Raw genomic sequence first — 65,000 nt, forward strand, 5'->3', positions numbered from 1 at the left:
TTTTGGGGGGTTGTATTTACGATTTTAAACATTCATGTAGCAATCTGACAATATATTTTATTTGTCAGTAACTGCTATTTGTCAGTTTTCTAGAGTTCTAGAGGTATCTAGTTACATTAGCGCAGTTAACGTTTTTAGAAGTTTTCAGGTTTGTGTTGGCTGACAGGAAAATACAAAAGGCACTAAATAACAAAAATAACAGCATAAAACTGTTATTACATTTTAACTTAAAGGAATCCTTAATGGATGATTAGGAATCGATCCACAATCTGCTGTATTCTAAATGTCAAATAGAGCCTTGTAAAGTAAATAGGAATGTTGTTGAGGCTAATTTCCAGAGACATTATTGAAGGAGACAGTGATGAATGACTTATCTAGGGCTAGCATAAGCAATAAGGGGCTTAGAGGTCAATCTCATTACATTCCCCTTTCCATAAGGAAATGTGCAGACCTGTGAGAACCTGTTACCTCAGCACACTGTGAGAGCCACATGGTACAAAGACAGGTCTAAAGAAAGATCAGTCACGTGGGTCAGACAAAGTCCAGTACAAGAGTGCTGCCTGGTTTGTCTGGCCCTGGCAAACAGAGTGAGGGACGAAGTTGTACATCTCCTGAGGCTGAGGCTTACCTACGATCCATGTTGGCTGTTATCACTTCAGGCTGCAGCACTCCCCATCTCCCTAACAGTGTTCCCAACACCTTCCGCTTCAACATGCCAAGAGATGCCTCTAAGTATCCTCTGAGAGAGACAGAAGTGTGTGTGCGTGCGATTATTGAATGTGTGCTTGGGTGTGAGTGTTTTTGAGGTAAGGGACTGAGCTTGCCATTGTCTCTAGAGGTCTTTGGTTTGACGTGTGCAAACATCCCCAGACACACACACACACACACACACAGACACACTCACACACACTCACACACACACACAGACTCACTCACACACTCAAACACTCACACACCCATGCTGCCTCCAGGCTATGCTATCTCAGGTTTGGCTTGTTCGATGCGTATGTCCAGTATTACACTTCATTTCCTGTTTCGATTCTGTGCCATTTCATTTGTAGCAGAAGATGTGTGTGCTCTGAGCAGAGCCACCCAACACCGGTGCGACACATCCATCCGCTTCGCACTCAGACTAGTTGCACGTGTGCCAAGCGGCTGCTTGGATCCTTGTAATTCAGGGGCTAATGAATGAGCCAGTGCACAAACAAGTTCATTAGAGCAGAGAGACCCATGTCCAAGTCCACTCAAAATGGCCTCCCCGCCTCTCCACGCTGCCATGTGGCCATCCTGGACATTCGTCCCAGCGCCAGCCTAGATGCCAAGGGAGCGGTGAGGGGTCTGCAAATCACACATGTCCAAATGCACTTGCATACACACACACACACACACACACACACACACACACACACACACACACACCCTTGTGGTTATACTGGAGTATCGTGGAGTCCTGGCATGGCTGTCTGTCTAATGAACCCATCAGCCAGCTGGAGGAGCAAAAGAGGAACGATTTAAAGAGTAGGAGCAGAGGAGGCCGTGCTGCCATACAAACACAGGCCAAGCGGTGGGAGAGGGGAGAAGGGTAGAGGGGAGAGGTTAGATGTGAGGAGTTAAATGAGGAGAGGCACCGTTCACGGTGACCCTGGGTGGAAAGAAAGAACGAGAAGAGGAAAAGCTTGAATGCGAGAAGACACAGGCCTACTTAGCGCTGACTGAGAGAATATAGGAACAGGCAAAAAGGTTGAGTGAGGTTTATTGGTGTCAGGCCCATGATGTGGAGTGAAATAATGATAGACAGAAGCACTGGACAGACAGACAGAGAAAAAGAGAGACATAGACAGTAAGATATAAAGACAGAGAGGGGGGAGAAAGACAGAGAGGGAGAGGAAGCTATTAGCAGAAGCATTAGCAAGTGGAGAGGAAGGGAGATCATGCATTCTTGCAACCAGATGCTCGAGACATCTGTACCCACCTGATTCACTAGCTAACTAATGGGGCCTCTTCTCACCTGACTATGGTAACCCCCCACCAACTGATGCTTTACATCTTTGTCTGTCTGTTTGTCTCACCCTACGTTATTTTGGCTTCAGGCCCTCTGAGCCTCCGTTCAAGCCAAGAATTCTGCAGTAGCATCTGGATCCAATGCAATTTCACAGTGGAAATGAGCAGTGTCCGTTCTGGGCCCCGCACAAGACTGGCAAACCTTGGATGGAGAGACCACATCCCTTTTGTCTGTCTATCATAATTTGTTGTTCAATTGATGACAGAGACAGAAACTTTTCTAGGTAATAATCATGGCTAAATGACACTGTATGTTTAATACAGTACCGTATATATAGTAATCGCCACTGCTCTGTATGACAAGTCTACTGGAGGGTCACAGACCTGTGATGTTCCACTCTTCAGCCCATGTGACTCATGAAGTAAACGCTAATCTTTGCAGTTCTGAGGTCCTCTACAACCAAAGAACACTGTTACATAGATGACACCTCTTATACAGCTACTGGGACAGCTACATCAATAATTCTGCCAAAACTCTACTAAACCAAATAATGGAATAGGCAGATTTGTTTTCTGTAGTGGGGAAATCACTGACATTCGCAATATGCCACTTCATATTTCCATGTGTGAGTGTGCATGTGACTGAGTACATTAATGTACGTGTGTGTGTGTGTGTGTGTGTGTTGGGGTGGGGTGGGGGGGGAATCATCCCTGCTGGGACTACAGATGGTACAGAAGGCTGGTGGGGGCCTCGGTGATGGCCACATTCTCACATGGGACCACAGGCTCCTGCTCTTTCTCCCACACCTCCTGTTCATTACTGGCCAGCTTCAGTGTTATTGTCGAGGCCCTCTGCTACACACACACACACACACACACACACACACACACATGGTCAGCCAGGAGCAATGAGTAGAGACTGCAGAGGTGCCAGGCTGTAACGCAAAACGTGCTGTGCTGTTTGGTCAGAAACTGTTGTTGCGTTTCTTGCTCAGGACATGATTTTATCCATGATGCATGCCAGACAACTGGATGCCCCTGGCAGTATAGACAGCGAAGGCTGATACCTGACAGGCTGCACACTCATTGACAATCCTTGAATCCAAACTACTGACTGAAATGATCTGAACATCTTCAGCTAAACTGATCCCCAATGGCTGACACAACATTATCACTCATTTTTCAATTATTCACTCCCAAGTACATACAAGCCTATAATCAGTTGTTCCCTTAAAACTGCTGCCTCCTTCACTGACGCGGCACCGTGACTGAGTTTAAAGGGCAGATCAGGGAAGTACCGCTCTCTCTTTCCTTCTCCCACTTTCTCTCGCTTTTACTCTCTCTCTCAGTTGGGAAGGTCCAGACAGCACCCATGGACAACTAATCTTCTTCCTGACAGTGTTTAATCCCTCCAATACATTCTTCCAGCTTGGTGCTGCTGTGAGCCAATGGCTCGAATGGCTTCAGATGAGCGGTTCTTTCCCCCGCCCAGGAAGCGCATTGAGTTTTTTGCTTGTTTCGTGGACATCGGATAGTGTTGAGGTAGCCACTTATAGGTAGGAATCGCCAAGTGTGTCTAATTGAAAGCGCAGGTCAGCGCTCCATCAGTGACCTTTGTGCAGAGTGTGAGTGACATGCTTGTTTGTCGTGGGGCAACTTGTGAACTGTAATTGCTCCACTCAGACACATGTCACCTGCAGTTGGAATCTTAACATAGAGGGCTCCTGTTTGCCCCTACTGACACGACACAATTAGGATGACCCCAAATGTGCTCCCCGTCAGAGCAGGGTTGTTCCTCTTCCCTGACATGTTTCAGATACAGCACACACACAAATACCCCCCCCCCCACACACACACACACGCACACACACTCACACATACACACACACACTCTCTCCTTGTGTCTCTCTCCCTGGTCACGAGGCTTGAGGGTGTCTTGTCGATCGATTGCTCCTTCCCTCCTTCGTTTGAACCCTCTCTGCACTTCTTCTTCACCCCCAGCCCTGGGGCCTACACCCCTCCACCCTCCACAGTTGCAGCCAGCAGCCAGTCCCCTTCTGTCTTCACCCCAACTTACCACCACCCCGCTTGCCACGCTGTGGCTCTGGGCCATGGCGACTCAGTGGAACCTCCCTCATCATTTTAATCAGCTCGTTAGGCACGGTCGGCCGCCGTGACACCCTCCCCGTTGCCCACCGCAGACAGACGAACCCACGCATGCAGCCTTGACCTGGCCCTACTGCTCTCCTCAGGCGGGGCGTGGAGCAGGATGATGCTGGGGTCACGTTACTGATCCAACGGCTGCCAGGGAGCGGGGCATGTGCCAGGAGCGCCCTATGCAGGGACTGCCACACTGACTCGCTAATGCAGAATGCTTTGAGAGTGGAGAGCTCTAGAAGAGCAGCTGAACACTTTCAGGAAAAAAAATGATTAAAAAGTCTGTTTGGACCCTCAGGATATTCAAGACCATTTAGAGACTGTTTGGAGACCTTTTAGAGACTGTTTGCTTTTGTTATGTTGTTTACAAAAGCCACTAAAATGGTGTTTCAAAGCAGTAACCGTTATAAAAATAAAGTTGGCTTTGTTATAGGCGAAATATTATTAAAAATAAAATATGTCTAAAAACTGGGAACTTTTGAATGCTTTATTTGTCTGTTTCCATGGTGTAAGGAGCAGTACTGAGCCTAGACCTCACCGATGAATTTCCCTTGCTCAGTAGATTCAGAAGGAACATTCTAACATCAACTGGACTATAAGGTAACAGCCCTGCCGCTATTCTTGTCTGTCACCGGTTCCCCTTGACTGACGTTTCGCTTTAATTCCTACAGTTTGACGGTCTGCTCCATGATCTGATGGGGAGGGTACCCACACCGCACAACAGTATGCTTGGGATGCTCTTTTTGGCGAATAGGCTGCTCTGATGTCTAAATAACGTTGTGTGAAAGATTAACTTACATTTTTGCCAGACTTTTAGCTAATGTTTTTGCAATGTCTGTGAAGAGTAATTCAGTTAAAACAATCAATAAATACAAACGAAGAAAATAATAATGAGGGCCGTGAACTTATTTTAGCTAAGTTTATATGTATATTGAGATGTGATGTAAATATTCATAATTAAACTTTTTGAAAAAGAACGGAGCAAGAGACAGACATATTCAATGTGCTCTGTGCTAAAAAAAAAAACAAACAAACAACGATCTACATTTAAACTAAACGAGAGAAACCGACAGACCTAAATAGCCTATATTACAAATATCTTCGCAAAGTTATCTTTAATACTGTTACTGATATCAAATTGCGACCTAAGTTTCAATTATGTTTCCGGATTTGACTTTTTCTCAGTAGTCTATAAATTCATCTATAGAAACATAAAGCTTAGTTGAAGTAGCATCTTCTGGGGTTTTTTTGTTTTGTTTTGTTTTGTTTTGCTTTTTTTTTATCGGTCTATCCTGCTCCATGGTCCTTCGAGGGGTGGGGGGGATATGGGTGGGCGAAAGAGGGAGGTGTGATGTTGGAAGGGGCGGTGTTAGACAATACCACCCCACAAATATATTCCATCTCCCCGTCATTCCAGAGAGCGTTCACTAGGAAGTATTATTTTGTCTGATCTCAGCGTTTCCAAAACCGGACACGACAGTGATTGTTAAACAGAAAGGACGTGAAAATTAATCAGAAATGCTTTTCGATTTAAGGACTGTATACCTTATCGGCACGTTGTTCTTGTAATTGCCGTCTCATTCAGGAGGACTGGCAACATTTTTGCACTTTCTTTATAATCTTATCTGCACTGCCATCTCTATTGTCTGAAGCCAGGGGTCAAGAGACATCACCTCTTCAAGATTTTTATCTCCAAGAGGCAACTCATGTATTATTCTTCAGAAAAAATATACACTGCATTGTCTAAAATTGCTTGCTGCTGCAATTCGAAATACAATACAGTTCGAGAAAAACCACAAGAAACATTTCGATCGTTTTGTCTGGTTTGATACGTTTATTCGTAAGTAGGGTGAATGAAGTAATCTCTAATGTGCAAGAAGGATGATTCGTGAAAGAACCCACGGAAACGCACACGATTAGTGGAAAGAGTTGGAGTGAACAGTTCAAGGACATTAGGGTTCTACTTTTTTTGGACCTGACAGCATATTACGGTTTGTTAGATGTTTCTAAATATATAATGCATATACGGTTTAGAATTTAATCAACTTTGCTGAATAACTCAATGGAAATAAACTTTCCTGACATATAATAGACTAGGCTATTGTAAGAAAATTAATTTAAAATTCAATTGGCTAGTTCATGCATTCTTTTATACCTAGAGGTGTTTGCTAGTTATTCCAAAAATCTCTTTGTGTAACTGTTGCTTTAAGCACTGCACTTTAATTAGAGCTTATTTATGGTTTGTGAATCGTGCAGCCTCAACGTGGCTTTATTAAATGCAATTTAATTTTGAAGGGGTTTTGCATTTTAAACCGTATGCACACTAACGAGGAAAATTTATGTTGATCCAATGTTGATCCAAACCCGAAGTTCCAACAGCAGATGTTAACCTTTTGCACCTCTTTTTATTCTTGTTCCGTTTTGTCCTGTCAGGCAGCACGCGCCAAACGTTATAGCGTGACAGATGGATGATTTTAATTACGAAACATGACTCGAAAATTATCATATTTGCACTAATTTTGTGCAGACTTGAACGCTATAGCATATATGGGGAAATGGGTTGAGGGGTCTAAAACATATTATAATCTCGGCTAGTTTATTACAAAACCTCTTAAAGCAACAACTCTGTATGTTTTTTATTTACTCACATTAAATGAATTGGCAAATAGGGAGATACAGATATAAACCAAACAGGCGATTTGTTTTCTAGTTTTTAGCTGCATAAAATACCGGGAAATTTTAAGTTCCGCTTATTTTGCTTTTTGATAAACTTCAAAGACAGAACCCTAAAAAAAATCTATTTTAGACATGAACCCGTGTGTATGTAGCCTCATTTTATCTCACTTAATCAGTAACTTTCCTTAGTGTTGCCTGTGGGGATAATAAGAAAACAACAAAAACGAACCTTTTCCGAGCATTTGTTCTGACAGCCGAAAACAAAGAAACCAAACAGAACTCGCTTTATGTCTTCCTAATGTATAGATTACGTGGAGTGACATTGGTGGTGGTGTTATTTCAGGTCCTGTGGAACTAATTTCCGGGAAAGCTGCCGACTGAAAATGATGCTGAGCCCAGACCAAACTGATCCTGATCTCCCATGGAGCCAGTCCGACGCCGAGACTATGCTCAACGATATCAAGGTTAGCTGCATTTCGGACGAACCGACGGAGGGAGAGGGGAAGACGAAGTCGCTGGCTCCGCAGGCCCTTACCAGAGAGGAAAAGAGAAGACGCCGGCGCGCAACGGCCAAGTACCGGTCGGCGCATGCCACGCGAGAGAGGATTCGAGTCGAAGCCTTCAACGTTGCCTTCGGCGAACTGAGGAAACTTCTGCCTACCTTACCCCCTGACAAGAAGCTTTCCAAGATCGAAATTCTAAGACTAGCGATTTGTTACATCTCATATCTAAACCATGTTCTGGACGTTTAGCAAACGACCCCAAGGACAAATGAGGGTCAGTTTTTAAACCACCTACATGGCATCATTATTTTGCAGTCTGTGGTATAAAGTCATAACTCCGCATTATTTAATGCAGAGTTGTTAGGGGAGAGGGGGATTTATACCACCTCATAGCTATCACCCAAGTGTTCGTCAGACTTTAGGTATTAGTCTAATAACTTTAATGACTTCGTTTTCAACTTAGAGCGTCTATATTATCCCCTTTATCCATGGTGAGTACTCCAAGAGTTGTAAACCATTTAAAAGACTGTGGTCCCTTCTGTAGGCTATATGTTGAATAAGAGATGCAATAAAGTCAGAAGGGACTTTAAAATAATTCGAATAGCCTCCATTGTGGCAGTTCTATACGACCACAGTGGTACAAACACCACATTTTGTAACTGGAGAGTGCGAGCTAAAGATCACCAGTTGCACTGAAACATAAAGAAACCAGATAAGCGCTCCCCCATCCGATTAGCTGCTCTGTAGATCTAGCAAGTAGTTTTCCAATCAGGAGAAAAAAAATAAATACGTATACGTAAGTGCCGCTTAAAATATAACATTGTGACCTTAACTATCATTTTATTTATTTATCTAACTATTTATTTATTTATTTATTTATTTATTTGTTTGTTTGTTTGTTTGTTTGTTTGTTTGTTATGAAGTTTTTTCGTCAGTCTTTTATTATTTGTTTTTTAAAAAAAGATGTTTTAGATAAGTGTACAGTATGTTGGGTGTTTGTATGTAGGCTACTGCATAAACAGCGTTACTATGTGTTAGACTGTGGCATTTAACCTTCATGAAGAAGAAATGAACTGCACTTTTCGGTGTTTATTTATATATTATATTTATTTTTTGTGATTAAATTAGAGCTAGGCTATTCTGAAAACTGATTTCTTCATAAGTCTATTCTTCATTAGATATGAAAGCCTGCTGAAGAAGCTAAGACTGGTGTTAAACCCTTGAGGCTGCTATCTAATCGTGGCCATTTGAAGAGAATGTCTTGTTAACGAGAAGAAAAATTTACAGGTGGTCCTGAAATACATTAATGAGTAACATAAAATCAAATTTGCCAACAGTAATCCCCTTTATGGTCGGGCCTACGAAATGATATATGACTTATGAAACGGTAGAGGAAGTTAAGAACACACTTTCTGATATGACCAAATATGACATAAGACGTGATCCGTTTTGTTTTTGGTGTTTACGTGTCGCCGTTCGAAACGTTTTATTTGTGCATTCATAAACGCACTGATACGGATAATACAATAAGTTATTTTATAGTCGGGGAAAACATATCTGCTATCCAAAGAATTCTTGTCTTTTCAGGGTCGTGCCCTTGTTGCGTTATGCACATATTTTGTAGTAGAGTTGCCGTGACTGCTGGTTTTTAACAAAGGCATTTTTCATATTTTACTGGTGAGTTGTTTTTTGAAATAAAACAAAAATAACAGAAACTGCGAAACGTCTTATGTCTTTTCGTGTTTACAAACGAGAAATTATGGCGCCCGTGCTGTGTTCTGACGTTTGAACAGCTTGTTGACCAAACTAAGGGGCTGGAGATCGTTGCTCATTTCACTTGATCTTGCATTATGAATACAGGGCCCATATGTATTTACGATTTCTGGGGAATATAACGTATGTATTCACGTTGTTTCATGTTGTCAGTTATCACCGATCATTCCAAATAACAAAACGTAAGCTATTTGTACTAGCAGTCGTAGTCGTGTTTTGGGGAGATAGTGGTTTATTGCATAACTGAAAACGCAGAATGATAATACGGACGCGGAGTGGTCAGTCAGCGTGGTTAGCTTTAGGAGTGAGATTTTTGCCCGGCAAGTGTTTGCTACTCGTCCTCCCTCTTGGCTGAAAGGCCATTTCCCCAGAGAGGGGGCAGGTGTTACTCCAGACGAGCCAAGACAACCAAATTACTGGCCGTCTGGCACCTCCCGTGGGAAACAGACTGAGAGGGAGAAAGCAAGATGGAAATTTATGTGTAGGAAAGAGCCTTGTTTCATCTATCCTAATATAATATTTAAAAATAAGAATTACATGAACGTATTATATAGTAAAAATACGGCCATTATGTAAGTATTACATCTATATAAAACGTAGACGGGCAAATTCTGAGCTTCGCTTTTCAAATATAAAGGTCCACAAGTATTTTTGATGTATTGAGCAACGAGAATGTCATCGAGAAGGAAGAAAGTATCACACTCTGTAGCCCTGTTTTGGCCAGACCTAAGAGTTGAACCACATTTACGAATGACAAAGCAAGTTCATGACCTAGAACAAATAATGATGTGCGCATAGCTGTTAGTAGTAGGCCTTTACACGTGACCATATTAAGTTCACAGCTGCCATTGCTGTAATGATGCGTGTTTAAATAGCTATATTCCATTGGATTCATGTTTTCACTTGCAAAAGCTTGTGTAAGCTCAATTTCAAATGCTTGCGTGTGCATTATTTGCAGAGTGCCGATACTGAAGTTCAAACTATCACGCCTGATTCAGTAGTCAAATTCTTTTGCAGTTCTTTGTTTTGTAACAATGCGCTTATTTACTTGTGCGAGCGAGTACGCACACACGCTAGAGGATTTGAAAGCGCTTCTCTTGTAATTAAAGGCATTATACGCTTTTAGCAGCATAGATTTAAATATAGACGCAATGTTTTCCCGAGGGCTGAATTAGCCACGTTTCACTGCATTGCAATGTCAGGGGCAGCAGCTCGATTTCCACCTCAAGAACATTCTAAAGCAATGCTTTTATTGACTCATCATATATTAAGATATGTTGTTTTTGCTTAATAGGGTAATAGATCAAATTTTGACCTATCCAACATGTCCACATTTTTCATAAAAGAAAGTAGCAAAGTTCTGGGAAAGAACATTTCAGTAAGTAGACACATAGCCCATTGAAATGCTTAGGTTTTAACAATGTTTCTAACCTGAGAATCTTACATTTCTCTTAATTTATATGGCCCAAATTATGCCAACTACTAGACACGGTCTTTTCAAGAAAGAACATGAAAGACTTGATCTTTCTAGCAATGTTATGAAATAAAGAAGAATAAACTTTTTTTTTTCTAGATTACCATAGAATGGATGAATCCTCAAAAAACAAATGCTAGGTCTAGCCTGAACAAACAAATGTATTCATTTTGGTGTTTATGACATAACCCTATGTGTTCTGCGTTCCTTGTCATGATACACTCTAAATGGATGCCATTACAATTAATTGTGTTCATTATCATGTTGTCTGACAGATGTCTAACAATCTGTAAAAGACGGAATGTGAACAGTAATCACAAAAACTCAGGTGTTTTAATTTTTGCTTCATAAACTCCAGGCTCTCAGCTTGGGCTGTAACTCGATCACCACTCAAGAGCTTTCCTTTTTAAATGTTAATACTCCTGTGCAGGGCTTTATTTGGTCATGTGACCAGTCCCTACATCTGCTATTTCTGCTGCATCACAACTCCTCTGTGTTTTCCAGCCCAAAGCCCCTACCAGTTGTAGGACTGCTGTGGGTAGACACAGGCTGCCAGTGTAGCCAGCATGAGTGTGTGTGTGTTTGTGTGTGTTTGTGTGTGTGTGTGTGTGTGTGTGTGTGTGCGCGTGTGTGTGTGTGAAAGAGCCATATTGCTCCTCTTTTCACCATGGATTATGTAATGGCAAAGGCCTACAAGTGACCATATGTCAGAAAGTGTACAGACGGGCCCAGAATCATAATCACCATTGTCCCCTTTTTGGGAGCGTGCTTTCTCATCATTCAGGTGGACTTTTGCAAAAACCTGAAATGGGACACACACGTGCACACACACACACACACACACACACACACACGCACACACACGGACACACACATCCTCCTTTGTTCCAAGGAGAAGCGTCTTGTCTTCTGGCTAGAGGAGAAAACATGACAACAAGAAGCCATATGTCCACAGGCCTGGGAAAAGCATCTCAGGGTGAGAGGGGGCTAGTTAGTGTTCTCCCTTGCACTCCCCCTTCTCCTCACTCTGCACCTTCATTATAAGTGTGTATGGTCTTCAATGCCTTCAACCCCCCCCCTCCAACACCCACCACCTCCACCCTCTCAGAGTACTCTCCACCCTCCCCTTTTTCTCATCCTCTTCATAGCCATCAGAGGTGTGTGTGTGTGTGTGTGTGTGTGTGTGTGTTACACTAGCAGTAAGACACAAAGGCAGATCCATGTGTTGAAATGTGGCCCCCGGGATGGACCACATTATGCCTGCCTACTTCACCAGCAGGGTCCCAGGCTGAAGCTGGCTCATGGCCCTTTGTCTCCAAACAGATGGAAATAGACAGAGAGGGGTGAGAGGGAGAGGGAGAGAGAGGGAGAGAGAGAGAGAGAGAGAGAGAGAGAAGAAGAAGAAGAAGAAGAAGAAGAAGAAGAAGAAGAAGAAGAAAGGGAATGTGAAAAAATAAGTCAGTTTGTTCTCATTAACTAGCATACTGAGAAAGTCACGTCCACAAATAGATAGCTTCAGTCTTATTCAAGCTCACGTTCGGACCATCTGTACACACAGGACCTGTCACACGGTGCTTGCATGTATTAACGCTCATACACCAATAAGCCAGGTTAACAATCCGGTCTTAAGTTCTAATTTACTCTCGGTCAACGAAACAGTTTTTACATCAGATGTTGAGTCTATGTTGATCTATTATACATATTGCATGGACGTATTTCTACGCCTATGAACACTGTAGAAGTACATTCACTGGCATTTTTGCTGAGTAAGCAAGTGGCGATATATATAGGCTATTCCAAGTTAGGAAAAGTGTCCATATAGTTAATCAATCAGTAGGATTCTTTACAAAAGCGTACAAGCGGAGTATTAAGGTTGATATTAAGAAAGATAAAAACGGATGTGAATTTTCGACAGCTCAGACATTATAATGGCGCAATAACATATTCCCGTTATGTCAGCTGGCTCAACTCATGAAACATGAAACAAATTAATGTAGTTTGCCAAAACAGATTTATAGTAATTCCATACGGAATCTCTGAAGGTTAATGCAAAGCACTCACCTAGTGGCACTACTATTGCCAATGTCTTTATTAACGTGACAATAATAATAATAATAATAATAATAATAATAATAATAATAATAATAATAATACAAACAAGAAATAACTTAGGCCTATAAAATAATTTAGTAAAAAAGGAAATAATTTAGCAAAAAAGTATAAACTGTGATCTAACAGGCAATGCAGATGTGAACTATAATTTTTTTCAGCTGCCTCTTAATTTTACATGTCCTTTGTGTAAACCTCCGATCCTTAAACTTATAAAACTTATATCTTCAGGGAGAGAGCCATCCGTCTAAAAGACACTGAATTTAATGATTTCGGTGCCAGGCGTGAGCACTGAATAGCGACCATCTGCATGCTGACTTAAATAATCCTGAAAGACGCGTCTGATTCGACCCTCCGCCCCCTCTGCGCGTGCCCTTTCAAACGTCAGAATATGAAGTGTCGTTCACAGTCCTACACTAATCGATCAATTTGTCCAAAACTCACTACACTCCATGCCTCTTCCAGACAGGTGCAACGACTTTTGTCCCTAGTAAATAATCGCGGAACATTCTTAACACCACGGGAAAGCTTTCGAAAATGAGAAGTAATGGACTATGAAAAAAGTAAATGTCTTAGAACAGGTCGTCTCTGGCTCGTGGAACCTACGATTGCGACGATTTATGTAATAAGCCTGGAGTCTGGAGACTCGTGTCTGAGATGGCATCGCCCCTTATCGGTCAAAAGTGGTGATAGAGCATTTATGTGCGCTGTATTTTAAAATTTGTCTTCTTATATTTTTAGGAATATTTGTTATGAACATTACATTTTAGAATATTATGACAATAAGCGATTCAGAGTTTCTATTAGCGTAAAAGAAAATCATGATGGGATGATGTGTATTATGTCCCAAAATGACCATCTGTCACTGTATACATTTGTCCACAAGGGGGCGGTCTTTCCTTTTATTAAAAAAAATGTCAGGTGGAAAAAAAGTCAGGTTTGCGCTTATTCATACTGTCTATCCTGGACAACAAAATATATTTTGTTGAAGACACATGACACCCCACGATTACGAGTAATGCAGTTTATGTGTCAGAGTTCCAGACGTCCCCAAATGGGCTAGGTTGCCTAATTCCCTCTAACAACTTCACCCCAATTATCATCTGAGGTCTCCATTACTCCCTCTTCAGTGAGGAGCCCATACTGATTAACTCAGTGGTAGTAATTCACATGATCCGTCATGTTTGTCTGTCCCTTGGGGATGGAAGAAAGGAAATGTCAGAGGTCATGAACTCTGTATGATCCCGACCCCCTTTAAGATGCAGTCGTAAATAACATGGTAGTGAGCACTGCTCCACAGCAAACAGCACTGGCAGATTAAACACAGCACTGGCAGATTAAACACTTATTAATGTGACTGTGACTGAAAATGTGGGTATTGATGACAAATAAATAATTAGCACATAAACCCTTTCTTTTCTGATTCACTGACTCTGAGATAGCTGAAAAATACTTGTTTGGAACCATTCCTGAATGCTTATTGAATTAAAATGAATTTTGACAAGAATACAATCTGAGATTTAGATCATTGTTATTCTGCCTGTGTTCTTATTACCCCACAAGAGAAAATAGGAGAAAGTGCATTGTTAGGCTGGCACTGAGACCCATCAATCAATATGGCGATAACACCCGCGGCCTGCTCGAAGCACTGAAGACATTAAGGTCCTTTTTTCACTGATCAGTGACCAGTTTCCTTTAAAAAAATTCTCTCATTAAAAAGGAAAACACATACACTGCAGATCAAAATTAGAGAACAACACACAATTTCCTAAATGTCAAGGTCACTGTGTAGTCGTATGTGAATTTATCCTAACAGGAGTAAAAGAGCAGTATTTTAAGCTTATTTCATGAGTTGTATATATTCTAAAGCACAGCATAAAAATTTAAATGAGATAATTAAAAAAGAACAGTGATCAAATTTACAGAACACTTTCAGATACCTGCAGGTTATTGGTGTTAATCTGGCACCTGGTGCTAATTTCCTGAATTATCTGACAAACCCTATTTAACTGGCAGCCTAACATTCCAGTATTCACTGACTTTGCAAGATGGTGAGCCGTTCCAAAGTGACTGAAACCCTCCGGCAGCAGGTTGTCCAGATGAAGGCCAAAGGGGTGACCCTATCAGCCATAGCAAGAGAAGTTGATCGTTCCATATCTGTGATTTCTAGAATATTGCATCTTTAAAACATCATAAACTCATTCAAGTCCCCCAAGAAGGCTGGTCGCCCACGAAAGACAAATGCAAGACAGGACACGATAATCTCCATGGATAATTGATTCAACACTGCAGCTGGAATTGCTCGCCGGTTCAGCTCTGAACATTGTAAAGCTCTGTCTCGCCATACAGTGTCTCGATGTTTAATAGCATTTGAACTGAAAGCCCACTCTGCAGACCAAACCTCTAATTAACAGAAAGAATCAAAAGGCTAGACTAACCTTTGCTGAAGAGCATGTTGTGTGGACAGAGGAGAAGTGGTCCCGATTTCACTTTAGTGATGAAAGCAAGTTTAATTTATTTGGGTCTGATGGGAAACATTATGTTTGTCGACAAACTGGGAAAAGCCTGAACCCAAAGTGTGCAAAGAAGTCACTGAGAGGTGGAGGAGGAAGTGTCATGGTTTGGGGAATGTTTTCGGCAGCAGGAGTTGGACCTCTCATACAGCTACATGGCAGAGTGAATGCAAGTGTGTATCAGAAACTTCAACATGTGGTTCCTTCCTTGCATTCATCACTCAATCAGCCAGCAATTTTCATGCAGGATAATGCCCCGTCACACAACAAAACGTGTAAAGCAGTTCCTTGAAACTGAAAACATTGAAACAATGAAATAGCCAGCCCAGAGTCCCGATCTAAACCCAATAGAAAACCTCTGGAAAATCCTTGGTGACAAAGTTATGGCCAATAAACAGTCACTGTGGAAGAGACTGCAGGAAGAGTGGACCAAAATCGCACTAGAGCAGTGTGAGAGACTAGTGATGTCCTGTGGCCGCAGATGTGCTGAAGTCATTCAAAGCAACTGCCTGTACATTTCCTACTGATTGGTGACTGTTGTAACCTTCATAAATTTTGTTGTAATCTTTCTGTGCTACAGCCATTGCTGTTCTCTAATTTTGATCATTGTGTTTTCCGCAAAATATGTTGAAATACATTGGTTATTTTGTAAAACAGTGTTCTAGTGGCATGGTATACCCCTAACAAAAAATCCTTCAAATGTTGATCAATGAAGATTACATTATTTCTGAAAAAATCAAGTGTTCATAAATTGTTCTCTAATTTTGATCTCCAGTGTATGTCTCAAGTCTGCAAAAGACACATAATGGGAGTATTCATGAAGTCAGAGAAGGTGGATTAGTAGCTCAGAAGGCTCCTAAACCTCAGAACTATCAAGAGACAGTGAGATAAAATAATGCTTACATTCCATGTTCAGAGCATTCTAGGATTTGCATTGCCTGGGTTTGCCTGTGTTGTCTCAATAATGAAGGAGCAAGATGACAGAGCTAAATGGAAGGTGTTGATTAGCATGATCTTAATAGATATTCTACACACACACACACACACACACACACACACACACACACACACACACACACACACACATATATATATATATATATATATATATATATATAAAATTATTGTTTCTTATATAAAATTATTGTTTCTTATTATTATGTGTGTATTGTGTGTGTGTGTGTGTGTGTGTGTGTGTGTGTGTGTGTGTGTGTGTGTGTGTGTGTGTGTGTGTTAATAATAATAATAAGAAGAAGCGGTCTTTTGTCTATTGCAAGCATTTTCGAAGGTTAACTCAGATACAGTCTGAAAAATAGCAGGATAAGGGAACCTCTTAACTGGGCATGTTGTAATGTCACTATCTCCTGTAAAGGCTATAAGGGCATGTGGGCTTGAAGTCCTGCCTCGTGCACTCGGATTACCCCATTAATATAATGCCTACATTTGCTGAACGTGTGTGTGTGTGTGTGTGTGTGTGTGTGAGAGAGAGAGAGAGAGAGAGAGAGAGAGAGAGAGAGAGAGAGAGAGAGAGAGAGCGAGAGAGAGAGAGAGAGAGAGAAGGGGAGAGAGAGAGAGAGAGAGAGAGAGAGAGAGCGAGAGAGAGAGAGCGAGAGAGACAGACATACTTCACTAAGTCTATAACGTTGACTGATATCCCATTCCTGTGATAAACACCACTCCATTCCTTTGATAAACTCCAAACCCATGGATTCACTGACTGCGTTATGTGTCTCACGTTCAGAGAATGTATTATTAATCCTGTTTGTTTCTATGGCACATAGCTACACTTGCTAATAGCCTGTCACTCACATTACTGACAAATAATAGACAAATGCATTTAAGGATATGCAACACGTGAGTCAGTTGTGCAGTTCAACAATGTAGATCCAACTATGTTACGAAACATTACATCGTAGTGAATTGTCTGCCGTTCCCCTAGCGCGTCGCAGTCGTTATTACACCTTCCTTTCACTTCCAAAGGAAACACTGCCCCCCTGTTATTCCAAATATTTCGAGGCTATTTCCATTACTGGGGCTTCGAAACCGGCTGAGTTTAAAGTGTGATCTGAACCGCAGGATTACGTGTATATGATTTTCCCGTCCTCGTGTCTGTCGGACTGCCACGCGTCGGTAAAGGTAGGCTGCCGTATTATTCGCGACGTCCGTCGGGTGTATTCCGCGTGCCCACCCGGTAACCGAGCGTTAAGGTTTAGTTGGCTAGCGAGCTACGTGAGGGCAGTGGGCTAGGGTTGAAATATGTCTACAATTTTGCATCAGGATTCATTTCTTTTGCTTCATTGACTGCTTCACTAATGACTTTCTTATTCTGATTTCTGTGGGTTGTCTGTGTCTGCCTAGTCACAAATTGATAACGTGCAAAATTCCGCCAGATAGTCTTCTTTACCCCCCCCAAATTGGACACCAGCTAGCAACGTATCCTATCTTCCGAAATGTTTTAAAGAAGCCACGGTGAGCTATTCAATTTCTTTTTTCATTATATCACTTCAGTCGGCGGTTTTGTTAATGTGAACAACTTGATACGGTTGGCTAACAAATGCTTGCTTTCTTTTAAAAAGTACTTAAGTCTAGCACACACAGTGTCAGTTCCGTACTTTGGTCGCCTTGCAGTTTTACACTGTATCCTGGTGCGCTTGAGAATTCCCCGTGGGTGCTCCACGGAATTCCAAATCGCTCCTGAGTGGGAAGCCGCGGGCGTTCACACGCTGCTTTAAAGGTTAATGCCGCCAACTTGTTCTCTACCACTTCTGATACTCTGTGTCTTTGGGCAGCGTTTTATTGTTCCGTACAGGTCCCTTCCTCTCTGCTTGAACCGGTGAGTCGAGAGGCGTTTGTATTCTCTTGCTTGGGTTATGGAGCAGGGCTGGGCTCTCAAGGCCTTGGAGAGGACCGGGGAGTTTCCTGCTGCGTCCGCCATTTGTTTGGACTGCGGGAGGCTACAGGTAGAATTGGGAGTTGGCAAACACTCGTTCGTTACCACTGTGGTACGGATAATACATAACCGGAATACCAAAACCACTGGTGCACACATAATCTCTGGTGATTTTGTGTTAGTTTGACTGAGGTGAAGTGTCTTGACAACAACGTCAATTACACGTCAGTCTTACACGTTTCACTACATTGTTATTATTCAGCGTTGACTAAGGCACGTTGCACACCTGGGACCGAACCTGAACCCCAGTAGCAGGGTCTATGTGCATGGCTAAGCAACGTTAACAGTGTGAGCCTTTTGGGGAGTTTAGTCTATGTCTCCAGTCCACATTGAACGTATGAATCTTTAGCACCGTGATATTTTTCCTTCAGTTAGCCTAATACTTATGTTATGTTTCAGTAGATTGACAAGTCCTGACTAATTTGTGGCTCAAAATAATAATAATAAATAACATTCAGTTTTATTTATACAGTGCCTTTCACAAACTCAAGGTCAATTTACAATGTAACAAAGACAAAAACATTGTTGAAAAAAAGACTTCAGAAGAGACTTACAAGATGAAAGACCAGTGCAGTTTCATAAAGAGTTTTGAAATGTTTTAATGCTTTATTAAAATGATGTTTTTAACTGCTTGATGCATTTTAACTGTGAGTGTCTGTTATGTCAAGAAAACGCCACACATTGATTTTCACTTTAAGCACACCTTGGCACCAAAGAGGGAAACCAGTCGTCTCTTCAGGAGAATAAGGTTTTCTTCCCCGCTGTTCAATGAATAATTCAACATCGACAATTATATAGTTTTGTCTGTGCCAGGAATCTGACAGCAGTGAAAAAGTGTGATTATTGTACCTGGTGTTCACGTGGGATTTGAAGAGCCCACTCCCACCTCCCGTTTAGAGATGCTTCTCACCTGTTTTACAGGACTGAACGGGACATTTTCTAATCCACATCCTTTTGAAAAATTAATTAATCTTGCAGTGGTAATCGGTTCTCAGGGGCACATGATGTATGAAGCCTGTCATATTTAGAGACAGCACGAGGTTATGTCTGTCAGCATTATGGTTTAGTTATGATGAAATGCAAAAAGAAATAAGTCTTCTCTTTATCTCTGTATGGTGGGAGGAGCTGACAAATTTATCAAAGAGGCTTGAGTATGACCATACAAATGTATATCAGTGTCTGTGTGTGTGTCCTTATGTGTGAATTCTTCATCGCTGATTTTTCTTGCTCCTTCACCTATTACTAACATCCTGGTGGAGAAGGTGGCATTCCAAAATGTTGAGGAAGTTCTGTGGCATGAATTCGGTTCACTTTAAGTGACCATGGGCTTCACAAGACTGCAGCAATGTACAGAATGCACTTTCCCACTCAAGGGGTGTACTAATCCAACCCCATTTAGGCTACTTTTTCTATATGGTCCTATTCCTTTATAGCTGTTTTAACACGCTTAACTGGAATGCAGAGGCATTGTCGGGCTTGTTTTCAGACTAAAAGAGCAGTATGATGGTATTTCACTTGAGGATTTCTTCTCTATTTCACTCATTGTCTTTGTCTCTTTTCCTTTTTCTTTGTTTGCAAGTTTGGTCTTATGGACACTGAAGTTGGGTGTGTTGTCATTTCTGGTTTGGATGAGAGCCAATGCCTTTTCTTTTGTGTGCCAGGATTTGTCTCTCTTCATTCTGCCTTCTCTCTCTCGCTCTCTCTCCTTCCCGTCTTTTCTGTTGAGATCTTGATTCCAAATACATAGTTCAGGAGTGCTCACAGTGCAGTCTCCAAGTCAAAAAGTTACACCGCCATCCATCAGAGTCATCCACGTCACAAAACACACTGAATCCAGCAAAGTTTGTAAACATGTATTGATGCGCTTCTGTCAGGGCCATTGCCTCACAGTCCACTGCACAGAGCGCCACGCCAGCTGAGCTGTCAACAGTTTGCCACGCAACAAGGGCAGAAAGATTCAAATCCAAGATTAGCCGTGGTAATGCAGCCCAACTTTGACCGTCGATGAGCAGTCTCCTTCCTCACACAGCACACTCCTCTTGTGCTAGTCTGCAGAGCGGAGATGCACGGTGAATCGATTGCGTCCTCTGCCTTTGCACGTTTCAGCTTCTCCATTATTCTATTCTTATGTCTTTTGTTTCTTTTCTTGTCATCCTGTTACTGGCGTTCCGCTTTGGGCGGGGTGGGGATTGGGTGCAGTGCCTGTTTCGTCTGCTTGTTTACGGAACGGTTTTGCACACTTGATGTGGTGTCACTAATGACTGTGAGATATGGATGATTTTCAGAGCTTCTGCAACTCTGAGAAGGTTTGTTTGTTTTTGTTTTCTCCTCCTCCTGCCCTCTCCTGTTACGCGTGCCTCGTTCCTAAATTCCAAGAGCTCAGCAGCTCAGTGACCGGGGGCATATTCTAAAATAACGTTTGGGAAACATACCGAATCTAATAATATCCCACAGGTCAGGGGTTAGGTTGAGAGATGGCTCAGGTTTGGCGTTGGGTTTTTAGGCTAGGGTTAGAAGTTGCAGGTAAGTGTTTGGAAAAATGTTCTGCAGTACTTTCTGTGTGCCTACTCCTTTATGGGTCTCCTTCGGAGTTCTGTAATGTTCTGGAATGAAGGGGTGTGGCTGGTCATTATGGGAGGATGTTTATGCAGGAACAAATGAACCAACAGAACAGCTGTAAGAAAATAAACATGGTCCAGTCTGGAGAAGTCTGCCTTATCTCCAGTTTGTGCCACTGTTCATCTTGATGTACGCCCTTTGACAAAACAGTTCAGCAGATTCCTTGTTGATTAAAAAGGAGAGTTTGTTGGGTTTGAAGTTGCAGTCCATCTTCTAGTATTCTATTTCGGTTCAGGTAAATTGTGTTACTAGTTTAAAATCAGTTTTTTTCATTATAATGTTTATTAAATAGCTTTTAAGAAAATGCCCTGTGTCATTCTTCACTCAGTGTTGGTTTTAAGGATGATGTAATAAGTGCCCATGGAGGGGCAGTGCCTGATGTGGCTTAAAGGAACACTCATTAGCTTTTTAGCCCATTAGCTCATTTCCATCTCCAAATCTCATATGTCATCGTTGGATGGCATCTGAGCTCTCTCCCTTGTAAATGTCCAGTTAAGACCATTAATCCCATCAGCCTCTGTCTTCGCTAAGAGCATTATTTTTGAATGATGGCAATATGGCCACCTAACAGACATCTCCATATTGTTTCCCACCAGAAATGTTGAGTACTACTCACTCACATGCCCTTGTGAATGCGTCTTTCGGTACTGTGATTGAGCGCCTTAAGGGCAATATAGGACAGGTGAGAAATTCCTGCAATTTGGCATGTCGTGTAAACGGAATGCTTCTCATGTCAAACCTTTTCAGGATTTTGAGAGTTGTGAGTCACACGCCCAGCTGAGGACTGCTGAATGAGTAGAGTATGTCATGCAGTAGGGACTCCAGCAGTGATGTACTGAAAGACCCGACCTCACGTAGGACAGCACTCTCCTCAAGGCCACGGCCAAGCATCCAGCGCTTCCTAAATCATGGGCGAGGTTTTATAACGCTGCAAGTGTGTTAGGCATGAAGAACACACTCACTGGCTCACAGCACCCTTATCCAGGAGAACACAGGACAGAAACATGTTTATGTCACTAAAGTTATGTGGTGCATAAGATGTGGCAGAATTTGTTACATTAGCATTTTAAGAGAATTACTGAGAACTATTGTGTGTTTTATCTCTGTTAGAGATTGGTCAAAACCACGGGAATTGCAGCTCTTATCTGTTAATGCTTTAGTCTCTGATGCTGTATACAAATCCCAATTAACTATCATGTCTGTGGGATCTCGTAGGAAACATTCTGTTTACACCTTGCCACTACACTGAGTATTTTGTTTGGTTTAGTGAAATTGTGAAACTCTAAAGATGTGCAAGAGACAGGAGAAAATCCAATGTGCAAGAGAGAGAACTACATTTTTTGGACACTTTGAGGCTTGTAATTTTGTATTTTGTGTCACGTGACTAAAAGCTTGGCATATGCAAGGCAAAATATCCACAACTGATGACACATACCATGCTTTCTCAACTAATGACCATCAAATGACCTAAGTACTTTAGAATTACTTTGTGATTATCCATCTCACATCACTTATAAACATTCATTCCTCTCTCATCACTCAAACGCTCAGTTATAAACTTGTGTGACTATCCATCTTGCATCACTTATAAACACTCATTCATAGGCACCCATTCACAAACACTCATGTGACTGGCTATCTCGAATGACTCATAAACACTCAGTCTCATACAATCATGTAATTAGGCATCTGCCATCACTCAAACACCCATTCTCTCCATCCTGTATTCCACCACACAACGTGGATTCAAAGCAAATGCATTATGTTCTAACAAGAATGCCTTTCTTTCAGGTCCATTGCACGACATAGTGACAAAATCTTTCCTGAAATGTAGCTGTATTCTTGCTGTGCTCAGTGAAAGAACTTTTGTTGGTGATGTACCTTCTCTTACCCTCCCCATTTATTTCTTTGAATGCTCTTTCTGGGATGAAACAAGGAGGAAGGATGAAAAAGTGTGCGTCTGTTTTTCATTTTGACACACGTGTCACTGTGCCGTTATTCATCGAGTGCGCATAGGTTTGTGGGGGGTTGGCTGGTAGGAGAGGCACTCGCCTCTTTTGTGGGATATTTGATGCTGGCACACTCTCTCTCTCTCTCTCACACACACACACACACACACACACACACACACACACCCTCACAGATCACATCAGAAGAAAACCTCGGCTGTTTGTGAAGGCAGTTGTATAGGAGTAAGGTAGACAGGAGCACCGTGTAACAGCAGTATGGGGTAAGTGGTGTGCTCCAGAAGGCAGCCGCAGTACTGAATGGGCAGGGGCAGGGAGGAGAACCTGCACTCCTGTGGTTGGGGGCCAGGTTACCACTCAGGCTGCTGTGCCCAGAGCTGTGACAGCTGCTTAATATGCAGGGCAACCGAAGGTTCCCCAAATGACCTTGGTCCTGTTTTTGCATTGTTTTTATATGTCGAGAGGCAAAATATCAATTCGATAAGCTCCCGAGTTTCAGGATTCCAGCATTTGACGAGGATATGTTTACATAAATGTTTATAAAATCCTCATGAACATTTAATCTGTACAAGGCATAACCAAGGAAAATTGACTTTGCCAGACTTGCTTTGATTAATTGGTCTTAAATTAGAATAAATAGTATCTCTAGTACTGTGAAGTAAAAAAGAACTCCAGATTGGTTGTGCATTTGTGTATTTAATTTTCAGATCTGTAATGAAGTCAAAGTACATAAACTAGGCAGATCTTGCGTTTACATTTTAAGCATTTAGCAGACACTCATATTGACAATTTCAGTCACGTTACGGAAGAAGGCGAATGTGTTAGGATTCCTGCATGAGGCCATACCTCTTCTTTGCTGTTCTCTAGACACATAAACCAGTTATTTACTTACTTTTCACAGATTATTTATTTTGGCTTCATTCATGAGCACTTGCTCATCCCCAGAAGTATCCAAAGTGCTCTCAAAGCACTTTAGCTTGGACAATACAGTTTTCATTGTCACAATTTCCAGTTCATTTGTTTTCAGAGTAACTATCTCTACTAGTTTACTACTGAGGTCCTGAATTCATGCTCAGAGTTTACCAATTTTGAATCATCTACATCTTCTAACTATTTGCTAGTGTATAGTAATAATGCCAATATGTACTAAGGTGACCTACAGGCTTATTAGGCATGTATATCACAGCTGCTCGAAACAATGATCTGTGGTTAAAAAAACAAAACAAAAACGAAAGAAACGCCAAGGCCATAAAATGCCATCAAGATGCTCTGTTTGTTAATGGCTGTTGTAAAGAAGCTGCTCCTTGGCTTTCCATTTCACCTTCTAGCCTAGGTAAACTGACAAGGTACATGTATGTTAACTATCCACTGCAGCAAACCCCTGATTCCAAAGTCCCTTTTTCCACAGATTCACTGCTGCCCTGGGGTCAGTTTCTCACTATGCTCAATTGCAGGGCTTCCCACACACCTAAATGTCATGCAGATCCAGGAACAGCGCTTGCAAGCTTTATAAATGCGGCCTATCCTCAATGCGTGTTTTGTGCGCGGCTTGCTTCTAAATCTCTACCTGCCGTTTAATCAGCCGCAAGGTCCACAGATACTGCGGCGTCAGCACGATTCATGTCGCGTCAGGCACAGACAGTCCTCTCATCACTGAGCAGCCCTTCACGTAGCCATCAAATGACCGCTTGCTGGACAGAGCCTAAGTGGGTCTGCACGATACTGACAGAAAAGCCTATACTGCGATTATCAGTCCACATTGAAGCATTCAGTATCTGAGATTGGTTGGGATCCTCACACCACAAAAAATATATAATGAATGGTTTGATGGCTCATTTGCATATCACAGCCGTTCGTGAATTCAGTATTACAAAGGCCAATATCACGATAATAACTAAGAAATTATATCTTTGGTTGTGTAAGTGCTAAATGCCCGAAGATGACGTTTATGTATTAGAATATTTTGACTCCGATGGGGCCGTTTTAATCCCCCGTGTCCCAGGTTGCTAATAACGAGCGCCACTGATATTTGCATAATCCCTTGAAGTGTTGTGCTGGAGAGCGGAGTGTGGAGCGAGGGCTTCTGAAGTGCTGAATGGGTACGTTAGCTCGCTTCCCCACCATCACAGGGGATTCACCAGGACCTCTCTTTCTCAGCTCTAGCTCCAGAATACTGAGAGCTTTCTGAAATGTTCTGTCTTTAAAATCCTGTTTCCAAGGGTGTGCATTGCATGCCTAATGCAATGGGAAAACTATGGAAAGTGACTGTAGGCGATTTCTTCAGGTTATACATTTGGAATGGCATGTGAATAAAACTTTTGGATTAATTTTTGGGTATTTGGGATTTGATTCCAGCTTTCTCATTAGTCCCTGCTGTCTGTCTGTAACAAGTAGGAGGAGGGCGGGCAATAGGATGTGTAAGCAGAGTACAGTTATTTAGAGCTTCTCCGGGAATCGCCATCAAAAATGACTGGCAAAGATGCAGTTATCACGGGCATGTTCATTCAAGGGTGAAGCACAGAGACAGACTGTCAGAAGAAGATGAACATTTACCGTGGCAAGGGAGGAGGACACTTGGAGAAGAACCTGGTAATCTCAGCACATGTACATGAACGGTTGTGAGGAACTGTAGCGAAAGGAAATCTGCACACGAAAGGACCAATTCGGAGCGGATGAGCTAGTGTGGAGACTTCATGAAGCAGATGAGTCATCCATTCTTTCTTCTGGAAAGAGGTGCAAACTGTCAGTGCATAGGACATCGTGGTGACAAATGGACTAGTAAAGGAAAGCAGGTCAGTTGGGTCAGTGTTTGTGATTGGATGAAAGTAGATGCTGTCGATTTGGGGACATAAAAGGAAGGTATCAATTTTGTGCTTTATGGTTTTCCGAAGTCCAGGTATGTGTAACATGATTGGCTGTGGGTGCCACCCCACTCCCAGCTTGGACACCCTGTCGCCCAGCACATGCACCGTTCCCCCCTGGAGGACGTGTCCAACCATCATTACGGTAATCTCAGCCTGATCTGTGGCCACAGACACAGCGCACCGTATCGATGGCCATAGACACAGCACACCAGAGCTTTGGCCACAAAGGCAACACACCAGGTGCATGGGGCAAGAATAAAAGATTTTTTTGGGATGGAACATCTGGTTTTGTGGTCAGTGTGAGAGTCCTCGTAATGCTCAAAATGTATCTCAAAATGCACACTTCTCTCACTTTCAGTTAGAAGCAGGCCACCCACCCACCCACACACACACACACACACACACACACATACACTGCTTACTGGTGACGTGTGTGCGTCCTTCAAACAGTGCTAGTCTCTGAGGGGAGTGTGTTTGCTGGCAGCAGAAAGGGGGAGCTAGGTCCCCGGCCAGCCGCCACTGGGAGTCTGTGCCATCTTTCACTTTCTCTTTCTTTCTGTCCTCTCACGCTCTCTCTCATCTCCTCCCTCTCTTCCACCCCCCTTCCCCGAAGTGATGTGGCTTCAGCTCTTCATCACGCGCAGCTGGCTGACTCCATATCAGTCGGACACCCTCGGCTCCATGCTGCACCCATCCTCCATCCGCCACACTGCTGTAGGACTGGCATGGTGGTAGCTGCCTGGCACTCACAGCATAAACGAGGCCAAGCATTTTGTAGCCATTTGTTCTACTTTTGTTCTGTCTTTTTTGTTATCCCGTTAAGTCGAATAACACTCTAAGGTGACCTTGAGTTTGAGGAAGGCTCTAAATTTCCATTTTTTTCCCCTTTTAATCCAATCCCTGGGGCTTTGCTTATTGTCTCTGCACTGGAGTTATCAGATTACTAAATTTGGCAAATACTGCAGTGAAGACGAATCCTGATACTAGTTAGTGTAGAAAAAGCAATTAGTAACAGTATGATGTCTAATCATATTAGCAGCAAGCTGCTGTCTGGGCCAAATACACCTTCACTATTAATGGGGTCCAAGATGGAATGGTTTTGCACTGGGGTCCAAGATGGAATGGTTTTGTCAAAAGTGCAGTAAAAAGTAGTTACAACAAAATGACATCTCGTGTTGTGCAATGCTCCCAGCTTCATCGCGCAGGTACATGCGATTTACGCTCCAGGGCCGCACATGAGCACTGTGAGTATTACAGTTACCGTTTGATTTGCAAATTGAATCAAATTAACATCAATCTTAAATCGAGTCAGGGTAATGTGAATTGAAACCAGATTAACCCAACCCAGACCTAATTCCTCTTTAGCCGGTGGAATATGGTATGGATAGTGTAATACTAATATAATGTTGTTATTCAAAGAGGGTAGAAATCAGCTGGGTTTGCTAGGAGGGGGGTGGCATTTCCCAGGTGCTTGGCCAAGAATTAAATGTGTAATTTATCATGTCTATCATGTTTTTACAATTATGTCTGTCATGTTCTTACTAGTTTTGTCTCCAGAAACAGACTGTATAGCAAAGAGAGTGGAACTTTCTCTGCTCTTAATAGTTCACTTACACACACACACACACACACACACTCACTCACTCATTCACACACAGAGAGAGAGAGCAGTATTTCGACAGGGCTCTACTTGTTAGTTCCTGCCTGAAACTTTCATATTCAGTCCTTACATCTCAGTCTCAGCTCTGAGAGTCCTAGTGTTCTGTGTTGTCTCACACTGGGCTTCATGCTTTATTCCAGCCTGACTGGAGTCCTCCATTCTGGTCTTCTCCTTGGAAACTTGAGACTCATTAGACTGCTTTAAAGTGACAGCTGCACATCCTCAAAGATGCAACAGCTTTCTTGTCTCTGTCTCTATCCCTCTGTCTCTGTCTATATTTCTCTCTCTCTCTCTCTCTCTCTCTCTCTCTCTCTCTCTCTCTCTCTCTATCTCTCTCTCTGCATGTGCTTAATTGGGTCTTCTGCAGATCTGCTTTGAAAAAAGTGCTGGTTCTAATTTGTAACATGCAAGAATATTTTAGAGAGGTCTGGTAATGGGGCTCACACCAAAGAATCTTTTTGCACTCCACACACACACATGCATGCATGCACACACACACAAGCCATACCCAAGTTTCTCTTTGATACATCATTCCACTGTCGTAATGATTCCCTTGCTATAACTGCTTCTGTTCAGATGGAGCCTAGCCTAGTCTCTCCAGATTGCTGCCACAAAAACAAGCAAAAAACTTGTGTGCTTAATATGGTGACATAATTTCACATGATCTGGACAGTCCTCAAATTCACATGAGTGCAGATGGTTGCGATTGGGAGATGGAGTTAATGAAGTCACAAGTTGCTTCTTTATGCACATATACAGTGAAGACTGGTAGAACGTCCAGGACATCCACTGCAGCGGCATATGTGTCTGATTCTAGAAGGGGCCTCGTGTGTTTGGCCTTTCTCTAGTTCTCTCTCTCTCTCTCTCTCTCTCTCTTTCTCACTCCCCTTTTTCTCCCTTTCTCTCTCTTTCTATCTCTCTGGCGATGGCTTGATGTGGTATGAGAGTGCCGCTGATTACTTGGTAACCTGATAGGCATGTTGTTTTTACTTTTGAGAAGTACTTACCATATTGCCCTCTGTTTTATTACGACATTTATAATGTCATTAATTAACTGTTTTTACCTCAGCGGTGCTGATATATAGCAGTAATTGAATACCAGGTTTAAAACTGGATCTATAACAATCTTAGAATAGAATTTACTGGACTGAAATCTTAAAGGTTTTGGCTTCGCCAACAGTATTCAAAAGTATTAGTGTTTTTTTTTTCTGCAGATATTTCTCTCTAACCAGCCAAGCCATTGGCAGAAATGCTTGACTGGGCAAGATGAGGTTTAGCTGAAAACAGATATGAGAGAAGGTGTATATTGGAACTTTTTGAGGTTGCTGTTTTACCAGCCATTTCTTGGTAAAAACTCTGAATTTCATTTTGTTCGTGGACTTGAGCGTACTTTTGTTGACTTGGACTAAAATCCTACTCTCTGTGTCTTTCCAGATTGATGCTTAATGGCTGGGAGCCCCCCGGCTTGTGTCCCAGATTGACACCCGACAGCGCACGGTCTCCGCCAATCTCCTGAGCGAGCTCGAACTCCTGCCAGATAAATCGCCCACAAGCTCCCACTACGTCTGCCCAGCCCCAAGCCAATCAACCTCCAAAAGGCCCTCAGCCAATCGCTGAGGCAAGATAGCATCACCATGGACACTGAGTCCACTTATTCTGGCTATTCGTACCACTCTGGACGATCAAGGGGGTCCCACAGGCATGGGTAAGAAGAGGCTTCTCTTTACGAACTGAGAATGCTATGGTTACAACAGTTATATTTCTGAGAAAATGGTATATCTTTCAAAATTTGGAAAGTAATACTCTCGCTAACTTTTAAGTCTCAGTTGTTGGTCTTGTTTTCCATTTTCCACCTCCTCTTTTGTCTTTGTGGGGGATATTTGTCTGTCAGTAGTGGAAGTGCTCGAACTGACAGCTTCAGGAAGGCAATAGGACACAGGTGCTGAGGGTCCTGGATACTGATACCCTTCTCTCTCTCTCTCTCTCTCTCTCTCTCTCTCTCTCTCGCTCTCTGTCTCCCCAGTTTATTTCTTTCATACTTTTTTCTTTTTACCTGTCTGTCTAGCCACCTGTCTACCTGTTTGTGTGCCCACCGGTCCATCTGTCTGTCTGTTCAACGCTCTCTCATGCTCCTCTCTCTCTCCAGTGTATCCCCCCATAACCCTTGCTTGACATGTGCTATACTGAAGTACTAAGTACCTGCATTCCCTCAGCTCTTGGCTATCTCCCTATCCTTGTGTCTCTCCCTCTCCATATCTCTTCCTCCTCTCTCCATCAGCTCCCTATATCCCTCTCCCTTCAGCACTGGTGATCTGTATGTATTTGAAGTTGTGATGACATAATCTTTCTGTCTAGTTCTCTATCCCCAAACAGAGCTCTCTGGTCTCAGAAGTATTTCATGATATATAGTGAAAGATCAAGAGCATGTAGGAAATATCAAGGAGGCCTCCCTGGAGTCTCCAAGCTCACTCTTATCCCATACTGACCTATCAATCATGTCGATATTCAAGGAACATACACTTAGTGGTACAACAGACTTAAGGATTTTAATAGACTTTATATCTGTCTTTTTCCCAAGCCAGCTTTGAGCATAATAGGTCCCTGTGGGGGTAGTTTCTAAGTGCCACTTGGAGCTGTCACACCAAGAGCACACACACTCTCTCTCTCTGTCTCTCTCTCTCTCTCTCTCTCTCTCTCTCTCTCTCTCTCTCTCACTCTCTCTCCTTCATGGCTCTTTTTAGTGTTAAAGTCATAAGTCACAGTGCTCTGCTACACAGTGCTCAGAGCAGAACATGAAGCACTTGGTGTTGAAGTGTGAAACTGGTTATCCTGGTTTCACTTCAGTCACTCTGCCAGGTGATCGTGAAAAACCACACACATCTGGACAAGAAGTAATTTACTACCTGCCTTGGTTGAGCCTGCTTTTGCAACCTGTGCGCATTAAACTCTTTTCGAAACACTTGCAGAATGAGTGATAGAGTGGCTGCACAGTGCTAAGATCGCTTCTCCAAACAGAAATACAAAATGGAAGTCATGGTCTCCCCGGCGTTGCTAGGATTACTTGATATAGGCCCATAAGTGTGCTCCTTTTTCTGTGAAAGCACACCTTTGGTAAGGAACCTCATGGAGGCAGCTTTAGTTGATTATCATGACTAACCAATTTTCCAATTGCAGCATATCATAATTTTGTCAAGGTTACATGTTGTGGTTTGCAGATTGAACTAGGTATTAGTTGGCAGGGGCCATAAATGGCCAGAACAGTAGCTCAAAGCAGGTGAACACGGTTAGGGCTGTTGAAGCTTTAATGGTGCTCTGAAAATGTCATTGAGATTTTTCTGATCAGTTTTATTTTTGCAACTTAGGTTGCAATTATGTCCTATAAGTTAAAGGGGCATTACTCAGGATTCAAGAAACAACATGTCGAGAGGTTAAGTAGGTTAAGTAGGTGAACACAATAACACTGATCTTTTTTACTTTGTGGAGCCGCCTTCCATTCCTGCCCATGATTATAAGGCATGCCTGTAAGATCTACGGTGGCCAGCGTAGTTCATTTCTAGTTTCCTAGCATCACCAAAGTTGTCATGAGTCCTCTTTCGAGCAATGTTTGTATATCTCTGAGGAGGCGGAGCACAGCGCAGTGATGAGTGAAAAACATCAGGCAGGGTCATTTGAGCATGCGCACCTCTGCCTCTGGCTTGGGTTGCCAGGCACCATGATACATATCCCACACAAAAATTGGGAAAAACTCCCATTTGATTTTGTGCCTACGAAATTTTGAGAAATTATTAATAGAAAATAGGGAGACTCAGTGTAAATTGGGAGACAGGAGGTCAAAATAAGGAGAGAGGAGGTCAGTGTAAACACAACACAAGATTACGTCCTGGAACGCAGTTTTTCTCAGGCACTACATACAGATGTGCTGATGCCATTAAGCATAATCACAAACTTATCTTGTTCCTAGATGAAAATTGTGCAGTTGGTATATTTTTTATTTAAATATTGTGTAATAGTTGTTACACAACTAATATAATGCCATGGTGGAGCAACAAAACATTTCTAAAATTGACTAAGTTTTAAGAGCCCTAAGTAGGACAAAATGTATTTGCAAGACATCTGCACAATCTCTGCGGAAACAGTTATTTCAGTGTCAGTCTGTTAGTTAGGGGTCCAGTGTCTGGGTCCCATTTAAGCACTCATTCATGTGGAAAATGTGGCCTTTTGATTTGCCTAATTCTAATTATATGCTACCACACTTGATTTACACACAGAACTGAATGAATTAGGCAGTCTCATACCAGAAGCTCTAACCCTGTAGTGCCCCCCCCCCCATCATCATAACAGAGAAAGTGAGGATCTGAGGAACAGCACGTTGCAGCTGTCGTGCTGAAGCTGACCTGACTTGAATACAAAGGTCACTCTTACCATTAACTTGTTTCCACTGAACTTTTTGTTCCAATCTTAATTTTATCAACATGCTGTTTTCACAAGACTCAAACTGATCAATATTTAATGTAGATTGTTTTGATGCCTATTTTTCCAATACAGGTGATATATATTTATGAGGTTTCCCAGCCACACATTGGTTAAGTGGCCAAATTTATAATTATACTATATTATGTCTTTCTCTATTGTTCTGTTTTTGCAGCGTCTTTATAGCCCTACGTTTTCAATTCTGAAGGATTGTACGTCACAGTGACACAACTATTACTCAAGTGTAAAGAGAATCATTAAAATATTTTCCGGGTATTTACTATCGCTCAACAAGAGCAGGAAGTACAAGAATAAACAAGAAGTGCTTAACTTTCGATCATTTAGTTTGGCAACCACATAACATGGAAACCTGCTGCTCCTTCATGTCTGAATGAGAGAACCTCAAGAGCCGTTAGTGTCTGGCTAACCGGCTAGACTCTTGTCGTAAATTAGCCTCCACTACCCGTTTACAAGGGGAATTGGTCTCGAGCAGATGCTTGAATTGGCATGAAAATTAAGTACAGTTCAGTTGAAGCAAGACTAGACAGGTCGTTCATGGGTGGATTGCTAGGTGATAGTGAAGCTTCTAGAAACTGCATTCACTTCAGGTATTGGCTCGAATGCAAAGACATCTGGCAGAAGCTCAGACGCCCTCAAGAATCACATCCAATTCGCACAAATACCTCTATTTGGAAGCGACGCGTGAAACGTCATTAATCAAATGAAACCAACTCGTGCAGAATACAAAATGAGGCAGCCTAGTTTAGGTGCCAAATGATCTGCTACTCTTGCTTTAGGTGGCTGTTGCTTTGGTGACTATGTAACTAGGAATTGTGGGATAAATGTTCTCAAAAGATCATAGAGGAATGACGGGATTCTGGGGGGTTCATTGTGAATGAATCTCTAGATGTCTTACCACAGACAATTTGAAACATGGTCTCCGTATGTTGACATGGTCTCAGGAAATTCATCTTTACTGTGTTTGAAACACATAACGTTACCAAATAGAACAAGTAGTCAGTATTGTAAATAGCCTTAAAATACCCTTTATCAAAGCAACAGCAATTAGATATACACCTAAATAAGTGTAATATTATATGAAAAAGACTTAATATGACATTAATAAAAACTCTTAGATAGTGAATATTAGGTTTTATCCACTTTTTAAGCAAAGCAAAATACTAATTCAAATCTAAAGCAAAATTCTAATACTAAAATGCTAACTGTAACATTGCTAGCCCAAGTACCGCAGGGCGAAGGGCAGGATACACGGACTTCCGCGACGGTGCAAGACGTTTATTTCCATACAACATAGACGACAATGGTGGCACTCACATATAACATTTACTGTAATTGTGAATCTACACTTAACATTAGATGAATAACGCTTACACAGTAACTCGTGACACACACAAACCAACGTTACGGTTACAAAGATCGACAGTGACACATACGTAGTGACAATGACCAACAAAGGGAGCACACACGGACGGGGGTTTAAGCAGACACACAAGACATTAACATTGAACCCTCTACATGTGTGCAATCCGGGGGGGCGTGGTTACACAAATAAAGACACAGTGCATTTGTGAATCCCCCTGCACGCGGCGGGCCGTACCACATCACTGTAGGGGGAAGAGCAGTCCGTGACACTAACATTTTCCACCAAGTAGTCCCGTTTCTAAAACAACAAATTATGCTGATTTATATCCTAATTTACATGCACTTTATGCAGAATCAAATCGCTGTATTACACATTTCACATTTCTGTTTTTTTTTTTTTTTTACTGTACTAACTGCTTGCTCCTGCTCCATAGGTGTGTTCAAGTAAGCTGTTCAGTGTTTAAGTGCACAGATGCATCAAAAATGTATCTGTGAAAAATGACAATACATTACCATTAGATAAAGAGTAAGTTTAGTTTATACCAGAATATCCCTATAAATATCCCAGTCAGTCACCACTGCACAGGTACTGACTGCACCCTATCTATTAATATTCATGTTAAATACTAATACTGGTCTTAGATCATCACTCTCAAGCTACAGTGTGTTGATTAACCCAATTCCTTCTCTTGGATATTGAGCAAAATCCTTTTTAATTGGACAGTATCATGATGACATTCAGAATCCCCCCCGCACACACACACTTCAGCCTCAGGGTCTGTCTTGATAATCTGATTCTTACTGTGTTTGAATTACTTTGTCCTCCGCTGCTCTGAATGAGCTTATGATTTTGGGGGTTAGCAGGTTCTCTTGCCCATTAGTCTCCCACTCTAACCTCTCAACTTACTGTAGCCTCTGGCGAGCCTGTCTCCGTACTGCCCCCAAACACTAATTATACCAATACATAACTGAGTGTGGTTAAATTAGTTTCTCCTCTGCAGTGCTATATGATCCATCCTTTTTCTTGTTTAGCGAGGGAGTCACTACCATTTTTCCTGCTAGGGATCTCAGCCTTTTTAGACGAACATGCCCATTAGCTAGGTTTCATAAGCAAAGGACGAGGCATTTGGCGGTGCTTTCAAGCTTTTAAATCAGCTTTTCAAGCTGTTTTGCTTAGGTATGGATATAGTACTTGGTACTTTGCAAGAAAAGTATACGAAAAGTGTTACCCTGGACCTAAAAGAGTTTGTGGCTCTATGTGGCTTAAGAATTTGTTTTAAGTGTTGACACTAATGAGCCGCAGTTGTAATGTTTTGAACCTTGAGGCCGCTGCCGACACAATGCCAAAACAAACAGCCTGCAGAACATATCGCAGATTTTATCCCTTTCCTCCTTTTGTTGCTATAAAGCCAAACCACCACTTCTGCAGGAATCTGCACTCGGTTTGCGTGCTTACTGACTCCAGGGTTTTGCAAGTGTGCAAGGGCACTGCTGGGAAGCATCTGATGGAAATCATAACATTTGCAGTTCCCTCCACATGGCCTGCAGCTTGGACAAGCTGCATGTCACTCAAAAGCCCAGGATATCCTCTAGCTGCCTGTTTCTTTTAAAGGGTTTATATTAAGCAGCAGTAGTATTTGTTTCCCTACTCTGGGGATTGCCATGTTTACTAATGTGCAAATGAGTGATTCACAGATGTTTATTTGGTTGTGTATCACTAGGTGATGGTTACATGAGTGGTAATTCTCATGGTAACAGCCAATAGGTCAGAACGTATCAACACTACAATTGTCCCGGGACGCCCCCCCCCCCCCCCCCCCCCCTCCACAAGTCACGTGGTACGGCCTGTCGTATGCAGGGGTAGGGGGGTTCACCCTTGTATGTAGCCACACCCCCATGATGGCGTGCATCTGCACGGGGTTTAATGTCGAGTGTTTGTCTGTCTGTGTAAACCCGCATCAGTGCGTGCCTCAGTGTTATTCATTGTCAGTGTCAATGTTAATGTTAGTGTCGATGTCGTTTGCTTATGTCTGTTAGTGTTAACTGTTAACACCACTGTTAGTGTTTACACTGTTTGTGTGTTCATATTCCCCGTTGTTACTGTGTGTGAGTGCTGCTGTTGTCGTTCACGTTTTATGTCATTAAATGTTTTCACCACGTCAAGGGAGTCTGTACATCCTGTTCCGCACCCTGCGGCACTCGGGCCATCACAGACTCCCTTGACGTAGTGAAAACATTTAATGACACAGAATGACCAGCCACTACAGGACGCCAGCTCCCTCGACAAAAGACGGACTTCCTAGCAGGAAGTGCGTAGGCACCTCCCGTGCTGCCGCCTGGATCCCAGGATATTAGGGAGAGGAGCGTGACCGGCGTCTGCGTCTACGCCGGAGCTGGAGCGGAACACCCCCAGGAATTTCTTGGGGGGGCTGAGGCTACCAGGCCTGGGCCGAGGATTACCAATGTGCCCCGCAAGGACCGTAAAGAGGGTGGTTTAGTGGAGCCAGCGGGATCTCCGGTGGGCAGGGCTGAAGCCCAGTTTCCTTCCCTTTCATGGACTCACCAGCAAGACTGGAGGGGTACACCTAAAGCCTCAGAGGCAAACCTCCTCTGGGGCGCTCCTAGAGTGGCTGGAAAAAGGAGGGACCGTTCGGGAAAGAAGCACGGCCGGAACCGGGGCGGACGTGCACCCCCCACGTGTTCGTCAAGGCCGAGGACACGTCTACAGCGCCTGTGGGATTAGCAGGCGCTGCAGCACAGCGCCTTATGTTTGTGCGGATTGGCGTAATTGTTTATGTATATTCGTGCCTTGTGTGTGTTTTTAGGCGCATCATGTCGCGGGGAGAGCGTCGGACTGACCTGAGAGAGACAGGCACTCTGCCTTTCTCCCTGGCTGAGAGGGTCTCCCAGGTGGGAGGTTCCTGGCCCGCCTTGTGCTGGGTGGCCACCGGGCATGGCCGTACTGTGTCTGTCTGTGTGTATGTACGGCAGCCTGGAGTTTGCTATCCTGGAAGGGGAACTCTCGGGGAATGCCTCTCCCCCGCATGTTACAAGGAGCGTACCGGAATGCCATCCTCCCTCCTTTTGAGAGGTCTTTCGGGCTTTCGGTTCCTAGCCCGCCTCATGTTGGGTGGGCTCTGGGCAAAGCCATACAGTGTTTGCGTATGTGTACACGGTGGCCTGGGCTCGCAGTCCTGGAAAGGATGTGTCGAGAGCCACATCCTTTGGGAGGGGGTTCTGTCACAGGACACTCCCCCTCTTGGCCAGTGGGGGTAGGGGGGTTCACCCTTGTATGTAGCCACACCCCTGTGCTGGCATGCACTTGCATAGAGTTTAATGTCAAGTGATTGTCTATTTAATCCCCCGATAGTGCGTGCCTCGGTGTTAGTCATTGTCAATGTCAATGTTGAGGTTAATGTTAGTGTCGATGTCATTTGCTTATGTCTGTTAGTGTTAACTGTTAACGCCACTGTTAGTGTTTAAACTGTTTGTGTGATCATGTTCACCATTGTTACTGTGTGTGAGTGCCACTGTTGTTGTTCATGTTTTATGTCATTAAATGTTTTCATCACGTCAGGGGAGTCTGTATGTCCAGTTCCACGCCCTGCGACACTCAGGCCATCACAACAATACGTCTCATAGACAGTTCTCTGTATTAAACAAGGAAGAGTTTATTACCACAGTCCGGTGTCATCCAGCTGCCAAACTACATTATGGAAAAATGCTCATTCTTAAAGCTTTAAGAGGAAAAATCATTCTGTGGCTTTTTTAAAAATAGTTTTTGTAGTGACATTGTTTGGAAAAGATGAAAGTGTCCTGAGCCAAGAAATGCTTGCGTCAAACGTGACAGCTAGTTTCTGCTGTCAGTTTGGTACTCTACACGTCAAACTTTAAAGTTACTTGACAGCTGCAATATCCTTATCAGAGATCATGCATGTGAGGTGTTACCTCTTATCTTGCCCTAGAAACACTTTCAGCTTCTAAAAGTATGGGTCAGTAGAGAAGGTTTTACAAAAAGAAAGTTATCCACGTGTCTTAAATGAGAAGGTCTGTGATTAATTGTTAAAGGCGTTGATTTTTTTTCCCTAATAGTACCTATTACTAGTGCTTAATCTTAATAGGCCTTGTACACGCCAGTGGTATGAACTAGTGATTTGGTCAATGTTTACAGCAGAACTAATTGGGCTGAAGATATCCATCACATTTTGGACTTGGGGATTAATCGCTGATAGTAGCGGAGCACTCCGCAGTGAACATACGGTGGGGAGTTACGGAGCAAGGACTAAGTGGTGGTGGATTAAGTCCCTCTAGAGCCACACAGCTGAGGTCAAGTACAGATTTAGCCCTCTTCATGTAGCTCATATGTGGCTAGGATAGGGTGCGGCTAAGAACAAAGAGCAAAGGAGGAGGGGCTAACAGTGAACCAGGGCGAGAGTGGGCTGGGCTAAGAGAGGCTTAGACTGTTCTTATGGGAAGTTTACTGTCCGTCAATCGTTGGGTCAGTGAGGAGATGTGATTAAAGTTGGGTATTTCTGCCATGGAGAATGAATGTGGGAAAAAAAACAGTGGTTCCTCTGGCTTTTCCCACTTTATCTTGTTTGAACAGCCGCTCTGTGTGTGGGTTTTGTGCTGTGTGTGTGTGTGTGTGTGTGTGTGTGTGTGTGTGTGTGTTGTGTGTTGGGTTTGAAAGTCAAACCCAAAGATTAGTTGTGTTGTTTTTTCACTGAGCATAGATCACATTCTATAATCTGAAGCTCTTCTAAACTGTGCTTGCCTGTAAAAAACAAAAACAAAACATAATTTGCATTTTAGACAGTAACAAAGGCAAAGCAGTTTTCTTTGTATAGCACATTTCATGCTCAGAGGTCATTCAGCCCCATGAAACACCAGAGGATTATAACTGCTCCCTCAGCCCTTCCCACTGTATATGCTCGCAGTTGTCACTCACAATAGTAACTATTCAGCACTTCGGCAGTAGCAGCTCCCACACTGCTGTGCAACTGAGGCTATACTTCCATCAGAATTTGTTAGATCAGCCTTATGTAGGGTATGATGCAGTGCTGAATGGGTGGCATAGAGCTTTCATTCATTCCTAACAGTTCTGGAATTCTGGGTTAAGCATCCCAGCCTCACGCTCATCTCCGTGTGCGTTGCAGGGAGCGAAGTCGAGACCGACACAAGTCTCGCAGCAAGGACAGCAGCCGCTCTGAGAAGTCTGTCACCATCAACGCTCCGCCCGCCGAGCCCCTGTTAGGGGACCAGTCCACACGCGGAGACGAGATGCAGGTGAGAGGCACCAGTGCAGATTTGTCCCAGTGGTGCTAAAGCAATGTCGTATAAACTGGAGGTATCTGGCACTTATTACACCAGCGTGGAGCTAAACTTTCCTATGCTTGTGCACGTGTGTGTAAGTTTAATGAATGGCGACATTTAATGATGGATCAAATTGCTGCACGTGGCAAATTAAACTTTACTAAATTCAGGATGCCCAAGCATCAAAATTCCATGTGAGCTGTAATATGAGCTGAGTTGTTCAGAACGCCATTATAACACTGTAGTTGATTTCCATACCATCTGCCTCCAAAAGAAATGGTCCAAGAATAATAGAAAAATTACACTGCAAACAAAGAGTGGAGCCAAGCTGTTTATTTAGAAAGATTTCAGTGGGGTGAGGTCACCATCACTGCCCCACTACACCACATCGTCTCCTATTCCTCTCTCTAACACACACACACACACACACACACACACACACAACAGAAGAGGGCCCTTGTGATAGATGATAGTGGTAGCTTGAGAAATACCAAGGGCTGGGAGAAGCACTGGAAAGATGTGGACGGTGAAGGCCACAGTGGTTCCAGTAGTAATTGGTGCACTAGGGGCTGTGACCCCCAACCTGGTAGAGTGGCTCCAGCCATGATCGCAGGAACAGCAACCGAGATCTCCATCCTGTAGAGTGCAAGTCCCGGGGAACAGCTGAGATGATACACAAAACCCTCAAGCTCCCAGGTAGAGGACGCGAGCTTGATGGAAAAAGTGGGGAGTGTACAGTAAGGGAAAATAATTATTGCCGCCCTGCTGATTTTGTAAGTTTACCCTCTTACCCTCTTTAGATTCTAAATTCGTTTGTATTTGATTAAGTGAATTAAATATTTGATCCTCAAGCAAAACATGACTTAGTACTTGGTGGAGAAACCCTTGTTGGCAAGCACAGAGGTAAGACGTATCTTGTAGTTGGTCACCAGGTTTGCACACGTCTCACTTGGTATTTTGGCCCACTCCTCTTTACAGACACTGTCCAGATCCTGAAAGTTTTGAGGCTGTCGCTTGGCAACTCAAAGTTTGAGCTCCCTCCACAGATTTTCTCTGGGAAGAAGGTCCGGAGACTGGCTAGGCCACTCCAGGATCTTAAATGTCCTTCTTCTTAAGCCACTGCTTTGTTGCCTTGGCCGTATGTTTTGCGTCATTGTCATGCTGGAAGACCCATCCACAACCCATCTTCAGTGTTCTGGCTAAGGCCAGGAGGTTCTCTTTCAAGATTCTATGGTACATTGCCCCATTCATCAGCCCCTCAATGCAGTGAAGTCTTCCTGTATCCTTAGCAGAGAAACAGCCCCAAAGTAGAATGTTTCCACCTCCATGTTTGACAGTGGAGATGGTGTTCTTGGGGTCATATCCAGGATTCTCTGCCTCCAAACACGGCGAGTGGAGTTTAGACCAAAAAGCTCAATTTTTGTCTCATCAGACCACATGACCTTCTCCCAAGCCTTCTCTGAATCATTCAGTTTTTCACTGGCGAACTTTAGCTGGGCCTGTACATGAGCCTTCTTGAGCAGAGGGTTTTTGCGGGCACTGCAGGATCTCAATCCATTACGGCGAAGTGTGTTACTAATGGTTTTCTTGGTGTCTGTGCTCCCAGCTCCCTTGAGATCATTAGCAAGCTCATCCCATGTAATTCTGGGCTGACACCTCACCTTTATCAGAATCATCCTTAGCCCACGAGGTGAGATCTTGCATGGAGCTCCAGAGCGAGGGTGATTGACTTACATTTTTTAATTATCATGCCAACAGTGGTCTCTTTCTCACCAAACGACTTGCTGATGTTCTTGTAGCCCATTCCAGCCTTGTGCAGGTCTACAATCTTGTAAACTTCAAAATCAGCAGGGGCTCAAATAATTATTTTGTGTGTGTGTGTGTGTGTGTATTTCTCCTTTCATGCCCACCATGAATGAAACACCATGTAGTTTGATGTGATATATCATGATATGTATCATATGCCAATGTGTCTTGCAATATATTAAAAACACACATTATGTTGGACATGTAATGTGACATGGTAAAAGATTGACATACAATATTTTAATCATAGTTGGATCATGTAATTCTTCAAAACACCTAAAGAATACTTGCCTGAAACATCTCAGACTAAGATACTGAGATACTGACAGCATGCAACAAAACACTGCCATTTGGGGCTGGTTTGCATATTATAGCCTTCTGCCATATCAATATGTCTTGTGTTATGTTTTATGGTTCTTTTTATCACTGGGAGCAAAGGTTTATGAGGTATGCCTCAGTGAAATCTAAGCTGCTTTTGGGTTTTAAATCGAATGTAATGGATGTGTGGTAGCGTAGTAGTGGTGTCTGTGATTGTGTGGTTGGGTCTGTCTGGGATTGAGTGGGTGTGTCTGTGATTTTGTGGGGGCGTGTGTCTGGGATTGCGTGGGAGTGTGTGTGTCTGGTTGGGTGAGGGTGTGCGTGTCTGATTGGGTGAGGGTGTGCATGTCTGATTGGGTGGGGGTGTGTCTGTGTGCGTGCTTTGGGATTTTGTGTCATTGATGGATGAGAGCGGATGGCTTTAATCGTGTTACAAACTCACCCCACTACTCTGCAAGCGTGCGTGTGTGTGTGTGTGTGTGTGTGTGTGTGTGTGTGTGTGTGTGTGTGTGTGTGCGTGCGTGTGTTTGTTTGGTTGTTTATGTGTGTGTATGTGTTGCAGGGTGCCTTTCTGCCTTTACACGTGGGAGTACGTTGTGTGTGTGAGCACAGCTGTAGATCTCCAACCTGGGACTCGGGCCAGCAGTCATGGCAAACACTCGTGTGCTATCACTTTAAGCCTGTCTCCAGTGAGGACCGAATGCTTTGCACCTCTCGACATGATCTTACTACAAACAATGACTATAATGCCCTATACTTCCATGGTGAAAGTATGCTTTTTAGGCTGATCTGCAGTCAGTGTTTTGTTGGTTTGTTTTCTATAATGATTACAAGTAGGACTGAGTTCGCAAAAAAAAGGTTTGCCTGAGGTTTGCCTCAGGCTGCTGTTATAGTGTACATAGTGTGTGCTGCTAATGGGTTAGCATCTTAGCAGCTTATGAGAGGAAATCCTGTCACCCTCACCTGACACCTCTTTATCTAAAGAGAGCCGTGACTGTTGGAGAAGGTCATGCCCATTGCAGTCACATTCACAAGCCCCAGACAGGAGGACTTCTGGGGTGTGACTGGATTTCTGTTTGTAGGTAATGCAGCTAATATCCAAAGTTTATCTTGAAGCCTGTCCAATCGCACAGACTGTTAGTCTGGAACACAGTTGAGAGGGGTCTGTGTGTGTGTGTATGATATTGATTCGTTAATAACTGAGGTGTTTTCATTTCTGAATGTGTGAAAGCTGTGGTGAAAGTGAACTGAAAAAATTTGCTGTAAGACCATTGTCTGTGTCTGAATGGTTTTGCCTGCATCAGGGAGTATTGTTAAATTCCTTTGACACCATCACACAGTCAGCTGCTGATCCTCAGGTATTAGCTCCCAGTCATGTGTCTTCATAAGCATGTTATAACGTGTGTTATAACATGGGCCTGAGAATTTGCCGACCTCGCCTCCAGAAATTCCTATTTCCAGCTGTCTGCTTCTATATTCTGCCTTGCTTTATCAACCCCTCCCCCACGGTGGTCGGTCATTCCCAGGGGTTTCATTTAGTTATTTTTATTACATTCATACTTAATTTGTCCAAGTTCCCAAGACTTGCAGCTGTGTTTGATGAATGGCCATATTTAGTAGGAGAAATGCCCTGGTGATTCTCTCTCTCTCCATTTCCCGCTCTGTCTCTCCTCCATCTCTCTCTCCCCATTTTTTGCTCCCTGGCCCTCTTCTTGGTCCCCTGTCTCTCGCTCCCTCTCTCTTTTTATCTTGCTCAGACAGTGTGAGAGGTTTTTACCATTTATTGCTTTCCGAGAGAGAGGCAGACTGAGATGTGGAGAGACACTGCATTTTCTCAAATGGAAAAAAAATTAAGGAAAACTTAAAGGTTCTGGAAAAGACAATGAGAGGGAGGGAGGGAGGGAAAGGGAAGGAAAGGAAGAGATAGAGGGAGGGGGGACAAGGAGAGAGGGAGAAAGAGATCATCAGGGAATGGGGGAAGAGATGCAGCTTTAGGGGGTGTATTATAATAGATATCAGCCCATCGCGGGCATCCACAAGACTCCTAATTGTTAGAAGGTGTTGTTTGTCTTCTCTCTCTGTGGGGGTTAGGGCTGTTTGTTTAGTGCACACCCCTCCGCACACACTTTTTCAGTCATTTGGTTGTCCCATGTGACCTGGTCACTCTCTTCTTCACCAATACTGACAGCCGTTACATTAAACTGTGGTACCCATGAGTATAAGTGCATTAGATTATTTATTTATTTATTTCTGTCACAAAAAGCAGCAAATCTTGTGATCGTGTTCCAACGCTTTCTCCTCAACTCCCGTGTCCAGGGCCCACTTCTGGTCACGGCGCACAAGCTCAGCACAAACTCAGCACAAACTCTCCATCAGAACCTCCATCTGGGGGGGTGTGTGTGTGTGTCTGCAAGAGTGAAGTAACCACTCTCAGAGCTTTAGCAGGTGGGACGTACACCCTCGTGTGCTCACAGGTCGTTATCGGCTAGCATGCACCGATGCCTCGTGTTACCTCTGACCTCTGAGACCCCCGAAGGAGAACATTATTTATTATGTGGAATTATTTCTCATGGCTGTTCGGAAAAGTGGAGTCAGGCGGACATTGCACTGTGTGTGTGTGTGTGTGTGTGTGTGTGTGTGCGTGTGTGTGTGATGGATTGGGCCTTGGCAAATTGGGTCACTAGGAAAAGAAGTGGCATCAGTGATGCATGTTTTCAGTATACTGCACAGACATGAGCGCGTCTTCTGATATCTGCTAGATATTTACAGCCCTGGATGCTGCAGCTTCCAGTGTCCTGTATATCTCAGCTAACTTGCGTTCTAAGCCACGGGTGACAAAGTCGGAAAGTATGTGCTTGTTGAAGAAATGCTAAACGAAAAAGGATAAGCCCGTGTGCGTGTTATTGGACTGCCTGAAGGATTTACGGCGAGCGTTTTTAAAGCTCTCGCCCAGGGCATCTCAGATTCAGAAGGATGCAGCCTTTTGAACAGCCATTAAAGCTGCAGTCTGTTACAGGACTTTCAGGACATCCATTCCCCAGTTTAAATCGGAGCCTGGCTGTGATTTAAAGTTAACAACTTGCACAGCGTTATATTTCCGCTGTTGGATGCCACTGCTCAAGACCTTTCCCGCTGGTTAGTGGTTGGGCTGTTCTGCAGCGGGCTGATGGTGCAGCTTCGTTGTAGTCGCGGAGGGGGAGCCGAAAGGGGCCCTTTCTCGTGACGCCCTTTGCACCTTCGTGCGGCACATGAGCCAGCATTCTTCCACACGAGAGCGCTGTGCATGTCCACACCCACCAGCTGCAACCCCTTCCTGCCAATTCACGTGTGTGTGTGTGTGTGGTTTGATTTCATTTCAGGCTCCAGTCTACCTGCGTCGCTGCAGTGTCTAGTAGCACGTGTCTGCAATACAAGGTGCTGCTTTACATTACCGCGGCACGCTTTATCTGCCCTGGGTAGATCAGCCCACTATTCCTCTCTTCCTGCTCTATTTTTTATGTTCTCTCAGTCGCTGACTCGTTCGCTTTCTCTTTCCTACTTCATCATCTCTCTTCCTTTACTTTTGATGTCACGCCACTTCCAGGACAGGCAAAGCACTCTGCAGACTCAGCATGTTATACCACCGTCTCACTCTCCCTGACATCATTTGTGTATCACACACACACACACACACACACACACACACAGGACCACATACAGTAAAGGCAGGAAGTGTGGTCAGGCCATTGTAAGTGGATGTCAGGCTAGTGCAGTCATTGCTGTTGTTTGTGAAGCATTCTCTGTGTTGTTTTAGCAATATCGCTGTCTAGACCTTTGACCTTTGACCTTTTTTAGTCTTGTTACTCCATGCTAGCCAGCTAGGTCTTCATTTTTAACTTCTTCACTTTCAAATCGCTTTCTCATTAATGTTTTGTTTTATCAAGGAACAGGTATGTTTTAGTTGAATATAAAGAACTTGACCTTCCCAATTAAAAAACATTAAAAGCTGCCATATAGTCAGATTTGTGTAATTTGTGAATTTGACTCGCAACAGAGTTGCCTTAAGTTCAGTGATGACCAAGTTTGTTTTCAAACCTGCTTTCGGACTTTTTTGTCTTCATGTGAAATCAGTGCCTCTCGCTACTGTATCCATGCTATTGTGTTATGTGTTTTACCACAACACTACAGCATTAGACTGTGGCGCTAAAGCTTTTGCGACTGCGTTGCTATAGTGACCTCAGAGAAGGAATGCGTGTTTATTTGGTGCTCATTGAAGAGGAACATTTAAACAGAGATAAGAATCACATGGTAGGCATGCAGGACTCCTAGCTATGTCATTCTCCACAGCTATTCCTCTGTCTTATTAAGCTTGAGTAACAGTGACTGGAAACTAATAGTAATCATTTAGGGTGATGTCATTTGCATAATGCCAGCGACTCGCTGTTTGCTATCTTTTGTCTTTGGACTTTGGACTTTTTGTTTTTTTTCCAGTGTTTTTTTTTTTTTTTAATCATGGGGTCAGGTTCTGTAGGCCTAAATCAGCAAGGTCCTTGTATCATCTATCATCTGTGCGTTGTCGGAACCAGATTGGAGACATCTGGAATTGATTATACCCTTTGTTGAGTTATAGGGCCTGATTCCAAAACTCAAAAAAGGATGTGCCCTCCCACGCATCCTCTATTCATTCTACTTGGATCTGGTCCATTTTGTGGGAGTGCAAAGATTTTTTTTTAAAGTTAGGCAGCATCGCATCATTTAGTTCCAGATAAAAATATGGACTAGCCTTATTTCTTCAGTGGTAACATAATGTCATTAATGTCATAATGTCATTAATGTCATTAATTAAATTAAAACAGAAGCTAATTTGTCACAGTGTGGAAGTGCACAGGGAATCAGGCCTTGGGCCTTAATGAAGGACCAAGCTCTACCAACTCCAGAACATGTATTGCACACCAACCAGTCGCGTGTAACCCCTCTCCAGGACGACAACTGGGGTGAGACCACGACAGCGATCACTGGCACATCCGAGCACTCGCTCTCGCAGGAGGACATCGTCCGCATCAGCAAGGACCTAGATGAGAGCGTGAGACTGGACTGCAGGCGCTACCTGTCGGTCTCGCTGTCGGTGCTGCTGGGCACCGTGGTGCTGCTCACGCCACTCGCATTCCTGGTGCTGCCCCGGCTGCTGTGGCCCGAGAAGCTGCGGGTGTGCGGCACGGCCTGCGAGGGCCTCTTCATCGCCGTCGCCTTCAAGCTGCTCATCCTGCTGCTGGCCGTGTGGGCGCTGTTCCTCCGGCCGCCGCGCGCCGCCCTGCCCCGCCTCCTGGTGTTCCGCGCCGTGCTTGCCACACTCGTGCTCCTGCTCGTGCTCTCCTATTGGCTGTTCTACGGCGTGCGCATCCTGGACACGCAGGTGGGGGGGGGGGGGGCTTCCTGGACACACAGGTGAGGGGGGCCAAGGACAAATGAGAGCAACACACACATGCTCTTAGACCTTTTACCATAGTCTGAGTACAGTCTTTCTGGGGTGAATGGCAGTATAATTTACCTAAAATTGACCTAAACCTAAACTTGGCACATATCCTAATCTAAATCTAAGTCCTAAACTTAATCCTTATCTTAAATTCTAAGCCCCCAGAGACATTTGCTGGATGTATAACAAAGCAGTTATCCAGTACAGGACTTCCATCCTGTCCTTTGCTTTTACCCCTGCAGGACGAGGACTACCAGGGGATCGTGCAGTACGCCGTGTCCCTGGTGGACGCGCTGCTGTTCATCCACTACTTGGCCGTGGTGCTTCTGGAGCTACGGCAGCTGCAGGCCTGCTTCTCGCTGTGCGTCACGCGCTCCACCGACGGCCAGACGCGGCACTACAGCCTGGGGCAGCTTAGGTGAGCCGGGAGTCTGCCGCACGTGCAGCCCGCCGGGACCATGGGGGCGATGTGAAATGAGCCGGCGGAGGACGCCTCGCAGCAGGAAAGCATGTGGAGGCTTTGGCAGGAGCAAAAACAACATAAAAGACCAGCCAAAATCACGTTTGTTCTCTGCTCTCGCACGTGGTCTCTACTGTACTTGTCGGGCGAATGACTGGCTTGGCACGTGGGCTCTTGGTTTTTTTGCAGTTCTTGTCATGTGGAAGCGAGAGAGAGAATCCGAGGCTTGTTCTGAAGCAGAACACGAGAGACTGTAGCTGCTTAATGGTTAGTGGTTCTCACTGGCTAGCGGTGAGCGGTGCGAGCAGACAGCAGAGTTTGTGCCGTGTCATGCTGATGCTTGTTAGGAGCATGAGAACCCTGGAGTTCACACCAGTGTTGTGGCTTATTCCCCCTGGGGGAGTTCTCATTGCCAGAATATTTGCTTTGCTTCTCTCTCTCTTTCTCTCTCCCTCTCTCTCTTTCTCTCTCCCTCTCTCTCTCTCTCTCTCTCTCTCTCTCTCTCTCTCTCTCTCTCTCTCTCTCAATAGTTCAGGTCTCAAACCAAACCCTCTAACTCACTACCCAAATGAACCAGACCTCCCTGCACGAGCAGCTTTTCTCTCATAAATTTACACCCAGTCTTTAACGGCTCGATGCTTTCCCTAATGTAGCTGTTATTTATATACAGCCAGTCCTGGGAGACAGGATGCCCGGCTACAGAGGCGGGCCCCGGAGAGGGGGTCTCCTCCTGGGCTGCTATCTGTCATCATTAGCCATGTGGTGTCGAGCGTAGACCCGCCTGTCTCACACTTGCTGAATGCCCAGGCAGATGCCTGTGTTATTATAATTACGCGTCTCTCTCTGGACCCTCCCACCTGTCCTTTGTCATTCCTGGGGCTTCTTCCTGTTCCCTGTCACCTGCGCTCGGCCCTCATGCAAATCAGATACCTGCTTCCTGCCTAACATGTTAGTGAAACAGTATTCAATGATAAGCACATTAGATGAACATCTTGAGACAAGATGAGCATTATGACACAATTGGTAAGGCTGATCTGAGATCAGCCTTGAAGGGAAGCTTTTGTTAGCTACCATGACTCAATCCTCCAGATACCTGCTTCCTGCCTAACATGTTAGTGAAACAGTATTCAATGATAAGCACATTAGATGAACATCTTGAGACAAGATGAACATTATGACACAATTGGTAAGGCTGATCTGAGATCAGCCTTGAAGGGCAGCTTTTGTTAGCTACCATGACTCAATCCTCCAGAGCTTTACTGGAGGAACTGTCCATGGGAAGAGTGCAGTATTCAGAATCCGGCCAATTCGGAACTCCACATGCTGGAGAACTAAAGACGAGCAAGCGCAGCATACAGCAGCACAGTTCAGCCGCAGTGAGCCTTCATTAGCTCCTCAGAGCAGCCTGAATTATTAATCAAAGGGGTGGAGGCACTAAGGTTTCAACATGGACAGCACATTTAGAACAAATATGGGTTTTCAGTTGAAAAGTGAGTGGTACTTGGGGGTTTTATGCAAAAAAGCAAAAAAAAAAAATTCAGGCCTGTACAAGATTGTTCTCTGATAACCAGCTTTGACTGACTCATTTCATCCATGTCTTACCCCTCCCCCTCCTTCAGGGTACATGCAGGAGCTCCTTTGCTGCATGTGATTGTGCATCTGTGTGTCAGTGTGTGGGGGAAAAAATAGGAAACACGCGCCCCAGACGCATGCTGGGTTTGCAGAAATTAACTTAGTGTCTCTTAAAGCATGACACAAGCTTCCGGGTGGGGGCATCTGGCCCAATACTGCAGCCTTACACACACACACACACACACACACACACAAACAAACAAACAAACATGGACACTTAATTACAGTTAAGGAGATGCTCTAAGCAGCCTGTAGAAACTGCTGTAGTGGTTTGGGTCCAATTGTGTTACTTTTTCCTCTAACAAATGTTCCTCTATATTTAGGCCCAGGCATGGTTTAAGTGCAATTCAATCTGATTGTACATGAATGCACTTTTATTTTCTGTGGTGTTATTATTCAGTTGTTTTGTGGCGGTATCATCATAACTACTGGAGTTATTGTTTCAGTTCTGTAGGTACTGTAGGTGTTTATGATAAGTGATGATTAGAGCTGTTGTCATAGACTATTCCATCATTATTAAGTTCCAGACTATAAATTTAATGCTATTTGAAAAGGTAACTAGCTAATTATCCTACTCTATCTAATTGTTTCACTGTGAGATTTACAGATAAGGCCTGCTAATCTATACATCTGTGAGTTTTGTCTTGGCATCCTGGCTTCCTTGATGAATAATTGCATTTGAATGCATAAATCCCAATTATACAATCCATGCTGATACAGTTTTCATGGGGGACTGTGCAAGGTGCTTCTTATGGGTTTCTCAGAGGTTCAGTGGACCAAAGAGTGCTTATCATATTCAAGGTGTTACTTACTGGTGCATAAAATGAGCATGTGCAGGGTGCTTGGGAAATTTAACTTTCCTGACATGTCCGTGGTGAGAGGAGAAGTCAATGTGGTGTATAAATTGTTGAGGCCGTCCAGCTCAGAGTATTGCCATGTTTTGACAGTTTAACACTCCTAGTGAATTATGCCACTGCCTAACGATTTGTTGGCACTTCCTCAGTTCTCCTTCCATTGCCCCTGACTCTCGCACAAACACTTCAGAGAACCCTTCACTCCAAAATACTTATAATGAAACCCAGTGGGCGTGAGTAAGCCTTACGCAAATGATCTAATTTATGCAAATGAACTTTGGGCTAATTGCTCCCTGCTAGTCACGTTACCTTCATTCTGCTGAACTGTTCTTTGTGTCTTGCCCCTTTGCTAAAACTCATTCACCTCTTTCTCCCCTTTCCATTTCTCATCCCAGTATCCAGAGGGCAGCGGTGGCCATATTGGAGAACTACTACAGAGACTTCCCTGTACATAACGCAGCACTGCTCTCAGCCTCCAAGTCCCGGGCCGCCAAGCACCTGGCAGGCCTGAAGGTCTACAATGTGGACGGTGAGTTGAAAGGCACCGCGCCGCCTTCAGGACTCATTACAAATGTATGGCTCAGGATTCGTTTGAAGAGAGAGGCTTCAGAGGACCTCACCCTACGCTGTCAACCCCTTTTCGTAAAGTTTGCTTGCGCGAAAGGTGCCGTTCGCGTGTTGGAAGTGTACACACAGTCAACAGGAAGTATACAGAGGATCTCGTATAACGGACCTCGTCCAGTTAACTGCTTCACAAGCATCCTTGGTTTGGGGTGGCGCGTGTTAGGGTTACAGTTATACCAAATCTCCAGGAATGTACATGTCCAGGGGCACAACTGGGCACCCCTTGTTTGCAGCGCATGGTTGTCGGATCGTTTCCAGGACAGTGCCAGTCAGCGCTGAGGTTTAAATTTTGATCAAGAACAAGCCATAGAGCTCAGCACTCAGGAGCTCTATAGATTCTATGACATTTACAGCATTTAGCTGACACTTTTATCCAAAAAAAGCTTGCAATTATAACAATTTGGGGGTTAAAGACTTTGCTCAGGGGCAACTTGCTGATTACTAGTGAAGTACCTTAAACACAGTGACCTGTCACTCTGCCAGGGAAAACACAAAGGACTAAGCCCCAGAGCTGAATTATTCTACTTTTACCTGCTGTGTGAACATAGCTGTAAAGTGGACTAAATTCAATAAGGGATGGGCAACAGCGATGGAGGGTTTCCGTGACAGTACATCGAGGTAACAGACCTCATAAACACTGAGGTAGGGACCATGACTCCACAGAAAGCCATCATTAAGACCTTGGCCCTTGTCTGTCACCTCCGTCACAACTTCATGCTAGTGGCTGTTACATGTTGACTCCAGAGGTTGTTTACCTCTGTGTGAGCGTGTCGCATGAAGCACTGTTCTTTTGCATATGAGGGTCAGTTTAGGAGCGTGACCTGTTCAGACTAATGGATAAAAAGATGTTGTGAACAGTCTAACAACAACAACAAAAATCAGATTTGGTTTAAAAAAATATTTTATATATTTTATACCTGCTGTGTGGATGCTATGTGAAGGTTTTAATGCTGGTGTTTCTGGTAAGTTTCCTTTCCCCCTTTTGCCTAAATTGATGTTCTCTTTTCATCTGTTGTTCAGACACACTCTCATCAGATCTTTGTGTTCTCCTGACTGTTTTTTAGATCAAACAAACCAATGATCCCCTGCAGAATCTTTTTTTAACAGATTGGCTTATAACATTGCCCAAACTCAATGATTCCTGCACCTGAAGCAGAATGCTGAAAAGGCCGGTATCAGATCGGTTTCACATCCTAGTTCTTTGTAGCCTGGGCTGAGGGGGTCCCCAGCCACCCGGCAGCTTTGTCTGTCTCTTAGGTCTCTCTCCTCTGTCTCCTGGAGTGTCTCCCTCTCACTCTGAGTGAGACAGCAGAAGCGTTAAATCAATAGTCACACCGCTCTGATGTTTTAGCTCCAGAGGGAACCCAGGGGAAGCAGACATTCCATCTGCACTACTGCCTGAGGAAGACTGTAGAGCCATGCTCTCTCTCTCTCTCTCTCTCTCTCTCTCTCTCCCTCCCTCCCATACTCCACTCCGTCATGCTTGATATTCCAACATCATGTGAAAAGCCTGGTGAATGGGGCTCAGTGAATGTCTCCCTCAGCAATTTTGCTTGACCTTTTCGTATTTTTATGAAAAAAAAATCAGTTTTTTTTTTTTTTCATTTTCACAGTAATTTCTGTGAACCTACCATGAAGTTACTGATAGCCTGTCGCAAGTGTAGAAAATTGCACTGAAGAACCACAGATATTCATGGCTCATTACCACACATATTTATGAATCATTACCACACGTATTTATGACTTCTGCATCTTAGCATTAATTAAAATAATGACCCACTGGGCAATATTAAGTCATTTTGTTTATTCTCTAAAAATCTGTTATTGCTCCCGAACCATACCAAGATTTCAAGGAATACTTCACCCAACAATGCTAACATTGCTAACAGGGCCTGATTAGAAAGTTTTTATGCACCTTGTTTACCTTTTATTTTCCTTATATGTATCTTCTGTACCGTGGAAAATGACCTCCACTGTATCAGACTGTTGTCACTTATTCTACTATTCCGCTATTTCCCAGTCCCAGCACTGGATGCTACATGCTCTCCCTGTGTCTTCCCTGCTCCAACAGACCTGACGGTCTTTCTGATGCATTCAGTTATGGGAAACAAAGAACTGCTCAGGAAAGAGATAAGGATTATGATTAGGAGGAATGGGATTAGGAGGCAAGGATTCAAGCCCTTGCATTTCTGATTTATCAGTTGTCCAGTAATTAAACAGACGTTTGCACTATCATGTAATCATGGCAGCCAGCCTACTTTTAACACACATTAATGTCAGCTTCAGGAAGTCACAGACCCTGCTGCATATTAATGGAAGCTTCATTAGCATGTGCAAAACAATACCTTTGATGTCACAAGGGATGTTTGCAAAGACGGACACTTGGCACCGCCTCAAGACACTAGGTAAGCGGGAGAAGCTTCATTTGAATAGCTGAATTTTAATGACTCATCGCATATGTGAAGGGAAGAATGTCGGGGATGTAGTTTAGACTTTCAGATTTTGCAGCTTGTTTCATCATGAAAGTTTGTGGTTATGAAAGAAGAACCCAGTTCTGTGTTATGGAAGACGCTTGCTGGGCTGTTGGACCATTTCATTGCTTTTCACTGCCACACCTGCAGTTGGATTTACATATTCACAGTCAGTGCCTGCCTGCAGTTAAGAACTGCACTATAGAGCAAGTCCCCTAGTCTACTTCGGCCTTGTCACTCATCAACCCCAAACTGGGCGGGTCGAGTTCGCAGAGAAGGCTCTGCGAAGTCTCCGCAGTGCCAGGGTCTGATTCCGGCTTTTGCTCTGTCATTTCAGGCCCAGGGGGCAACAGCGCAGCTGCGGCAGTGGGTGTCGCCCAGTCCCAGTCACGTGCCATGATCGCCGCCGCTGCCCGCCGCCGTGACTCCAGCCACAACGAGCTGTACTACGAGGAGGCCGAGCACGAGAGGCGCATCCGCAAGCGCAGGGCCAGGTGGGGAAGCCAGGCGCGGGTGGTTATGAGACGTCGTCGTGGTTATGAGACAGGATGCCCAGGCGCTCCTCCGGGCATGTGAAAGCAAACAGAGAGCAAGTGAGAGGTTTCCAGGAGAATTTAATTAACGTTTTATACTCCAGACGTGGCGCTCCAGGCCTGGGCCACACTTAGTTTGAGCAGTCAGAATAATGGCAGTCATAGGCAGTCCATCATGGCAGGCGTTCATTGAAAAATTGTATTTTAAAAAAGTAGTCACGCAGAATCTAGGTCCTAGACTGTGATATTTTAACTTACTGTTGTTTATTCACAGATTCAGGCATATTTTGTCTAATACACGCATAAAATGACTAGAACAGGGGCACCTTATCTGTCCATACTTCTGCTGTCAGTTCTGTCAGTACTAAGACCTGTCCTCGATGTCCTGGTGAGTGGCCTCCGTGTAAACAAAACCACAGTGGTGGAATCAGCTCCCCAAACTCAAAATAAAGCCAGTCTAAGATCACTAAATAACCCCAAACACAAGGTTGAGATATACCACCTTTGTTCCTAAGCATGCCAATTCTACTCCATTCCACGGTGAAGCTGCAGCGAATCCAAGAGGACCTCACCTCGGCCGGGGGCGGGGCTAGCCGAGAACAAACGTGCTCACCCCCGTTTCCCCCCCCCCCCCCCCCCCATTCCAGGCTGGTGGTGGCGGTGGAGGAGGCGTTCACGCACATCCACCGCGTCCAGGAGGAGGAGCAGAAGAAGCCGCCGGGCGAGGCGATGGACCCGCGCGAGGCGGCCCAGGCCGTGTTCCCGTCCATGGCGCGTGCGCTGCAGAAGTATCTGCGCACCACGCGCCAACAGCACTGCCACAGCATGGAGAGCATCCAGCAGCACCTGGCCTTCTGCGTCACGCACAGCATGACGCCCAAGGTTGCCCCAGCAACGCATGCATGCACATTTTCACGCCATGTCGGTTCATTTGTGTACTCCATAGATATTACATATCTGTACAGACTGATGCAGAGCTTGGTGAATCACTTTGTTAATACCAGGGGGAACTTCATGAACGAAAGCAGAAAGCTACATTACCATGCAGTTGAGATGTAACTACCTAAATGTAATAAGACTTTTCAGAGCCTAAACCAAGATCCACCCATCCCATATTCTTTGGTTTTCCTTCATAGTCAGGAAATTTTTGTCTTAAAAATGTACAGACACACCCACACAGACACTGTGTGTGTGGTGTGTGTGTGTGTGTGTGTGTGTGTGTTTCTAAAGCAGTATTAAATTACATCCAAATACTTTTCTTTACACTGGCGTTTTTCACACCTGTCACTACATGGTAACATGCCGAATTCATTCAGGCCCAGGTAAACATTGTCACATTCAGGTTGTTTATTAGGTTAGTCAAAGGTTTAGTCAGCCTCATCATAGCTCCATGGATGAGTGTTTGTGTGTGTGTGTGTGTCGTGGTGTGTGTGTGTGTGTGTGTGTGTGTGTGTGTGTGCATGTGTTTCGGCGCAGGCGTTCCTGGAGAGCTATCTGACCCCTGGCCCGACACTGCAGTACAGCCGGGAGCGGTGGCTAGCAAGACACTGGACGCTCAACAGCGAGGCATCGGTCACCAGCGGCCTGAAGGGACGGCACCGTCTTCTTGCTTAAGTGTATAGACTTTAGCCTGGTGGTCACCGCCAAAAAGATCCCCTACATCAAACTCTCTGAGGAGTTCATTGACCCCAAGTCCCACAAGTTTGTACTGCGGCTCCAGTCAGAAACGTCCGTGTAGCCTGAATCATCGTGTTTTCTTTTTGTGTTTGTCTTATTTTTCCGTTTTGGTGACTCTCAAACCTTTTTTTTTTTCTTTTTTGAAAAAAAAAACATTTGTCTTTTGGGGGTTTGCAGTTTTTTTTAATAATTTTTTATAATATATATATATATATATGAATTATCATATTTGAATATATTTCTTTGTTGCTTCACCCTTTTCCTTTGGATTGGACAGGCGATGTGATGATGTGGCTCACCCTCTGGCCTTCAGGTCATGCAGAGTGTACAAAAACACTAATATAACAAAGAGAGTATAGTACACAAGTCTCTGCATCCATTTTTAAATGACAATTGAGACAATAAAATACAGAGACAATACTGCATGGTAACTCTCAAAATGGCGGTAAGACCCATGGGAAAATGAGAGCTGTTTCTCTGTCTCACCCAGTTCTTCTGCGGCTCAAACATGGACGTGTTCAGGCAACGCACTATGAATCGCAACGAACCACCGTGAGCAGCCACCTGCACTGCTGTAGCATCCAGTCACTCTGGGACTGCATCTCTCTCTTGCCGTTGCTATGGCAGCGACCCTTTAGCTCCACAGGTTTGGCACATGTCACGGTGGTCCCTGCAACGGATATTTTAATAATCCATATGGACTCTTCCAGAAGTGATTTATTTTTTTCTCCATGAACATTTGGTCCATTTCTGATTACTTTATGTTTCCCATTTGCACAGTGTTATTTTACACTTGCGCGCAGCGTATAGACGTGAGGTGTTGGTGTGTACATAATAGAGTATCTTCAGACAGGTTCTGTGTTAAGTTCCTTGCAAAAAAATTGATAAACCTAGTGGTTTTGGTTTTATAACTCTTGGGTTCATTTAGACACTTTTTTTACATGTTATAGATGGTTCAGAAATTATGGTATTTGATTTCTGAAGAACGAGCTGTGCCAAAAATCTTCAAGCGCCTCAAGATCATTATAACTTATGCTGAGTATAAAGCAGATGACCAAACAGGCAAATCGCCTTTTACTGTGGGTCTCATATATAACCCCTCACTAGCATTCGAAAGGTCAAAACCAGCAAAGTTCCAACAAATTAATGGCACCAGTACTGTTGCCAAGCAATGGAGTCTCATCAATACAGTGAACTCTGCACTAGGACTCACGTGACTGCCTAAATGAGTCTGTAAAGACTCCTCACCAGAACACTGATGATTAAATTCTTAATATTTAAATGTGTGCTTTACAGAATTTGCCCTAAGAGTGTCGATGTCTTGTTTCACAGGGTGAGTCTGACCCAAAATGTCAGTGCTGAAGGGGCAGTAGCACTAAAAGCAAGCAGCGAGGGTTAGCGTGAAGTTCCATTACTCCTGTTATGTTAATTTTTGGCTCATCGTTGTTTGTGGTGGAACTGTCTTTGTAAAAGGCTCATCTGTGGGCTCTGGGGAGCTCTGAATGAACAGGGGGCACATTTTTAAATGCAAACTGCGTCCTGATCTCTTTCGACTACTGCTCTGTCAAAACCCTACAGGGGCAAGATTATGATGTTATCCGGTTCTCCATGAGGTGCTTAAGAAAATATGGGAAACAGGATAAAGTGCCACGGAGAAAAACACTGAACAGACTGAAACTCTGGTGCTAGAAGAAAACAGGCTAGTCGTCTTGAGTGTCCAGCTCCAGGGTTGTGTTAAACCAGTAGGCTTACAAGGGCTTACGCCCAGGGCCACAACTTTCAGGAATGCCACGCCCATCAGGAGGGCCATGCCTCACTTGGGGGCCATATCCTCGGACCATAATGGAAGCCAAAAGCATCATACAAATAATATGAAATTCATTCGTTCATCCATTCGTTTTCTAAACCACGTAATTAAATTCAGGGTTGTGGGAGGCCAGAGCCTATCCTGGCAGCACAGGTGCTAATATGAAATTTAAACAAGTAAATGAAAAACCTGTGAAATCAGTAATTGAGTTTAAAAAATACATTTAAAACAGGTTTTAATATTTTCATTGAGAAACGTCTGCTACAAGAAAGGTGCGATTGTTCTTGAATGCTTGATGCTAAATGTGCAAAAAAAAATTACAGTGGCTTAATATACAAAAACGATGACCTAGAAACAACACCATTTCTCTCAGGCCGTATTGGTTAGAATCTCATAATGTCAAGACAGTGCAAAGTTTTACCTTAAAGATTTTTTCCTACTTCATATTTCATTTCCACAATAATGTGGTTTAATTTTTTAAAAGAAAGACCCATGAATGCCTATATTTTTCTCACATCTTAGGCATCTCAAACAACACTGACTACAGAAAAAACAATAATTGATTTGTTTTGGTACACTGAGCAACATTAATCGGTTTTCTTGAAAAGGGTTTGGATGTAGAAGAGTAGGTTATGGATCCACACTGATGACGTCCTTTTGCTGCTGTTTCTAGTTCATTGTTATAATACATGAAGATTTTTTTACATTAAGCATTTTAGAATGTCTGGCATATATATCCTCATTTGCCGCACATATTCATCCCTAATCAGTGAGGAAAACTGCGGCTTACTGCAGTTGTGAGAGAGATCTTGCTCATTGAGTAGTATGGAGATTTTGGGTTGATCAGTTGTTGGAGTGAAATATAAGTTGCAAGTCCATTTGTCATAAATTGCACAGCGTATTTTTATGTTCATCTGGGGCAATACTTTCTTAAATCATTATTTGTGACATAAGTGTTTTTTCACTGCAAACGCATGTCTAAACCATGTCTAAACCTGGCAGAAAAAATAAAACACATAGGAATATAGTTATGAATGCAAAACTAATATGCATGCACTTGTACCCCAGGGCAGCACAACGGAGTATAATCATGCATTCTGTGATCATCCTTTGTCACATTATAAGGATGACCACTTAGCGCCCTCTAGGGAAGATTACTAAAAGTGTCAGGCCACTGATTAGCTTTCTGGAAAACATCTATTTAATGTCATTTTTTTTTCTTTTTTTTCTTTTTTTTTTTTTTACTTCTCCCTAATTTTAAATTATATTTTTCTGCCATCATATTAAACCAGGCAAATGTTATTTTTTTACTGTTCGTACACAACAAAAAAAAAGTCTTCTTTAAAGTCATTCAGATGTTTTTTGATGATGAAGACCGGTATACTTTTTATGAACTTCTCTCACAACGTGACTGTGCCTCTGTTTTTACACAGTGTGTTTGTATTTATACAGTATATGTGCGTAACTAAGTCATTCCTACTCACAAACACTTTAGTTATTCCTCACTCGTTTCACCTTTCAGTCTGAAAGGCCAACATTTATATACCTGATGTTGTGTTGTAATAAATGTTTCAGAACTCACAACACAGATATTTGTATGAAAATTAAGGATTTTGTGTTCATTTTTCTACATATCAGTTCATTTTATATAGATGTAAATTACATGTTTAGACACAATGCCAGATTATAGGCCACCAGCCACATGGCTAGCTCTCAACACAACTTAAACAACCTTAGCCTTGCTCAGAGATCCAACAGTGGCAACTAGGGAGTGGTGGGGCTTGAACCAGCAACCTTCTGAGTACTAGTCAAGTAGCTTGAACAGTGAGCTACCGCTGTCTGGTTACAATCCCAACCTTCGTAGCTTTAATTTAGGACTATAATTATATTACTGATTATTATAATGAAAGTCATACATTGTGATTTGCAAAACCACTCTTGTGTACATCTAAGTACAATCATACCACCTTTCACCTATAACCGCATTTGGAAACCTTTATCATGACAGTAAACAGAGCTGTAGACACCTCAGTGTGATTCAGTGTAAAAAAAAAACCTGTCGGGGAGGATTAGTACTTTACCCTTGCTTAAGGTTAGTTGCTCCTTAAGGTCAGATTGTTACTTGATGAGTCATTTGCCTGGTTTTTGACCTCAAGTCGTTTTCTCAGAAGAGTAATGTGAGTTTAAGTTTGAGTGTGAGTGACTGATCAACTGCTGTTCATTGTCTTTTATGAATCACTCTTGCACCCTGCAGTGCATAGTTAACTGCAGAGGTGGTGTCGAGGTTGCATCGGGGGCAGGCTGGCTACAGTAGTAGTGATAGACAATCTGATTCACAAGGGTGGGAAAATCTTGTTTCAGCTGACAGCTTTAACAGTGCGGTTTTAGAGAAGACACTGCGAGTTTCAATCCCTTACAGAGACCTCACTGCCCTTTAATACTCTGTCGAAACCAAATTTTACACATGAACCCTTTTTACTCAGAGGTCCGCGTGTGATGTCTGCTACCTTGTCTATTGCTTTTTCTATTTCCAGAAAAGACATCCGTTGCCACACACCTTCAGTTGGTCTCTCGGGAGACCGTGCCTTTGCTTGTGGTGTGCACGAGATGTGGTGGCCCAGATTTTAGCCAGCATGCCGTGCTGCTTTGAGCCTCCCATTTCTGGGGATTATTCTGCTACCCACTTATAACGCAAGATAATGATGCCAAAGTTAATGATGCTATTGTTGCTATAACGCAAGCTAGCGATGCCAAAGAACAAAATCATGGGAATAATTTGGACCTAGAGGGGCACTGAAGAGTGGGAGAGAAAGAGAGACAAATATCATCAGACCAGGCTGTCCTGAATTTGCGCTAGTTTTGAACAGGTGTTCATTAGACCCTTTTGAGTTTGTTGCATGAAGCTGTTGTTCAGGAGGAATGGGTGGAAATGGAGAGCTGTGTCTGGCCAATCAGCTGCTCTGTACTCATGTCTTCCCAGCGGGGCCATCAACCAAATGGGGCTTGCAGAATGACTTTCTGCTCATGGTTCTTAGTAGGCACAATTATCTTGAGCAATGAGCATGACTAAGCAGTCATAAAAAGACAATGATGTTATGTACACTTTTTGAAATACAATACAAATGTCACCACAGTCAGACTTTAATTACCATTTATTGGAACAACTCCGAGCACATACCAAATCTTGCACATCTTGCCCACTGTGTGGCTAAAATTAATGATTTCTTACACGCGGAGAAAATAAACACAGTTTAGGCAATATTCTTACAGTATTAGTGTTTATATCTATATTTATGTATTGATGTCTTTTTAAATTCTGTTTTTAAATTGTTTTCTAAAAGCACCAATGAAATCATTTTAATTGCTTATTGGAACCAAGAATTCGTTTATCCTGAATGAAGTGGAATTTAGGCTAAAAATTGCAACAGTACCACAATATGTACACAAAGAAAATCATCTGACAAAGTGTACAATATATCAATCAATCAGTCATCATCATCATCATCATCTTCCTGGTCATCATCGTCGTCATCATCACTATCATCATCGTCACTGTCATCATCATCGGACTCGTCGTCATCAGCATCGTCGTCATCATCGTCTTCAGTGTTGACCTTTCCAGAGAGGACGTCCTCGATCCAGTCCTCCAGTTCCTCGGCCGTGGGCAGTGCCTCATCGTTTGGCATGTTCAACCACACGCTGTCCGCCTGCCAAAAGTTACCCACCCACCCACCCGGGCAACCTTTGCTCTGTCAATCATTATTCATCAAGTGCGCATATAAATTTTACAGACGTTAAAGTTACGCTACCTCAAGGACCACCCACCCTAAAAATTAACATAACCTGAACTAATTTTTGGGAGGGTGGAATTCAATTCTCAAGTCCACATCTAAATCAGGATAACACTGTTAATACTCAGTAGTCTCGGGAGATCATCCTAGCAAAATTCCTGGCCTTAGAACCATAGATGGTTGACCTGAGAAGAAGGATCAAGCTCATGGTATCTCCTCTCCAGTTTACTGCTAATGTTAGAAGGTATAACTTGGGCACAACTTTCAAACTGCAATGGAATCTACATTTACAAGGGACTGGGTTGCCTTGACTTCTGAGCAATAGAACCAGTGAGGGATAGGCCCTCCTTAAATGGTGACTGTAATTTTTCAAGTGAATTAGATGCTTAATGCATGATTAAAAATCAGGGTGAGGATTCATACAGGGACTCACGTGTTCCTGCTAAACATTCATAAAGGCTGGGCAGGATATTTTGCTCACAGATATGCATCAGGAGCCATGATTACCAATCCGATACCAATAGGCTTGATTTCACTGTAAACCCTTTCTGCCAACCAGACGTCTTTGCGACTGTGCAGAGCTCAAGGTATCTGGTACCACATCCAGGTTATTCATGCACCTGCAATATGATTTTAAATAAGAACACACCATGCTGCGTGGTGCTCAAGGTAACTTACATCTGTGACATTGACCACCCCGATCTGAGGTCTGAAGAGATCCACCTTAAAAGTCTTCTCCCAATAGGCAGTCAGCTGTGTGTGTGTGGGGGGGAGCATTAGAGAACTGCCATTAGAAAGCATACACTCCTGCTGCCCTGATAAACATTACAATGACTGTAAGGTCTCACCAAAGGGAAGTCATCAGGGTCAATCCACATTATGCTCAGATCGGGGTTCTTGGTGTTGTCTCGGGCCACTTCTTTCAAGATATCCAGGAATTCATACCCATCTGACATACCCAACAGTGTGACTTGTGGTTATTTATCCAAGCACAAAGCCCGTCACCATGTGTTTAGACAGAATGGCTCACTCAGTAGAAGAATGAAAAAAACAAAACAAAGACACACCCGGGTCCTCCTCCTCAGCGAAAGCGACGATGTGGATCCCATCCATGTCATCTTCCTATGAAACAAGCAGAATGGATGCCGCTCCATTTCAACAAAACAAAACCGCCATCTTAATCTAAATCTTAAACTGACACTTTTAGGCAACAAAATGAAGGTTTTACGCACCCATGTCTCAAACATGTCCTCTGCTCGCAGTTTCCTCAGGGTTGGCCTGAGACGAAACGGCAGACTCAGCAAAAAACTCTCTCACTCTAGAAACCTTATAGTCATAGATTTAAATGTATTGCAACTAGCTGAACCTGGCAAAAATATTTGCCTCTGGCTCACCTCCGGTGCTGATTGATAAAATCCACTATCTCATCCTCCGCGTTGGGCTTGCCGGGTATAGTGACCGGCTCATCCATGAAGGGCTCGTAGAAATCTACTTCATTCATCCTCAAAGTCAGCTGTTTGGCCACCTGCAGCAGAGCACAGCGATGCAGTACTGCCAGACACACACCACAACCTCTACCTCTAATGAAGGGCCTTTAATACGCCTGGATTCACTTCACTTAAAATGCAACCAGTGTATTTCGACTCCAGCACAGAGTGGTTAATAGCTGTAAAAAGGGCCGGGGGAGGTATAAGATCCATTTGGATGGTTGTATTTTATGGCATTCGCTTGAAATGACAGCATGTACAGCAGCTCTGCTTCATGACTGTTTAGACAATACCTGCCCTTTTGCGTCCATCTGTTAGGATCGGTTTAGTTAGCACTTTGGAATGAGATGACACACTCACCCCTTTGTCAAATGTGGCAAAAACTTCACATACGGCTGAAACTGCTCGGCTGCCCCCTGAAAAGACTTGTAGTCTGAAAGAAAAGTGTTTACTTGTGAGCAGTGTGACAGAATGACAAGCAGAGAGAGTTGGCCCCGCCACCCCACCTCCCCACCGCCCGCTCAACCCCATCAAAAAACCGATAATGTGAGAAATTGTTGAGGGAAGGATAGCAAAGCTGGAATGCGAACCAAGCCGCTATCGAACAGTGCTACTCTCGTGCATCGGCCTTAACAATGCGCCTGGAGGTCACGGCAGGAGCCTCTTCAATCTCTCCATCTTGAAATGGGATTTTTAATAAAGGCTTAGGAGCACACATACAGAAGCAGATAGCTCTCTTCTCCTCCCGCCTCACAGCCAAGGCACTTGATCTATACGGCTGATGGAAGACCAGCGAATAGCTTGTCTAGTGTGTAGAGAGCGGGGCTTTGGTGTGGTACAATAGCTGACTGTGTTTGTTTTATTTTAGAATTAAGCCTTGGTAAAACACAGGCCCCTTTAAGAATGAAAGATTACAATTGCTGTAAAGAGACTGGCAGGGATAATACTGTGGCTCTGGTCTCACTCCATACAGAAACCACTTTGAAACTGAGACTTTGAGATTTAATTTCTAAACAGGCGCTGCTGGCAGCAACAAGGATGCATATGTCAAAAAATTCAAACGGGTCACAACAGAAATGTCTCTTTTGTCTGTGCCAGTTTCTCATAGATCGTAATAGATACGTAGTATATAATCAGTCATATCTCCTTTCATTATCTAAGCAAAATCACAAACAAGATATTCACAGATGATATGTTAGCCTATAATAGGCATCTATTTTAAATAAGAATTCATACATGACCAGTTATGGATAAGCTGTCAGTTTTATTAAAGCATTAAATTAAATTAAATTAAATATCATGATTTCTGCAATCCAAAAACTGCTATTTGTAGTTATCACTTTTGTGTATTAATGCTTGGAGTGTATTAATAATGTAGTTATCCAGCTATCTGTAAATACTCAAGATGTCAAATCTCCAGTGAACACATGAATTCCTAATTCTTGGATGAATGTGCACACATTAGAGACTGTGAGCGGGAGGAGAGAAGCTCACATTCAGAATCCTTGCCCCTAAAGTAGCCAATGAGGCGCATGTCTTCATCCATCCGCTCAAAGGCCCGCTGCTCCGTAGGGTTACTAATCAGCTCCACAGCATCCTCCAGCAGCTGCAACACACACACACACACACACACACACACACACACACATATGCACATACGCACGCATGCACATACGAATGCACACGTGCACACACGCACATATACGCACACGCACATACACGCGCACAGATATATTCATACATGTACAACCATACACACATACATGCACACATGGACAAATGCATACGTATGCACACATATGCATATATACAAAGACACACACACACAATATTGTTTTGCTATCTTTGGGGAATGGGGTGTAGTAAGGTATTGGAATTCTGCAGAATATGCAGCTCTGGAGATTCAGGATTTTTGCTGAATCTTCAGTTTTGCTGATGTTATTCATGTTCACTAAGAACATTCAAATGACATATGCATGAAGCACCAAGTGTACAAGCTCCTATGATAAGATATTTGCAAATCTGCTCAATTGCTGTTACACTCTGATGAGATTCTATGCATGTATGTACCCTGAAGTAAATTAGCATAATCCTACACATCTATACTCACATCCAGCAGGAACTCCACCAGTGTGTCTGCAGAGAGCTCTCCATCAAACTCTATCACACGCTCATCCTTGAAGACATAAATGCTACCCTCTTCCTCCAAACCTAACAACCATGGACAGTGTTGTTGTGTAAACAAAAGGTGAGTCTATAATTTCATTCTTTAATGTTAATGAAAAGGGCTGTACCTGAGACCAAAAACGGTTCCTTTACTTAGAGGTTTGTACCTTCCTCACATAATAGTGAAGTCATTATATCTGAGTCTTAAGCCCAACCCTACCGAGTCTGAGTCTTAAGACCAACCCTACCGAGTTTCTTGGCCACCTTGGCATCCTTATGAGAGTCTACCATTCCGAACCCTATATCCTTGTCTTCCAGGATTTGGGCAGTGAGCTGGAAATTCAAAAGAGAGAGAGAGAGAACAAGAAACACATCAGGCTCGAATAAAGAAATTGTGTATATCTATGCTGTGGCAAAGTCTTATGCCATATATCACAACTAAACAGAAGGTTAGTTATAAGCCTGTTACTGCCATGACTCCAGGGAGAATCACTGACTCTGGATCAGTGAGGCTTCAAAAGACATTAGGACTTAGATCAGCAGAGGTGTAGAGAAAGTTTCTGAAAGAGATCCGTCTTTCAGATGTGAGAAGAGCACACACTCTGGCCCCTAGGGACAGCCCAGGTCTTTTTTCAGCCTTTAAATCAGGTCACTTCCTTCACTGAGTTATACACCAATTATTCTCCGGACCCTGACGGGCAGCTTGTGCAAGCTGTTAGAAGTTGTTCTCAGGCACCTGCAGCTTCCCAGTGCATTCAGTGGACCTGAACTGAGGTCACTACTGTGATCATTCAGCTAGACTGCTGCTATAAGAATATGCCCACTGCCCACTGCCCACGATACAACGCAGGGACCAGGAAATAAGAGACTCACAAAGCTCATTAGCAGATTTTACATGATGCAGGATACAAAAGTGCAATAGGAACTAGAATATTGTAAGTCACTCCGGATAAGAGCGTTTCCTAAGTGCCAAAAATGTGCATGTAAATGTAAACAATACACATTAAGCAAGAGAATTAAGATATCAGATTCAATTACATTGGCAATATTGCGCCCAACAAGGAGTTGTCAAGAAGAAATATAAATTATAGCACCACTACAAAATGAGATGTAATCTTCCATATATATGCTGCAAATTTGAACCACCAAATAACCAGGTAATCCAGTGGCCAAAAAGTCACGTGTGAGTAACAAAACACAAAAGCCGGTCCCCTTTTCCTCTTTGCGCCGCCTCACTTACCTCCAGCACCATCTCCTGCACATGGAACTGCTGCTGCAGCTCCCTGTCGGAGGGCAGAGGTGCGTGGTAGAGCAGACACAGCATGTCATACTTCTTCAGCGCCTTCTTGAAGTTCCTCTCATTGATGTCCAGCACGCGGTCCTTGCCATCGAGGCTGGGAAACTCCAGGCCCTCCTCGGCCAAGCCACGGTGAAGGAGCCCGGAGTAGGGAATCAGGAGTAGCCAGAGGGGTGGCATGGCAGCTCTGGAG

The 65,000-nt window shown here is 43.5% G+C and overlaps 3 protein-coding genes across 3 annotated transcripts in view; 2 read left to right on the top strand and 1 right to left on the bottom strand.

Moving 5' to 3' along the window:
* Positions 1 to 5,643: 5,643 nt before the first annotated feature.
* LOC113580356 (helix-loop-helix protein 2-like) lies at positions 5,644 to 8,158 on the top strand. The gene is made up of 2 exons (XM_027014859.2): positions 5,644 to 6,149; positions 7,178 to 8,158. Exon 2 carries the CDS (start codon positions 7,218 to 7,220, stop codon positions 7,584 to 7,586), a length of 369 nt encoding a protein of 122 aa, XP_026870660.1. The 5' UTR covers positions 5,644 to 6,149; positions 7,178 to 7,217; the 3' UTR covers positions 7,587 to 8,158.
* A 9,000-nt stretch (positions 8,159 to 17,158) lies between these two features.
* On the top strand, positions 17,159 to 54,404 carry LOC113580355 (vang-like protein 1). The gene is given in 10 exon segments (XM_035535050.1): positions 17,159 to 17,342; positions 28,701 to 28,971; positions 38,276 to 38,405; positions 45,517 to 45,948; positions 46,251 to 46,426; positions 49,350 to 49,483; positions 52,387 to 52,543; positions 53,230 to 53,464; positions 54,059 to 54,172; positions 54,174 to 54,404. Coding segments are annotated over 9 exon segments (1,596 nt in total). The 5' UTR covers positions 17,159 to 17,342; positions 28,701 to 28,900; the 3' UTR covers positions 54,321 to 54,404.
* Positions 54,405 to 59,189: 4,785 nt separating this feature from the next.
* Positions 59,190 to 65,000, bottom strand: part of LOC113580325 (calsequestrin-2-like) — a 6,073-nt gene continuing 262 nt past the window's right edge. The window contains 12 exon segments of the mRNA XM_027014804.2: positions 59,190 to 59,773; positions 60,536 to 60,610; positions 60,706 to 60,806; positions 60,925 to 60,979; positions 61,090 to 61,135; positions 61,252 to 61,382; positions 61,705 to 61,727; positions 61,730 to 61,777; positions 62,839 to 62,950; positions 63,455 to 63,555; positions 63,759 to 63,843; positions 64,751 to 64,994. Coding sequence (XP_026870605.2) covers positions 59,552 to 59,773; positions 60,536 to 60,610; positions 60,706 to 60,806; positions 60,925 to 60,979; positions 61,090 to 61,135; positions 61,252 to 61,382; positions 61,705 to 61,727; positions 61,730 to 61,777; positions 62,839 to 62,950; positions 63,455 to 63,555; positions 63,759 to 63,843; positions 64,751 to 64,987 — 1,236 coding nt within the window. The 5' untranslated portion in view covers positions 64,988 to 64,994 and the 3' untranslated portion in view covers positions 59,190 to 59,551.

This window comes from Electrophorus electricus, chromosome 16 (genome assembly GCF_013358815.1).
Source record: "Electrophorus electricus isolate fEleEle1 chromosome 16, fEleEle1.pri, whole genome shotgun sequence".
NCBI classification, from domain to species: domain Eukaryota; kingdom Metazoa; phylum Chordata; class Actinopteri; order Gymnotiformes; family Gymnotidae; genus Electrophorus; species Electrophorus electricus.

Coding starts and splice junctions, on each gene's coding strand:
- LOC113580356 (XM_027014859.2), top strand. CDS start 7,218: ATGATGCTGAGCCCAGACCAAACTGATCCTGATCTCCCATGGAGCCAG.